The sequence below is a fragment of the Solanum lycopersicum genome, chromosome 11 (genome assembly GCF_036512215.1).
Source record: "Solanum lycopersicum chromosome 11, SLM_r2.1".
NCBI lineage: Eukaryota > Viridiplantae > Streptophyta > Magnoliopsida > Solanales > Solanaceae > Solanum > Solanum lycopersicum.
The window spans coordinates 46,366,540-46,438,628 of NC_090810.1; the positions used below are offsets into that span (position 1 = coordinate 46,366,540).

Genomic DNA, 72,089 nt, shown 5'->3' on the forward strand with positions numbered 1-72,089 from the left:
TCTAGGACAGATGCAAAATGGGTTGAAACCCAAAAAGAAAATAGGTCAAAAACCCAAAACAGGTGGGTCCTAAAATCGATCAAGGAGAAAATAACTCGGATTTGGACCGAACTCTTTTTCCCTCTCTCTCTCTTTAGTTGCTTTTATTAACTTGTCTATTTTGCTTGTTGTTTGTTTAAAAGTTAGGAAAGCCCTACTCCCCGCAAAACACCACGTTGGTTTTAACGATTCAATCAAGTAAAAGGCCTAAAAGATTTTACAAATTAAAGTTAGTTGTCAAATAGCCATAATTAAGGGAACGTCTTAGGCTCTTTCAAAACCTTCCTACGATGTTAATAAGAATCCCCGAACCCTTTTAAATATTTTCAAATGATTTTATCTGTTTAAGTCTTTTGAAAAAAAAAGGTTTTTTTTTCTCAAAATTAAGTGGCAACTCTAAAAGTCGAAAAACTCTTCAAAACAAATATTTTTCCAATTTCGGATAAAACAGAAATGGCGACTCTGCTGGGGAGTTTGAGAATTCTGACCATAAGACTAACATTTTAGCTATAAGTGCTTATTTGTTTACTTTATTATTATAACTGTTGCAATTTTCATGGTATATTTCCGCCAAATGACAAGTAGTTTGCATTAGGAAACGCAAGTTACGTGGCTTTCCATGACTTTTTTCAAAAATACACAAAAGTTCATTTGGAAGTATCAAACAAATAGTTAGAATACGGTCATCCGACGTTGTTTGGTAGCTTCACCCCGATGTTTGTCCGACTCGGGTAACCGCCAACTTCAAAACTATTCTAGTAAGCCTAAGTTAGAGCAAAACCAAAACAAAGATTAAGCATTATCCTAAGACGGCTTAATACCCAAGGTGTATTAAGTCAATTTAGTAGAAAACCGCCAAAATTGTGTCTAAGGTCTTCGACCTCACGACACATCATATTATTTTAAATTTGAATGTTGTACATATTAAAACAAATTTGGTGTGGGTAAACCTAACTAGCTTTTGTTTTGTAAATATGGACCGTTTTCTAAAGTTCAATATGGTCGTATTAGCACCTCTGAAACTCACGATGTGGTATAATAATCTGGACGAGGATTATAAAAGAACCATCAACAAATACTTGGGTGCATTAAAAGAATTTATCAACATGAACGGTTGACTAGAACTGGTTGATTTCCTTACAGTATATTGGAATAGCCTGTTTCGATTCGGAACCAGAAAAATTACCCCAACTTTGGAGAAGATCAGAGATTGTATCGACTGAGTAAGTACTAGTACAGAAAGAAAAGGAAGAAAACAAGAAGACATCTTTATCCCTAATAAGCCTTCTGTAGGAAATATTGCTAAGTGGTTCGGGTTGGGAAAAGACTTTGCCTACTAGTGCGAAGAATCCCACGTAGCATTCTGAGATCTTTATATCGGATTTTGACATGAAAGCTTCTATGCCACTTAGAAGCGAGATTTCAAGATCTCCTACAGAGAATGGAATGAAATTCCTCGCGTTATTAGGAACAATGGTATTTCCACATGGTCCAAGTCTGAGCATCAATACCCGAGTTATAACACTCGCGCATAATTTGTTCAAAGTGTGTGGGAACCAAGGGACAATAAAGTACTATCCTATAGCTCCGGTCATCCTGTCCGACATGTATTGAGCCCTAGGAAAATGCAAAGAGGGGCATCGATACTTCCAAGGATGCAACCTACCCATCAGTTGTAGATTCTCAACCACTTGGAAAGGGGTGCTGGGACGCAGAAGCTACATGCTCTCGACAACAAGAACACCCTTAAAGATTTAAATGACATGTTGTACTGGGCGAATATGGACAATCAGGAAACAAGGGGGAGATGGGTTGAGATTTTCTCCGAATTGGGAGAAGAGGATCTCCAATGGGTGCTTGACTGTTTTATCTTAAAAGAATTCATTGTGGATAGCCGCAGATAGATTAATCTTCCTCTCCAAGGTATTCGGTGAATTCGCCCTTATGCACATTTTGAAGTCTTGCAACAGTTCTAAAGGAGACAAATTGTACCCAAAGAGGCGTACTATGATGCTTATGTATACGATATTGGAGACAATAGAGTGCACGACGCGTCTGAAATGTTCAGAGAATGGAAAAGTGCCAAGCATATTGATAAATACAGCATCGCCCCTAACCGATTCAATATTGGATATGATAGGGGTTACAAAGAATGGCTGAAGAGGGACATACGGAACGTCTCCTCCCAAACCCCGCGTAGCTTTTGCAGTGTAACAGACAGTGAAGCCAAAGTAGTGGCCGAGATACAAGAGGTAAAGAAAGAATCCCAAGAGGTGTACGCTAAGTTTGTCGATAACCAAGATACTCTTGAGAGGGTGACTCAACCGGTGGAAACACTGAGGTATGGTTATGATAGTTTCGATACCTGGGTTGAGGAGAAAATCGAGAGGATGTGATACGAAATCTTGGAAGAGAGAGGACTCCTGGGTGAAGGATTCTTGCTGATGTTAAGATATGTGTTTCAGCAGTACAATACTCAGGGGAACGGCGATGGAGCGGGACCATCTGGAGCGACATAGTGGATTTCTCCCCTACGCGGGCTTTTTTATATGTATTTATAATTTATCCCCTACGCGGCCATGCCTTTATTGCACTTCCGTACATACAAATAGCCCCTACGTGGGTCTGTCTTTAATGTTGTATGCTTTATTTCCCTCTGTGAACATTATTATTCACTTGTGAAATTTATTTTGGGGGGGAATTGTTTATTTCATTCAAATTCAAGCGTACATCGTTCAAATGCGCTAAAACTACTCCTGGAACAAAAAGGTCCCTCTGTATGTGTTAGGACGTGATATATATGTGTGTTTAACTGCTTATGTGTTATGTCGCTATGAATGAGGATATCATAAACCCACTCCGATCAAGAAATTTCCAAACAATATACAGAAGTCACTATTACAAAATATCCAACCAAAATTTCCAAGTTTTAAGTTTCTCACTCAAAAGACCACCTCTTATACTACAAATCCTTAAACATTCACTCTAATATCTCAAGAAAGGCAAAATTACTGCTATGGTCAAACTTAAGAACATCCAGATGGAACTCACTGGAGAAGAACTACAAAGAAATATAGAACAGATCACTTGGGAAATTTAAGAAGCCAAGGAGGAAGGGCTCAAAGTCGACATGGACACTGCAATCTACGAAGCTCCAACCGTGATATTGGATGAGGATCTAGCATCATAAATGAAGAGAAATAAAGATGTTGAGATGGACACAGAGGACTTGCGAGAGAAGTTGGACATGGTTATGTTGAAAGTGCAACAAAGAGAAGCGAGACAGGCGAGGATAGAATCATAGACCGCTGCTTTGTTAGCTAAAGGCATGTCACTTGATGAAGAGCGGATAGTGGAAATGGAAGAATTCACCTCCATGAGAGAAAGGATGGCCGCACTGAGGAAGAAGAACAAAGCCTTCCATAACAACATGATTGATAAACTTCAGAAAATGCGCAAAAAATACCACGTGTACGAGCAAGGAGCTAATAGTGGTCCCGATAACGCTCACTCTGAAGCGAATAGGGAAAATGACGAAGAGGAAATCTTCTACAAACCTCCATTCCTAGGACGTCCGAAAGGAGGAGACTAGTGCTGCAACGAGAAGGTAAATGACTACATGTCGTCATCATTTTATCTTTAAAAATCTCTATTGTTGCCTTTCAATTTCCTCGTAATCGTAATAAATGAACGAATGAAAATGTTTTATCTTGTACTAAACTACGTTGGGTCTGAATTAACCTTTTTGGATATACATAGGCGGATTCCCAGGCCCGGCCCCTACCTTTAAAAACATTCATTCTCACCTCCATGTTATGAAAACATACGAAGACCAGATCAATAGACGTCAAAAAGCAGCTACAAGAAGATCGTAGCTCAACGTGATTTAGCCTTTCTGAGATAGCGTCAAAACTAAAACAAGCAAACTCCTACTTATTAAAAAATGTGTTTTTTTCCTCACTCGTGGGTTGAAGATATCCTCAAACAAAGCAAATTGTGTGGCTGTGTGATATTATGCATTTTGTACTATGGATCTGCATTGACAAATCTTCCTTTAAGTTCTCAAGAACTTTGAAATTGATATATGTTGATCAAAAGCTGACGGATCATCCCTATTTCGCTAGATCAAAAGGTCCCGCATATTCCTTCCCTAGACAAAACTCAGACAAAGGAAAGACAGTTATTGGGGATAATAACGAAGAAGTGAGTCGTATTGATGTTGTGGTGCGTTAACCCACCATAGAAGACAGAATGAGTTGATTGTGCAGCTGATACAACAGAATGCAGAGATCGGCGTAGAGATGCAAAGGAGACACAATCTGCCTCTGCCACATTTTGCCGCTAACGCTGCTGATAGGAGACCTCCAATCTACTTCCCTTCCTCAAATATGGATCCAACCTAGAACCAGCCATCTAAACCTACTCAAAATCAGTCAGTTACAGATCTGACTACCCAAAATCCCCAATATGCTTTCGCATCTTACCAAACTCCTCTTCTCCTCAGAACAACCATCCCCAAATTCCACCCCATCCTTAAAATACCCACCATCAAACTACTCTGCCACTGTAAAATCAAAACCAAGATACATTCAGTCCCCAAACACCCCACCACCACTTAAATCAAATACAAATCCTCAAACGTACCCATAGAATTATCAAACCACTCAAAATGCTCAGAGTCCCTCTATAGCTCCACCCTTACCAAAAAGATCCCCTTTTCAAATTACCATCCCTACCGAGCACGATGTGCACGATTATGAGCTGGACCATTATGAGGAACAAGAACAGGAGTGGAGGGCAAAGGAAGAGGTAAAGGTCGACATAAAGGAAGAGATAAAGAAAGCCATAAAAAAGAGTCAATGCGTCCCTGATATCGCCGGGATTAGTTATGAAGAATTGTGTATTCATTTAAATTTGTACCTTCCAGAAGGGTTCAAGATCCCAAAGTTTGACACCTTCGTACGATTTGGGAACCCTGTGGCTCACTTCAGAGCCTACTACGACCAGCTCGTTGAAGTTAGAAGGGATGAAGCTCTATTGATGCGGCTCTTTATCTGAAGCCTTTGCAGAGTAGCTCTTGAATGGTTCACATCGCATGAAATCAGGCAATGGCCCAGCAGGAATGCATTCGCCAAAGATTTTATCGATCGATTCGCTTACAACATAGAAATTGTTCCAGACCTATAATTTTTGGAGAAGATGAAGCAAAAATCAATGGACAGCTATAGGGAGTTCGCCTATAGGTTGAGAAAATAAGTGGCAAGGGTGCGACCACCCATGTCTGAGAAAGATATTGCTGAATTATTCGTGAGCGTACAAGAGCCTGAATATTACAATAGAATCATGTTTCTCATTGGAGAAAAATTTTCCGAATAGTCAAGATTAATTAGACTATCCAGGACGGTTTAAAATCAGGAAAGATAGCCCGTGTAGCCGCATTGCCTGGATATTTAGGGTTGTTGAAAAAGAAAAGAGAAGAAATCACTGCCATTTCATATGGGGGAAGGAAAACCCCTAGAAGCTCGTCATATTCCCAAGGTCATTCTCGACCCTCTCAAAACTCCCACCAAGCTTTCTACACACAAACTAGTTATCCCAAATATCCTTCAATTTATCAGAATGCTACCTCCATTTATCCAAATGTCCAAGCTCCACTATACCAAAATCCACCCCCAAATTACAAAAATCCTTCTCCCATTAATTCAAATACTCCTCCACCCTACCAAATTCCATCTCCCTACCATGGTGTTGCTCCCAACTGCGCTAACGTGCAGTCGAGCTACCGTGCATCTCCTCCTATTTATCAAGTCAAAGCTCTACTACATGAAAATTACCCTCTGAATTACCAAGATCCATCGCCAAACTACCAAACAAATCCATATCCCAGAAGTCATGCTCCTCGTCCAAATACCAGAAGTTATCAACAGGTGCCTCCCCCACCCCACCCCACCCCCTCCCCAACAAGGCCGTTATGACCCTCCTCGACCCAGATTCAAGAAGAATCTTTCAAGGAACTTCACTGCGCTCAGTGATAGCCTAGTAAAGCTGTAAGAACGACTAGTTGCAGCAGAATACATCCACCCTGTGGAGCCCAAACCCGTGGATGTCAATTCAAAATTCTACAGACCCAATTAGATATGTGCTTATCATTCCAATATTTTTGGGCATGATACTGAGGATTGTATCAACCTCAAGAAAGAAATTCAGTATTTGATTGACCAAGAGGTAGTCTCTCTCCAACCAGTGGCACTAAATGTCAACACCAAACCGTTATAAAATCATGGGGGCGGCAATGTTAATATGATCATGACAAACGATGACTGGAGTGAACAAAAATGATTACTCCCATCATTCACGATGATTTGGAAAAGGTTGTAGCTTCTTTGAGCATCAAAGAGAAGAGAGAGTTCATTGTTTTGACACCCGCAAAGGTTGTTGCTTTGGTGCCATAAAAACTTTCATCAAGTGTAAATTCATTATTGAAACTACTGCTACTCAAGGCATGACCAAATCCGGAAGATTTTACACTCCTAACGAGCTTGATCTCGGAGGTTAAAAGAAGGATCATGCTAAAATGTCAATAAGCGAAGGAGAAGTAAAGGAATTATGGAGAAGAATGCAGCCAAAAGATTAATCTATCATCAAGCATTTGGAGAAGACTCCAGCCCTCATCTTCGTATGGTCCCTACTGATGAGTTCTCAATCGCACATGTAGGCTTTGATGAAGTCTTTCGATAATACGTATGTATCCACAAGCACAAGCAGCGATAACGTGGATGCTATGATTCACCAGGTTATTCGAGGGCACCGAATTAGCTTTTGTGACGATGAGCTGTCTTTTGAATGGAAAGGTTTTCAACCACGTCTTAGTGGATGATGGATCTGGTCTGAATATTGTCTGTTATCGGCATTGAGGCAACTAAGGGTCGACCTTGGGAAGCTGGAACAAAACCAAGTCAACATAAGAGCCTTTGATGGGATTCAGAGAGATACCTTGGGAGCAGTGAATCTGATCATCCAAATGGGACCAGCAGAACTCAGTGCACAGTTTCAAGTATTAGATATCGGTACCAGCTAAAATCTTCTTCTTGGAAGGACTTTCATCCATATGGTTGGAGTTGTCCCTTCTACTCTACATCAAATGATGAAGCTCGTTTGGAAGAATGAAGGGTTGGTTATTCATGGAGAAGGGATTCACTCTGGAAAATAGGCGCCGATCATTGATGAGATATCGTGAGGTACATATTTCTACATGGTGGAGCTGGTAAATGCCACTGGTGAAGACTTGTCCCCACAGAATCCCATGTCTGCCGTGTACAAGATGATAGCCACTGTGATGTTAAAGAATGGTTTTGAACCAGATTTTGGATTGGGAATAGATTCCCAAGGAATTATTGATCCTATTCTTGTCCTCGTCAAGGGAGCCAGATATATTTTTGGGTACATCCCCGCATATGATGAGATGAAGACGAAGAAGAGAAATGATCAAGCATTGTCTAAGCCGATCCCACATTTGTATCAATCCTTCCCAGTTCGGGAGTATGCTGAGCATGAAGACCTTGGGAAAGGAATCTGTAACCTCTTCGAGGAGATCAACACTATTATTGAGGAAGAGGTCGAGCTAGCTGGTACCTGCAATGCTGAGCCAGGAGAGATGCTGCAGAACTGGACCTCCACGCCCATCCTGATTACCCGAATTCCTCGATAGAAAGGCATCGTTTCATGCACATTAAAATTGGTGGTAGTCCGGAAGAGGCCCAAGACCACCATTTTACATTTTTTGAACTGTTTGAATTTTCGAATTTTCATTGTGATGTTCAAACAAGGAAACATAGCCCTATGTCATTGCTAAAGTTTGCATTGTTTTTAAATTTGAATGAAAGCCTCTTTGTTTTTAAATTTATTTATTTAGTCGTTTGTTATACTTTGATTTTTTAACTTTATTTATGGTTTCAGTAATGTAATTTTTCAACCTGCCAATGTGATGTCATGTTACGAGTTGAATGAACAAAATGAGGCAAGTGATGACGAGGTTGACAATTACGAAGAATAAAGTGAGGAACCAGAGTATGTCGCTAAGGAATTTCGGTAGTTTGAAAACCAGCATAAGCCAAATCTAGAGGAAACAGAAATTGTAAATCTAGGAGACCCAGAATGTGTTAAAGAGGTTAAGATCAGCGTCCACTTAAATGAAATTCAAATAAAAGGCCTAATTCATTTTCTTGCTGAATATATTGATGTGTTCGTCTGGGAAGTTGGCGACATGCAAGGGCTGAGTACCAATGCCGTATCTCATAAACTATCAATTAACCTGGGATTCGATCCAGTGAAACAAAAACCTCAGAAATTCAAGCCTAAACTGAGTTTAAAGATCAAGTAAGATATCACCAAGCAAATAGAATCTGGATTGGTGGAAGTGACACAATACCCAACTTGGTTAACCAATGTTGTTCCGGTTGCCAAGAAAGACGGGAAAATCAGGATTTGTGTCGACTACATAGATCTCAACAAAGCTAGCCAGAAGAATAATTTCCCATTGCCGAATATTCATATTTTTGATTGATAATTGTGCTAAGCATGAAATACAGTCATTTGTGGATTGTTACGCAGGTTATCACCAAATTCTTATGGATAAGGAAGATGCAGAAAAGATAGCTTTTAAAATACCTTGGGGTGTATATCAATGCAGAGTGATGCCATTTAGCCTCAAGAATGATATTGCTACCTATATGAGGACTATGACGACTATATTTCATGACATGATTCATAAGGAGATTGAGGTGTATGTGGATGACGTCATAATCAAGTCCCACTAGAGTTCAAACCACTTGACACATCTAAGAAAATTATTTGATTGCTTATGTCATTACAACTTGAAGTTAAATCTCGCCAAGTGCGCTTTATGAGTTCCAGCCGGAAAGTTGTTGGAATTTATAGTCAGCACAAGGGGTATTAAGCTTGACCCTTCTAATATTTAAGCAATTCAAGAGTTACTTCCACCGAAGATAAGAAAAGAGGTGATGAGTTTCTTAGGTAGGTTAAACTACATCAGTCGATTCATAGCTCAATAGATCGTGGTGTGTGAGACTATTTTCAAGTTTTTGAAGAAAGCGCTCTGACAAAGTGGACTAAAGAGTGTCAGACTGCTTTTGATGCTATCAAGAACGATTTGTACAATCCACCTGTATTGGTTCCTCCGCGAGAAGGGAGTCCTTTGTTTTTGTACTTGTCTGTCTCAAATAGTGCATTTGGATGTGTACTTGGTCAACACGATGAGATAGGAAAGAAGGAAAAGGCTATATATTATATAAGCAAGAAGTTTACTCCGTACGAGTCTCGTTACACTTTGTTGGAGAGAACGTGTTTTGATTTGACGTGGCTTGCCAAGAAGTTAAGACATTATTTGTCTTGTTATACTACATACCTCATTTCCAGAATGGATCCACTAAAGTATATCTTCCAGAAGGCGATGCCGACCGAAAAGTTAGCTGAGTGGCAAATATTGTTGAGTGAATTTGATGTTGTATATGTGAGTCAAAAGCATTAAAGGCACAGGATTTGGCTGATCATCTTGCAGAAAATCCCGTTGGTGAAGAGTGTGAACCACTTAAGACTTATTTTCACGATGAAGAAGTGTCATTTGTGGGTGAGGATATTTCTAAAGTTTATTCAAGTTGGATATTATTTTTTGATGGATAGGCAAATCATCAATGTAAAGGTATTGAAGCAGTCTTAGTTTCAGAATCCGGTCTGCACTATCCCATGGCAGCTAAGCTCCGGTTTAATTGCATGAACAACATGGTCGAATACAAATCTTGTATTCTTGGTTTGAAAGTGGCCATCGACATGAATGTCTATGAGTTGTTTGTTATTGGAGATTCAGCTCTTTTGATTACCAAGTTCAAGGTTTGTGAAGAACCCAAAGATTATACCTTGCGTACAGTATGTGCAGAAGTTGTGCAAAAGATTTCATAAGATCCAATTCAGACATACTCCCAGAATACATAATGAATTAGCCGATGCTCTTTCCACCATTGCTTCGATGATTAAACATTTGGATACAGATTACATTGATCCTCTGAAAATAGGATTGAAAGAACATCCAGTCCATTTGTCCCATGTTGAAGCAGAACTAGACGGTTTGCCTTGGTATTCTGATATAAAGAAGCTTTGGGAGTCTGTAACTTATCCCGAAGATGCTACATCCAACCAAAATAAGTCTATACACTGTATGGCTATCAATTTCTTCCTGAGTGGATTAATCCTGTATAGGAGGACTGCAGATTTAGATCTTCTCAGATGTGTTGATGCCGTCGAAGTTGTTAAGCTTATTGAACAGATACATGCCAAAATTTGTGGCGCGCATATGAATGGGCTCACTTTGGAAATAAAGATCCTTCGAGTCGGTTATTTTTGGATGACTATGGAGAATGACTGTTTCAAGTTTGTGCAAATATATCATAAATGTCAAGTGCACAGCGATTTAATTCGAGTGCCACCTCATGACTTAATGTTATGAGTTCCCCTTGGCCATTTGTAGCTTGGGGTATGGATGTCATCAGTCCGATAAAGCCAGCTGCTTCAGATGGACACAGATTTATTTTTGTTGCTATTGATTATTTCACCAAGTGGGTGGAAGTAGCTTCTTACAAGTTAGTAACCAAGTAAGTTATGGCTGATTTTGTTTGCAACAATATGATATGCATGTTTGGAGTACCAGAATCCATCATTGATGATAATAGTGCAAATCTTAACAGTCATTTGATGAGAGATATATGTGAGCAATTCAAGATTACTCACAATAGTCAACTGCTTATCGTCCTCAAATGAATGGAGCTGCAGAGGCTGCCAATAAGAATATCAAGAAGATTTTGAGGAAACAGATTGACAATCACCGAGGTTGGCATGAGATGTTTCCATATGCTTTTCTGGGTTATCTAACGATTGTTAGAACATCGACTGGAGCTACTTCGTACTTGATACTATATGGAACAGAGGCATTCATACCTAATGAAGTTGAGATACCGTCATTGAGAATCATCCAAGAAGCTGAGTTGATTAACGTTGAATGGGTTAGAAAGAGAATCGATCAGTTAACTTTGATTGAAGAGAACTGAATGGTTGATGTTTTTCATGTTGAGTTGTATCGACAAAGAATGATTCGTGCTTTTCACAAGAGAGTAAGAGCCAGAGTTTTCGAAGTTGGTTAGTCGGTCCTTAAGCGCATTTTTCCTCATCAAGATGAATACAAAGGAAAATTCGCACAAATTGGCAAGGACCCTACATGGTTTGCAAGGTATTATCCGGACGTTCTTTGGTCTTGTCGGAGATTGATGGCACCGCATGGCCAAAACCAATCAAATTGAATGTTGTCAAGAGATACTACGTGTGAAGCTTCGGTTTACGTTTATGTTATTTAATTGTAATCATTTAGTTTGCTTGTGTTGGTTTTTCTTAAAGTTTTATCCCTCTTGTAATGAACTACGACTGACCTGAATTATCAAGAATAAGATACATAGGAGGCCTATGTCGGCCTCGGTCACCCCATTTATCCCTTTTAATATTTCTTTGTATTTGAACTATGTTTTCAAGAATGAGATACGTAGGCGGCCTATGTAAGCCTCGGTCGGTTTCTTTGTAACTTTTATTATTAGTACCTTTTGATGAGAAACTACGTTTGACCTGATTCATGCCTCAACGGGACACGTAGGCGTCACAAGGGTTTGGTTATATCTCCCCTAAGAATCTATTCCTCTTTACAATAGAAACTGGGACAGAATTTTTGAAAGGGATTCAAAATTCTGGAGAAGAAGATGCTTCCTTGGCAAGTCAAGGCTGAAGATATTTCAAGATTTGCAACTAGGAAAGAATTTTTGAGAAGATATCAAAATTCCGCAATCTACTCAGTTACAGTGGAAAGACAAGCAAGACAGTTAACTAGGACAGAAATGTTGAGGATGGCCTCAAAATTTTAGCGTGGGTTCATCTACTAGTCCGGAGTGACTCTAGAAACTCCCCAGTGAATAATCATATAAACCTCCAAGAATCAGACTCAAAGAAATTTGCTAAGCCTGATATGACATGACTCGACAATGACCTTTTTTAGATACTATTTCTCGATAATTTATTTTTTCTTAAATTTTTCCTTTTATGTTTCATTTTTTGGCATAAAATATTTTGTCTTATCTATCAAGATTCGTAAGATTGGGAAATCAACCAAAGATAGCAGGACAAGGAGCAGACAACTTAAGAAATCAACACAGATCAGTTCATTTTAAGACTAACAATTTTTCGATGCACGCAGGTTTATAGCTTTGCCTTGATGCCAGCGGATTTCTTCCGATGGACGAATAAGGGGAAGTCAAAGGAAGAGAAAACTCTCCCAAAATCAACAGTTTTCCTAGATACAGGAATCATGTAATATCGCTTATGGCGGAAACATGGGAATAAGATTTGTTTATTTCAGTCAATTCCCAACAAATGAAGTTTGCAAGGAACGTCCAGCTGGATTCGAAGGTGAATCAAACAAAAAACACCAAGGAAGATTTTATGGTTTCCGTAAAAGGCGTCAATTGCATCGTAATGTCGGATATGATATTACGCATTACCCAGAGGGTCAGTTATTTAATTGTCGATCAAGATGATATACTATCTGGAAGTCGTTTTACCGTTATGATCATTGGAGATGATATGATTATCTAGAAAGCACTCAGAAGATCCCTATGTTTCTTGATTGAAGCATTAAATTCATTTAGTACCAAGGATAGCATCAAGAGTTAAAATTCATACATCATGGAAGATCATGCATTTCGAGTTAATAATCATGCATCGCGGAAGATCATGCATCACGAGTAAATATTCATGCATTGCGGAAGATCATCCATCAGGAGTTAATATTCATGCATCATGGAAGATCATGCGTCGCGACTTAATATTCATACATTGCGGAAGATCATGCATCGCAAGTCAATATGTAAGCATCACTAAAGATCATGCATCGCGGAAGATCATGTATCGCAAGTTAATATTCATGCATCGTGAAAGATCATGCACTGCGAGTTAATATTTATGCGTCCCGAGAAGATTTCATGCCTCGCGGAAATTATGCATCGCGGGAAGGTATTCGTTCCTCGCAGAAATTTATGCATCGCGAGAAGATTTCATGCCTCGCAGAAATTATGCATGGCGAGAAGATATTCATACCATAATTTATGTATCGCGGGAAGATTCATACCCCTAAAGAAATCACTCATCGCGGAAAGATATTCATGCCCCGCAAAAAATCATGCACTGCAACAGAAGGAATCGTGCATCTCGAGAGAAAATATTTATCCCTCAACATCATCTGCATTCTTTTATTTTGATAAAAGCAAATCGTAGAAGACGACATCAAGTGAAATTGTCAACATTGCATCAACTTTTATTTATTTCAACATCAAATGAAGAATACATTGAAGATTATATTCCAAACACAAGACATAAGCTTTATTTTCTTTACGTCAAACAAATCGAGTTGACGTCAAATGTTGGGGAGAACGATTAAGTGTCGACACGGTTAAAGACACTGTCTCCCATTTAAATTGCATTTTTATGCTGACAATTTTAGCTCAGTCTTTGTCAAGAGCATTCGAAAGGATGAATTCTCCTGAAAAACCACAGGTGCGGACGACAGAAAAAAAAAGATACAACACAACGTGGAACTTTTTCTTAACACCGAAAAAGGACATGGTCCGAAGAGGGATGTCAAACTCTTAGGACGCGAGCAGAGGATCTTCTTCCACCACAATCAAACCACAAGCCTATCAGAAGGCATGTGGGTTTTTCTTTGGCTCTTTACAGTTTTGGTCTCACCTTCGAAAATCTTGATATTTGCCGAAAGAAAGTTTCCAATCGGAGTGCCAATGCACTAAGAGCTTTGGAAATTATGTTCATGTGAGTTCTTACTTATGGGTGTGAAGTGCACTACATTCATGGCTAAGAGGTTACAATCCTCTTTTTCATACTCAATCTATTTGTCGCTTATCCAGAGTCGAAGGTTAACTAACATAATAGATTTTCTTTTATAACGATCGAGTCGAACTATAAGCAGCCTGATTCCTAAAGATACAAGGATATGTAGGCTGTCTCAATGTTGAAAACTTGGCTATACCTTGAGTAATGGACTACCAGTCCAAAATATCACTTTTCTAAGTGAAATAAAATATACTTGAATTATGCATATTACTTTGGCCAATCATTTATCTGTCCCACTCTATGACATATTTGAATTTAAGATTCTCGTCACAATTTATATCATTGAGCGCTACCTCATATCAAAGATACTGTCGACGATCATTTGATATCGATTTCAACTTGACATAACTTATTGAGATCTCTTCATTTTTCATCATTTTCAGGTACCTGAACCTTTTTCAAGGTTTTATGAATTGTTATGTCATGCTTCTCTCTTATAGCACTTGCCTCATTATTATGAACATATTGATCATTTGCTCCTCTCATTCTTCAACGAATTTTATATCTGAAACCGATTGGTCTATTACGCTTCCGGTATATCATAGACTTTGTCCTTGGACTTCAAATTGAAGCATTTGCAACTGAATTATTTCATAGAGTCAGTACATTCATCTGGCAATTAATTTGCAACATTATGCAAATGAATTATCCCTTGAACTTTAAGTTCACATATTTATTTAAGGAGGATCTAGATTATTCATAATTAACCTCACACATAATTTTCAGCTGTGAATCATCTCTCCTCTTAATGTTAGAAAATCTAACATTTACCCCAACCTTATTTAGGAATTCATCTTTGTGTGTGGTGGAGCAATTAAAATCATAACCGCACATTCAACATTTTAGATGAAAATTATATGGTCCCTGAACCTGAACCAATTTTAATGGGGAAACCTTGTTGGCTTGATGCATACATGTGTTGCTACATGTTAAATAAATATCTCATACCAAATCTTATTTGGGAGTTTTGTTCTCATAACCATGATTTAACTATGATTGGAGGCATACAATTTCTGCTAAATCAACCAGCATTATCAATATAATTTCATAATTTGAAGCTATGCTCTAAATTTAACAATTCGAGCAAACAACCTTTCAAACACCAATTTGTAAGTTGACAACGAAGCACATGTGATCATCACCTAGATATGTATATCATATAGTTGCAAATGATCCACATTGCAGATGAATGGGACCATATTCACCTTTTTATATGTTCCAAAAATTTCAGGAAATTGCAATCCCATCCTTAGATGGTATAATGAAAACAAGTAACACAAGAGAATTCTTGAAGAATCTTTTATTTCTTCACCATATAAGCCACATGAATTCTCAATTATATTTACATTACATTTAATTTCAATGGCAAACTAATCATACCAACTGATCTTTATTTCAGTACACATACAATTTACTTTTACATGTGATTTTCTCAGCACATCCATGTTTGTATGCAACAAACAAGAGGAAAAAATGGGTATCGTGTACACCAATATTTATAACCCGCTTCGGTTGTAGTAATTTAAAGATATTAAATCGTTTGATAATTTATAGTCTCAACATTTATTTTTAATTAATATGAAACTTAAAGAAGTTTCTTTTGAGACTTACTACAACCCCAATATTATTTCTATGATAATAGCACAATTCGTTAAAGCTTGCAATTAATTTTGTGTACTATCACATATTTCATGACACCATCCATATAGTAAACATCTCCTCAAGGAGAAATTATATCATTATTGTCATGGTTAATATTATTATGAACAAGACATATTTCTTGCTTTACTTTTGTTGTACCATAGGTACACAACCAATGACAACTTCATATTGTCACACAGTATATTTGATCATGGCCACAACCTTTATATTTAAGAATTACTTCTTTCTTTTATCTCTTTCGATTGTTCAAAATAAACATACCATAATATTCATGACGTATAAAAGCACACGACCATTGACCGTTCATATCAAATAAAATTTATTTATTTCTCTCAAATCTCCCGTAGATATGAGATGTGGCATATATCATTTTTTTCTCAAACCTTTCATAGAGGTGAATTGTGGTATATATCCAACCCATAATGATTTTATCACATCTGGACCCATTTTCTTATAGAATGGTCGAGCATTCACGATACTCATCACAAGTCACATTCTCTTCAAGGAATGGACTAATCATTTTTATGTAGTTCATAAATTTGCATTATAAGCACATTGTCATGACTTTAAAAATTCATCATATTTCCATGACACACCTCAACATCACTTTGAAAGATCAAGTGTACTATCACATTATCTTCTTGTCTTTTGATGGAGGATTTATAAACTTGTTAAATTATTGGGTCGACAACATTCACAAGTCCAATGTCCTTTCATACCATTTTGATAATGAAAATTGTCTTCACATTTTGAAGGACTATTTGGAGAACCCATAGTGTTCTTCCTTTTATAATTACCACAGTGGTGATTATTATAATTCCGTACGTTCTTGCCCCTTTTCATATCGTTTATGATTTGTCATCTTTCATATTAATTAATTACTGCTACCACATACATACAATAGAATGGAGCAAGTCAACATTGGATTTTAAAGTTATCATTGTTGCTACCACATTCTTTTCAAGGAATTGAGCAAATTCAATGAGACAAATTTCAAGGCTTTTCATCAAAAATATATTATTTTTCTTAGTCATCATTTTATCATCGCTATGGTTCATTGTCTCAAACTCAATGTCTTACTCATTCATATAAGGCGTGTTATGCCATAATTTTATAGGACTTGAACCCAATCATGGTGCATCAAAACTCAAATTGATGTCTTACCCTTTTGGTGAGATAGAACTTGTATCTATTGTCTTATCCTCAAATATTTTTCATTATGGTACATCTGGACTTTAACCTAATGTCTTACCCTTTTGGTGCAATGGAACTTGATTCCATCGTCTTACCCTTAACCAACGGTATGATAAACCGAAGTACAACATGACTTACCCTTTGAGTCTTTCAAAACAATCAAAATAATATTCAAACTCATGCTATTAAAATTTTATACCTTCTTCAATTTAAGAAGTTTTGTATAGCATGTCATATTCAAGCAATAGTTGTTTATACCTTTGGTTCCTGATAATTGTTAGTGATTGAACATTATTTTATTCTAAAATATAAAAATATTTTAGAAAATATATACCTGATTTTATGTATATAATACCTTGATTCTCATAACAATATCAATCAAAAAATGAGTTAAAGAAAAACTAGAACTCAATCTCAATAGGATAGAGTCTCGTGCTAATAACGTGTTATACAATCAAGATCATGCCAATATAACTATAAAGAGATGAAAACAAGAGAAGTAAGATGAAAGAGAAGACTTTCTTCCATCTTACTTCTCTTATTTTCGTCTCTTTATATTTATATTGTCATGAGCTTGATCATGTAACAATATGAGATATATTTAGGCTATTCAGTTTGATTTTAGAACTTCCAATTCTTTTCATAAATTAAAAAGTCTCAATAGGCCGAAACAATTACAAAAATCCAGATTTCTACTGAAAAAAAAATCTATGTAGATTTAGTGGGTTCCGTCGATTTTTCTTGTTTTCTTTTGATAGGTGTTACCTATACACTTCCAATTTAATATACAACTCAAAAGATAATAAGCAACTAAAAGTATGTCAATCCATACAGTCAATACGTCAACCAATTCATGGTTTCTTTAAAGAAAAATGATCAAATTTGACTTTCATAAACCTTTTCTGAGGAAAAAAAAAGAACGGGATTATTTAACTAAAATGAAAATTAATTATTAACTATTGTTTTAAGATGTAACTTTATCAATAAACAATTTTACTGTTTTAACTGATGAGCCATGTCGGTTTCTACAATGTTGTTTTATAAAAAAAAAAAACATTAAAAGGTACACTGATACTTGATGTAGTTAATTATTCTTCTGGCACATACTCAACCAAAGTGTATAAAAGAATAATTTTACATCCGAAATTCCACAAAAGAATTTAGTTAAATGGACGGTTTGCAGAAGCCATTTTTACTATATAGTTTTGACATTGTTTTTAGTAGTTAACGTTGCATGGTCACCGAATTTCACCAACATCAACTATAAACTCACGAAGAATTAGTACCTGCAAATATCAAGGTCAGTCCACCTTTACAATTGTAGGGTAATTACTTACATGAGAAAATTATATTACCAGCACAACATTAAGTATATGCAAAATTAATTACATATTTATAATAGGCTAAACAATTTACCTCCATAATTTTTCAAACAAATACTACCTCTTGCAGTATAGAAACAACACCAAAACCCTGGTGTACCCTACAATTATCATTCTGTTGCAGTCAAAATGCTCACAAGGCCAATATTCAGAGTAAGACGTCTTCATTACATCCCCTAGCTAAACAATACATGTTCTTTAGAAAACGGATAGGGCAAATCTGAAAGAAAAATTTCACACCTTATTTTAGATAGTCAAATTACCATATAATATGCAGTATTAAGACATGTGACAAAAGGAGAATAGGACACGGCCAACATATTTCTTTGGCATTTGAAGGTGAAAGAAAAAGCACCATATCACCTCGTAAAAGATCACATAGTTTTCAAAAAGATGACTACCTCCACCACATGAAGACAAGTAAGAAAATTGTTCTTACTACAATCCACAAATAATTATTCGACAAAGCAAGTGCCGACATCTTCGATATATTCTCTCCCCAACAACTTAACACTTTTTATGTTTAATGAAATCCCAACAAATTATGTCAACTAGAGGAAAATGGAAATGATAAGAAACTCTCACATAAAAGGATCAAACGCTCTGTTTTAAAGATACTTTGGACTCATATAAGAATATTATATCACATAGGAGTAAAACACAACGCATGTAACAGTACCCACCAATTAATAATTCTAAAAAGATGCAATGTTTCGTTACAGTAACAATTTCTTGGAAAACAAATTTACTATTTCATCATTTCTTCTAGAAAAACTCCAAGTAGGCTTCTCAAGTACACATACATGGATGAAACCAAAAGTACATAGAAATCCTGAGGGAACAAAGATTAGACTGGAGAGCATGGACAATAACTGGACAAGACAAGGCTAACAACGGGATGCGAAAAGAATAACCCCAAGTTAAGAAAGAAACAATGGAGATGAAGTGGCATGAAACATGGCCCAAATGATGATTAAGGCAAATGAGATCAAGAAGTAGGAGGAAGATAAAATAACAAAGGAAAACAGAACACAAAAGGATAAAAATGGAAAAAGGGAGATATTTGAGAAAAGATGATCACTTGTTCTACCCTTAAGCTTGAGACGGCAAGAGAAGACAAAATGGGAAATTTGGTGCATTCCGAATATCTGAAGGACAACACTACATCAAATAATGCTTACTTAAAACATGACTTCAGACCTGCCTCGGACAATTGTGGATCAACCAGATTAATTAGCAAACATGAAATAGCCTCACATCCCTCGAACATAAAATTGGAGGGGAATAAAATAGTCCTTGTGAAGACCATATACTCGGAGAAGTAGTTGCATTTTCTCCAAATACTAGCATAGGATGACTAAGCTTCTTAAAGATCGCGAATAAATATGCATTCTCAAAGTAGCTAAGAGGAAGTTGGATACTTCCGATGAGAGGGGAAACTGGAAGAGGAAATATGAATCATGACTACACGATAAAGGCGTAAACAGGAGCTTCATTCTTAAAAGTAGAACAACGAACAACGAGAAGAGTGTTAACATCTTGTTTCTATCCTTCAAATCAAATATAGGACATGAATAATGAGTAGAACACAACACCATCTCAATAACTCTACACTGCAGCAAGGATACCAAATTTTCTTCAAATTATGACCAGTTGAACACTTGAATCAAGGTATTAATAAATACTGACAAGAACAGTCCATCTGCTTTTTGCATTATCATCAATTAAATTTAACTCAAAAAGACTTTCCACTGATGTAAAAATGCACTGCTGATACTGCCTTGCAATCTATACTCGGAATGATGCCTTTTCATATGCATACAAACAAACAACAACAAGAAAGGAACGAGACTCATATAGTGATAAGACCAATCTTCTCAGCATGATTTCAGTTCCAAACAAGTTGTATGGATATAACTTTACAAGAGCCCATATTCAAATAATTTAAACAAAGATGTTAAACTGGAACAATCTAACGGAAAACACAAATTTGGCTTTAAAAGAAGTACAGCCTCCCAATTCTCACCCAACCCAGTCATCATTCTTCCCCTACGAGAAAAAGGGAAAAGAAAGAATATTATAAAAATTGGGCTTCTTTCTAAGTCCATATCAAGAAAGTAGCAAGAACACATTCAACCAAATGGACCAAGCATATTAACAATGGTTCCACCTGGATGGAAAAACCAGACTTGTGATAGTTCCAAATGAGTACATAGAGCTGACTCATCAATCACGTTCTGCCCACTCACTTATAGTGAGCTACCAAGTATATGCGACCGCAACTCAAGCTGTATTCACCTATCACTTCAAGGCTCACTCTTTGTGGCCGCAAGTGGGTGATGTGACACCACAAGCTACATCACATAGTACACAGGCAGTCAATTTGGGTTGTTTTTCAAATTTTTGAAGTGCCAGTTTTGGGCCTTTTATGTTATAGCTAGCCTAAGACTACAAATACATGAGAATAACTCATTTAGACTTGGATTATTTTCATAAGAGATTATTGAGTACACTCTTGAGAGAGTTGAAAGCTAGGTCAATGTTAATAGAAATATTGATGGAACTACTTTCTTGAGGATCATTCCTCTTGAGGATGTCTTCTATAGTATAGGTGCTTGCTTTTGTGTTCTTGTACGACGTTTTGGCTTTAACATAGTCATTGTTGTCGATTAGCCTCATCCTTGTGTCTTGATTTTTTACACAATTTGTGCTTTCTAGAATATTGTAGTTTGGGGTATTGGTTGTCACATAACCATTGTTTTTAATTCTTTATCCATCCTGTGTCATTCTTTATCTTTTACTTTCCTGGTTCTTAAGTGTAAGGTTTCTTTAAGTTTCCACATTTAAATATTATACCATTTGGTATTAGAGTCGAGTATAGATTTATTTTTACAAATCTAGTCTTGAGTTTGTTACAGAAAAAGAAAAGGGTCACAAGTTAAAAATTTAAAATCTGATTCGTTCTTGTTTGTTGTTTTTACACTAGATCAGTATTCTCTAGTGTTATTTGAGTGTAGATGTGAAATTTCAAGCCATGTGGAGTTGATTGGGAGATTTCACCATTGTTAGATTGAAAACTTGAAGAACAAAGTAAAATGGATTTTAAGGATTGAGTGAGGTTTTGGACATCAAAGAGCTGGGCTTGTTCTCTAACTTGAGGAGAAGCTAAATCTGAAATTCAGAGGGATTCCAAGAAATATTGAAGTTAGAATTTTGATTGTTCTTCATGTCTTCGAAGAAGTTACAAAAGTACCAAGTTTGATCCATACACCAAATGAAATGTTTGGATTAAGTGTTTCAAGATACAAAGGGGGTAATTTCTAGGTGAAGTGGGCCCCACAAAAGGAAGCGAAGGATCAGAACATATCAACCAGAAGTCCAATGCACAAATTTCAAATGAGATTTCACAACAAAAGGTTACCCAGTGTAGAGGGGACCACAAAGTGGAAAAGCGGCAAGGTCCCACTTCATGCTTAAGGCAAAGCACTCACTTCATCATTAAAGTGAAGTGCGAATTAAAAGAAAAAACAAAACAAAAAAATAGAGACAATACATATAAGCAAAAATTCATATTAAAAACTAAAAAATGGTTCCCCTTTAGTTGTCTTGTCACAAAACAGACATACAATTGTTGTCCTATTGGTCTCACTAGCTTTTTTTCCCATAATTTCATGCCCGGTAAACCACTTTTAATAACAGACAAGATTTTAAGAAAAAAAATAATCAACATAATATTTTTATCACTATTAAAAAACAAATCAACAACATTTTCATTATTGTTAAGAAACAAAAAATTCAACGATATATATTTAAACTGTGAGAAAAGAAAATCAGCAACATGTAATTAAAATAATTAAAGCTAAATAGGACAAAGGAAAACAAAGTAATAAACCAAGAAGAAAAAAGGAAGAAGAATCCTAAGAGACTAGCTGTTTTGAGTGGTGCTAGCCAAGCACAAACGAGTGCATATCCAAGTTGTATATATACACCTATGACTTAGTATTTTGTGTATATATACCTATAACTCTTTTGTGCTTGGCTAGCACCAGTCCAATGTATTAGTTGCAAATACGAGTAAAAAAAATTCAAATGCGAGTAAAAGTAAGGTTTTCATGACTAACTTGTTTGCTTGCCTTGTAGGCGCTATATGTCATCCATAGCTTCATATCCTTGTGACTATGCTTGTAGTGATGATGGGAGGCTATAATAATAACCATAATCATGAGTTATATAGAGATGCTACTGGAAATAAATTTGGAGAAAAGGGAGGCGAGGTTTATCTCCTCAGGAATATTCCTAAGGATACTACTATGGAGAAAATGGCACAAGGAAGAAGTTTGCACAAATTCTTAGTAGATATCCACTACCTAATAGTAAGCAATTTTGACCTCAAGCATCTATCACAAATCTTTGAGTAGCTCTGATCCATCGAAGCCGCCCCCACCAAGAAGGCAAGCAGGCGGCCACAAGCCATCACACACACTTCGCACAACAATGGGTATGGAAGCTATACACTTAAAGTAGATCTCATTGGTGCTAATTTTATTAGTCCAACTTTAGTGGAATAATTGAGAATCCCATATTTTGATATGAAGAGGCCATATGAATATAATGGAGTATGGGTCGTGAAGTCAGCAAGAGTTCTTATCACCAAAAGGGACTACAAGGAAGTCGTGTGGTGCGAAGTCTACCCTTTGAAAGGATGTTATCTATGATTGGTATATCCATAGTTGAATAGTATAATGGATATTAAATGTATTAGATTGCTTCACAAATTATACCCCTCTAACCCAATTTATGTGATGGCACTTCCACAAAATTTAAGAAAGAAAAGAATTTTGGGAACTTGTGGTCTAAAACAAACCATAGGTATTTGTGTGGCTACACATAATGTTCATATTCTTACATACAACCCCATGTCTATTACAAGTTTATACAACTGCTAACAACAAACACATAAATGAGGCTCACATAGTTGGTAAAAGGGGGGAAATTATAATAAATGGTCAACCAGATTAGAAAGAGTTGGGCACAAACCATTTTCTTAAAATAACACCAAAACAAGGTGTGGTCCAGTGGTCAATGAAGTGGGGGTTGAGAGAGGCCTCAAATTCCGATAAAATAGTAGTTAAGTTCTTCACATCTATTCAAGCCTTAGTCGACATTTACCCAATACTTATATTGGTGAGAAGTAGTAGGTACCCCTGAAATCATCCAAGGTGTGTGCAAGTTGACTCAGATGCTACAATTATAAAAGATAAGGTTGATTGATTATTGTTTGCAATGTTAGATCCCCAGTTGTCTGCACACATAATGTCCCTAGTCGTCCACACTCGTGATGCTGGGAAACAGATAATAGAAGCTTCGAAGTGGTGGAAATAGACATAATCAACACATAATAATTTGCAAGTTACACCTACATCCAGGCATGCCATTTCATTGTCCAGGATTTACAGTGTTCATTAACATCAAGAGAAAAAGCACTTAATGCACACCTGATTGTAATTTCATGAGCTTAAGAAAATCTGAGTGAGAAGAGACTCAGTTGATCACATACGTGAATGGCTATTTAAAATCCTACTATCAAGAGATAATCTTCAATGCTGCTATCGAAAGGAAATGCTCTTACGCACATCTATGTCAATATCACTATATGGCCATACAAAAGCTCACAGAGCCATATCACACACCAATAGCAAGCAACTTTAGTCTCCAAGACTTAAAAGCAATGCATATATCGCGAATAAGAAATATATAAATATGTCCATCTCTACAGATCCTTTAGGGCCTGGGCTGCGTGTGCCTCTGAGTAGGTAACTGAAGAAGGAAAAGAAAAGATAGCGGAAGCAAGATACAATTCTTTGCACCATTTTCAGAAAATCAAATACAAGGATGGAATTCCGGCTACAAAATAAATATTATAGAGTTGGATCGAAGAAAAGTAACACATAGATCCAAGACTACAGACATCAGAAACATAACCAGAGATAAACTATCACAACAATGAACAACAAAGTGACATAAAAGTAAATCTAAAGCACCTTGCAGAAACTATCCGAAATACCAATACACTACATAACTTAGCAGAAGACATGTCAGAGCTTTCTACCAGAGAAAATCAAAAATCAGTAAGAAGGGTAATTGGTCGGGCTACGGGGATCACATCGGCCCAACCTATAGCTTGTTATACTATCCAAAGCTGCCCCAAATACTCTTTGATCGTAATCATAATTGTTGCCATCGTAATGTGATCTATATCCACTGTAAGGTGATCTATAACCATTAGACTGGTTTACTGAAACACCAGGGGGGGCTGGAACTGAATAGACAAAATAATTATAAACATGTAAGTTAAAACTCAAACAAACAGACAATCATAAAACTTAAAAAGAAAGAAAAAGAGAATTAAGAGCATTAAATAATGACTTCACTAAAAAAAAACATGCATCACCTTGTGCGTAACTAGTTTGGTGCTGTGAAAACAAACATGAAGTTGATAACCTTGCGGAATTTGGTGAAATTTCCTTATCATTATGAGGCCTTGGTCTAGATGGAATATTTAAGGCCGGCAGTGTTGCAATTGGCGAGTTATTATAGGGCTTGTCTTGCCCAGATATCTGTTTAGAAAAATTAATCCATCAATAAACATTATGAACTAATCAAAGATGCTTCTGTAGACTTTGCCTCCTCAACTATAAGTTCCAACTGCAAGCCTGCATAATTGCCTGAAAGAATATATGCTGGCTGCATCTCTCAATTCATGAGCCAAAACCAAAGACACACTGACAAGACTATCCAACATCTACACACTGGCTGGTTCTATAGGAAAACATAGAGAAGGTAAACCCATACCTTAGGTTTGCAAGTACTACAGAAGCTGATAATACTTGGAACAGAAAAATTCACTATATGAGACCCTTTTAGCCAGTTAAGGGATGGGTAACAAGGACTTACTGCAAATTTTAATGTTCTATTGTAGAGTGTCACTAAACCAGAGAAAAGCTTCACAGCATAGTCTGCAATCTCTTCTGTCTCATATTTTGCAAAGGCAAAACCTTTAGGCTTATCAGTTTCCTTGTCACGAGGAATGTACAAGTCAACAACACGCCCTGCTTGAATTAGAATGTCATACAGTACACGATCACATACTCTCTCATCCAAATTTCCTACCCGAAAAAAAAAGAAAAGAAATTCAAACACATGTTAGAAGGTGGTACATCATACAACTCATTCACAGCACAACAGAAATTGCATGTCCTATCTATCAAAAAGGCACAACCTGCTAAGCGCATTCTTGCATTGAATTCAAACAACCAACAGGAAATGAAAATAGCCTCAACAAAGTGAGCTATCCAAAAAAAAGGCAGATTAACCAAATGTATGTGCAATTCATCCCAAGGTACATATTGGTTGTCATTATGAAGTAGTCTAGGAGGTCGATGTTATTTGACATAATATGGAGTAAAAGTGCATCTCAAATTAGTCATATATATGTTTGTGTGACTTATTAAAATAGACATCTTAGAATACTAAAGAGACTAAAAGGAAAGTGATTAGGAAAAAGGGAGCATAACGGAACCAAACCAAAGGCGGAGTTGTTTTCAACTGTGTTTAGAAAGGGGAAAAACAAATTAAATAAATTCAGTAATCAATCAACCAAACAAATCGGAAAACATAACCAGAAAAGGCACGTATCTCTAAGATTATTGCTTCCTTCACATCAGATCTGATATACGAGAAACGTTCATAAAAAAATTATTAAAGTAGATATATGGAAAATTAAAACAAGAAGACATACCGACATATACAGTGCAATTAGGGTTCTCCGCCATGCTTTTATCGGGAGGAGAGAAATTGGATGCCCAGTACCACTAGATTCACAAAGTATATCGGAATCCTGTATGGTTCTTATTATGTTGTCATGTACCAAAAAATTAATAGAAATCACCGACTTCTGGATGGTTTAAATATCGCTATTGTTGACTACGGATGTCTTTCCACACGTGTTTTCGGACCTACGTGTATATATATATATTATTATTATTGTTATTATTATTTTTATTTTGTTCAAAGTGAAGTATTCCAACTAGCTATTAATTTTTGTGGTGGAGTTAGAAATAGTTAACGACAAAACAAAAGATCTGTCTTTCTTGATTTTATGAGATAAAACATATGATAGAATATATTTTAATTAACAATGTACACATTACACCCGTTGACACATTTCTAATTTATTGATATTTTTAAACTTGTATTCATATTCTTAATCAATCTAACTTAAGAGTTACAAAGATATGTATTAAATAGTTTTGATTTCATTTCAACTTGCAATGTGTGTAGGATTAAAAACATGTAGACAAATTTATGCAACTGTCTGTTTGTTTTAGCAATGTCTCTATATGAAGTAACATAATATAATTGTTTGGCCATTTTATTTTTGGTATATATTATACCTTTATCTGTACACAATCGACTCCATTATCATTTCAAAATTTTAGCTCATAAAATTTGTACCTATCATAGCTCCCTCCCAAAATTTTACCACGTCCTTGTGGAAAGCATAGGGAATAATATGATATTACATTCGTCTTGAATACAATTAATAGAAATAGCAGACAAATGGTCTCTTAGTAGATGATTTCATAGCAAGTCCACAACATTTATCATAACAATAGTCAACCAAATAGTTACAGACAAAATTTTATTAACTTATACAATACGTCAATTTATATATTAACTCATTTATTTTGAAAGAGAGAAATTCATTTTACTACTGAGTTTCATAAGTTAACAACTTTTTAAATCATGAAGTTATGACAATATTGTTCATAGATACAAGCTTTAAACATTATCATACTACTATCACATGATTTGGGGCAATCAAGTGAAAAACATTTCATTTATATTCGTAAAAAATAAATTCATATGCAAGTGTATGTGGCGTTTTAGTAAGCGTTGATAAATAGCTTATTTGATCAATTTTTATGAGAGAAAAAGCGTTTAATATCTCAAAAGGTGTGTGTAATAATAGTAAATAGTTTTGTTCCCTCTAGAATGAGCTTATTTTGGATATTTAACGTATTATGCATAAATTTTAGGAAAAATTATGTACTTTTATCAGATGTAGGAGCTATTTGCAGACACGAAAAATTAGTAGCTGCTCCTTAAGACGTGGAACGATAAAACTTATGTTTAAATTTCCGTCTTAGTAAAATTACTCTTACCAAATTAATTATAGATCAAACAATTCTTTATTGACATAATCTAATATGCACATTCCAACTCACTCTCCAGTATTTAATTTTGATGGTTGTCTCCATCACGCTTCAACAACAAGCAATTAATTCAATGCTTATAATAATTGAAACTTCAATCAAACAACATTTTTTCTCAACATATTATGATGACCTTCAGGTTATTTTTTGTTTATAACTCATGTTCAACCTTTAGAACTTTTCTGTAGCGACCTCAAGTCATCTCAAATTTGTTGGGACTGATAGTTCGATTACCTGGTCGATCATTTAGTTTTTATGTGAGTATTAGTGTTTTGGAGCTTTTGGACCATAAACAGTCCTTTTTATTAGAAATTTTAGAAAATGACCTCAAAATCAAATTTTGACTATTTCATCAGCTCTGCAAGGATGATCTAAAGCTAATAGCATAGTCGCACGACTTTCGAGGCTTTTAGTGTCAGTTTGTGCGATTAGGCGTTTTCACTTTCAGGTTGAGGTCTAAGTTTGACTTAAGTCCATATTGAGCAAACAAGCTCGGATGAGAATTTTGTCAACGCGGTTAGTTCCAAATTGTTGAGTTTGGTCTAAAACGATCTTTCGTTTAGGTTTAGAGGCTTTCAGGCTGATTTCGAGTCCTTGTGGATTTCGTCTTAAAATGAAAATTGAGTGTGGGTACACACTTTCCATCTACACGACCTCAGATGGAAGTTTTGATGGTTTTCTTGAGTTCTAAATTTTGAATTTAGTAGGGTTGCACATATCATTTGCATGCACGGGGTTCCAAATGAATTCAGAAGACCTCCTCGGGATATTGAAATTTCCAAAACTAGCTAATGTACATCATCTGGTGTAGGGTGATTTGCCCTTCGTATTTGCAGACCCATTGGTCGCGTTCGTGAAGGCTTAGGCCTTAGTGCTTCGCTGATCGTCTGGTCCGTTGTCGTGATCATGATGAAATATTTACCTTCTTTGGTCATCACGACTACGAGGTCGGGTCTCCGCGATCACGACAGCTAGCCTCTTAATGATCTGCAATCACGAAAATCCTTGTCACACCTCGAGGCTACTCACTTGGCGTAACATGGGACCTAGGATCATGAGTGACCCCAAGTTAACCATGCCTCTAGCATATCATAATCATACTGTGAGATACTGAATAAAAAATTTTGTGCGGAAGCTAAAAAACAGTGGATAACTGAAAGTGCGGAATACCCAACTAGTTTTAATATGTGAAATGTACTACGAGTTTAATAACAATTGAAAGATCAAACTTAACAAGCCAAGTACATTCTACTAATATATTATTCAAAAACCTCTACTGACTAGAATTATTGGGACATGCCCAAACTAACCCTAGCAAAGCTGTAAACTGAATAGAATCCTGAAATAAAAGGCATGTCTATTGTCCTTAAAGTATGAAGACTAAAACACTGAAGCTGCTCAATACGGATCAGGGACCGATCTAAGTGTGACCTGGATGCTGAGTACTTGAGCCTACATCATAAAAAGATGTAGTGCAAAGTATGTGTCAGTACCTGGAATGTACTGAACATGCATGATATAGATACTAACTGAACAAAATATATATGAACAATAATATAATTTGAATAGAAGATAAATGTTGATTATAACTAAAAACTGAGGTAAATGAAATGACCAAATACTAATCATGATATAACAGGCTAAAACTAAATACAGAAGTATAACTAAAAAACTTGTCAAATGTACTAGAGTTTGACTATGGGAGCTACTATAAATCGATATAAAACCACGTGAACTAAACTTGGAGTCTGATACAGAAGCCCCATTGAGAAGACCAAATATTCCTTGCTAGGTGTATAAACGCATGAGTGGCGTGGTCACTAAATTTGATGCCCAATAGAGGGGACTTATACTCTTATAGGGACATGTAGTTCTGGGACTATAAGTGTACGCTGAACCCTAGTCTAACTCGGTGTTAAGCCTACTTCCAACTAGAAATGTATATGACACAACATAACTGAAACACTGGATATCTGAATCTCCTGACATGAGAATGCAATATTTAGGTAATGACAATGCAACATTGGAAAACTGGAACATGTTTATTTGTTTAATATACCAAGCAAATGTAATTCATGAACTAAGAGAATCTACACAACTAGGGTTCTTAGTTTGATGTAATGAACTAAGCAAAAAATTTCCAAGAAAACATGATAATTCAATTACAAATACTACAACAACTAAATCGTAACAATTATCCAGGGATTTTGAAACCCTAGGTCTAAACAAGATATGGGAAATCAAGAATTTGATTGAATTTTAGGGACCTAGTGGAAGAAAGGGATATACTAGTGAAATCCCACATACATGGTGATGAAATCTACAGAGGTATTCTTTGATTTCGGGGTTGGAACTACAGCAAACCTATTGCGTGTTCTTGAGAAAATTGGCGCCTCTTTCTCTTCTCTTTGTTGTAATTTTTTGTGATTGTTTAGAATAAAATTTTTAGGTAGGTTTTGATTAAATTATTAAGCTTAAACTAAGTAAAAGACGTATTTGTGGTGTAAATTGTCATAGAGTAAATTCCCAATTTATAAGGGAAAGGATCCAAACGACCTTAACTTAAAAGTTGTCGGATCCATAAACAGACCTGACCAACGAACCATGGACTAACCCACACTCTTTCCTGGCAGAGAGTTGTTTGTCTTGAGAGACTAGTTTCTAAGGGTCATGATCCACTAACTACAGCTGTGGGTCGTGTTTTTTCTAGGAGTCTTAGGTGGCCAACCATGGACCCGACCTATGGTATGTGGTTCAAACCACTGGGCGCGGTCTGGCCTCCATTGGTGGAACCTGCAATTTCTAAAAATCTGTTATTTGTTCTTTCTCGAATCTGGAGTGTTACATTATCTCCCTCATGGGAACATTTGTCCTCGATTGAAGTCTAAACTAGATGAATGTTGAGGGAATGAGCTGCAATCCCTACCACTAAGTACTAGAAGTTGATATTTGACTAAAATGAGTTCCAAGAACATGCAAATATGCTGAAATGCAAGAAAAGTTGAACAAATAAGATACTAAGATTTTTTTAAACAAAAGTATACTGAGAGACTAGAGAGGAACTGTTACCTCAAGATGAAATAAAATCTCAAGGAAAGAGGTAAGGATACTTGGCCTTCATTGATGCTTCTGCTTCCAAGTAGCTCCTTATCCGGACTAACTCCTCCATAAAACCTTCATTGGAGCAACATTTTTATTTCTGAACCTACGAAACTGATGATCAAGAATTTCAAGTGGCACTTCCTCACAAGTGAGACTATCCTTCATAGCCACACTCTCTAATGGTGCTTTCGATGTTGGATCACCCACACACTTATTTAACAAGTAAATGTGAAAGACTGTATCAACAATTACTAGCTATACTACCAACTCTAACTGATAAGACTCATTAAAAAACATATTCATGATTTTGTAAGGACCTACATAGACTTCTGACAACTCTGAGCTATCTTTAGGCTATCTCTGAGTTTGTCCTTATCAAGGCTACTTTTCCTAATTCAAAATAACTAATTGGGGACTTGAATATAAACCCATAGTGCCTCATACATGGCCATCTGAATACTCGAATGGAAGTTATTTGTCATACCTCGAAATGACTTAGGTGAAGCTAGATCATAACATGGTTGTGATGAGGTTCTAAGGTCTTAAAATGGTCTATAATGTTGTATTGAGGTAGTGATTAAGAGTTTAGGTGCATTGGAAGTCAAACGTTAAGGGACGACCAGGACGTTTGACAACTAAGTCACCTATGTGCCTCATGTGTGGTTATGTGTTTATATGTGTGTTACATGAGTTAATGAGGTCCTTATATGATTTATTATAGTTTTTATAGTCAGTGTTTCCAGTTTCATGAAGTTTGGAGGTCAAACGTTCATGACGTTCAAAAGGTTTTCCTTAAAATGACCTTGTGTGTCTTGGCATATTTCATCGAGTTTTATGTGTTCTTTTTGGATTTAATTGATATGAGAGGTCCTAATATTTTATACGAACATATTCGGGTTGGAAACATCCGTGAAAAACTCTCCAAGGATCATCCAAGGGTCCTTGAGGAAGGACCCTTTCCTTGAGCCAAGGCTGCCTATACCAGGCCCCAATCGACTAAGGCAAATGACGGCTTCTGGGCCAGTCGACGCCTCGCTGATGGGTGTCATGGGTCAATACTTATCCTATGTATCTCAATCTCCCAAAGTCAAGTCTCTGAATCAAACGAAGAGATGCCAGAACGGTCCGTTTGTGGACAAATGGTCCGTTGATTGGCAAGTCATTGGTGGACTATCTTCTACGCAGGTTTACTGTAAACTCAAGGGTGAATTGTTAAATTCACCTAACGTCCAAATAAGAGAAAGAGCGGTTACTTACGGGTATTTTAGGTGTTTTAAGTGGGTTTTAACTCCTAAATTCTTATATGAATTCATTCTTCCAAATCAAAACCCCAAATCTCTTAGAAATTCTCTAGAACTCCATTGAAGCCAAAACTCAAGGAAGAGATTGGATTGGAGATTTGAGTGGTGATTCTTCATAAATTTGGTGGATTAACATCATTTAGGTATGATTTTTGATCTTTGAAACTCTATTCATCAAGGAGCCCAAAATTCTAAGAGTTTTCTAAAGTTTTCTAAAGATGAACTTGTCTAATTTTATGATTTATCCATGGGTTCTTGCATTAAAGGTTTCAAAAAATTGAATATTTATTACATTGTTGTTAATTATATGATTTTAAATCAATTCAACCTATGATCTGATGTAATTGATGAACCCTAGTTTTTGACTACTTTATGGGTTACTTGATGTTGACTTCATGCTTATGAATTCTAGTGTAGATTTCTATGGGCAATGAATGATGTAATAATTGTATACAATTGATGTATAGGTTTTATCAAATTGATAAATCTATATTGAATTGACCTAGATTCATTGAGTATTATGGTTTTTGTATTTAATTGATGTTCATGGCCATTGTTTAGGTCCTTATGGTATTTAATGGGATGATTTAGCTATGAATTGAAGTGGTGAGAATTGGTTAGTGGTACGTTGTCCTAATTCTCTTTATATTAAGTAATTTAGCTATTGTATTACGTTATGATTGGTATTGTCCACTTATGGTGGCGGTGCTATGTGATTGATGTGGCCTTGTCGACGTTACTTTATGTATTATGATGATCATTGTCTTGTTTGCAAACTACTTGAAGTATTAAGATGATTCGTATGTAGTTATTTATGTGAAGTATGATAATATCTATCTACATTTGAAGTAATGTGAAAGCATGTACTTCTTCTTATGATATTAGGAAATCATGTTAGACTATGACGGTGTTTGCGTGTGTAGTCTTACAGTTGATACATCATTGTTCCTACTTGATATATAAGTCTATGATGATTATACTGATGATTTTATAGTAGTGTATAGTGGGACTTAAAGATTATAAGGGTTATTCCTATGTGCTTCTAGAAAGACATGCAATATGTGCTAAAGTGAAGTATGTTGTGTCATGTCTTGGTTGACTTGTGTCCCTTACTTGATACATGTATGAATATAAATGTGAAATGTATTTACTTAGGATGCTAAAGCCTCTTAGTTATGAGACCTTGAATGATTCTAAGAAGGTAATTTATGTGAAACCTTGAACCTAGTGGTAAGGTTATGAACATTGAAGTCGAAAACCGTAATGGTATCCTTCTTGTAATGAATGATGGACTTAAGCTTGGTTTGTTGGAACGACATCATATCATCCTTAGGAAAGACAATATGAGCTATCTTGGCTCCGTTGTAAGGCAGCCTAAGAGACCTTTTGGTAGGGTAAATATGATTAGGTTATGAACTTGATATGGAACCCCTTTGTACGAACCTTTAGTGTAAATTACTCTATGAGAACAGAGGCTAGAACTGAGTGGTATGGTAAAGTTAGTAGCTCTAGTTAAAGGATGATCTAGAGTACAAAGTAAGCTCTTCATATTCCCGAACCATGTGCCTACATGGAATGTGTCTAAGTTCTACCATTGGCAAGTAGAACACCCTCCATCAGAGTAGGTTACAACTCCAGATTCCATGTTTTGCTACCATGGTCTATGTCAGTTATTGCCTATTCTTATCATATAGGATACTAGTATTGGAGAAGTTCTATGAAGTTTAGGTGGTGGTATGGGACACTATCTAGACATTGCACAATAGGCTTTGAAGATGTTAGTGAGAGTAACTAGGTCTTTTCCAAGACCATTACTTGAATGTCTTTATGTGACGAATGAGTCTTAAATAAACTACTGAATGAAATGACTTAAGTTAAGAAAGCATGTTAAATGAATAAGTACTTATCTAGAGCAGTTAATGGTTGTCTAGTTAAGGTCAGAAGGGGCATAAGAACGGTCATAAGAATGGTCACTTCGTATCATACCTAGATAAGTGGTAAGAATGACTCTAGTTAGGAAAGTTGGTTGTTTATGTAGAAATTATCCAAACTTAGGTAGTCTTAAGGACTACTTAGGTAATCTTGAAGGGTCAATCATGGACATTTTCTTCTTGATTTACTTGAGTAGGTCTTTTGATAACCTTTGAAAGGATAATGTCATATTATGTGAATACTATTATGTTAAGTGAGGATAAACTTATCCTAGGTAATCTAAAGGATCTCTTAAGTGTGTGAGAAAGGGATTTTATGGGTGTTCGCTTAACAACTCACTCATGTGAACCTTAGAATCACCTTTGGTAGGATAATATCGTGTTCATATGTTTGGTTTATTGTAAATCTCATCATTACAGGTGGTCTTAACGATCATTTAGGTGTGCCTAGAGAGGGTGTCTGGGCGGTCTCTCTTTGTCTTACTTAAGTGAGTCTTAGGATATCTTTTAGTGAGAGGGTTGCATGCTATAAAGTGTTTAAGATGAAGTGAATAGACTTTACTATAACAGTGAAGAAGTTCATTGTAAAAGTGATATTGCTCACTGTAAAGTTTCCTTAAAAATGTGATAAATTGTTTAAGAGTCTTTCTTATGTGTTTCTAAGGTGTTAAATGTTATTATTATGATTATCTTATGATATTTAAATCAAAAGATGGATATTTCCAATAAATGTCTGTTTTAATGATTTTATGCACTATGTCATAATTAGTACATGTGGTTGTACTAATTCCATGATTTTATCTATCTCTAAAGTGATTCATAGGTGAAGGTGCTTTTGGAGAGCTAAGCTTAGGTTAGAAGATCATTCAAGAAAGTTGAAGTATGTCCTCATTTGACTCGAGGATTGTCTTTTGTTTTTTCTTCTTGAATTATTGTAATAGACTTAGTAGTGTTATATTTCTATTGTGTATGGGTCATGTCCCAAAGTACTATTGTGTCTAAGATTTGATGAAATGAGACTTAGTATTTCCTATGAGTTTTATATGAAAGAGATTTTAAAGACTATGTAAATGTTGTGAAAATTTTTAATTCCGTACTACTTTTCATATGTATATATGCGATGAACGATACGAAAGGTTTGTATAAGACCTCCGAGAGGTCAAGTACGCCAATTACACTCGGAGGGTGCCATATCTTCTAGGGTGTGGTCTCGGGATGTGACATTATTATAATAGGAAAAAATTATGAGAGATAGGTGATCATCCTAACTACCCTTGAAATCGATCACGCAAAATCTCAACATGTCCTCTAAGGTGTAGACAGTATGCTCTACCTGACAATCTGTTTGTGGGTAAAATGTTAGAGTTTTACCTATGTAACAAGACCTTTCTGAAACGATTTCCAAAAATAAGAGGTAAAATGAGGACCTCTATTTGAGATGAGACAAGGGAACCCTATGCATCCTAACTATGTCATTGATGTAGAGTTTTGTTATGCCCCCCTAAGATTCAAATACTAAACTAGAGCCTAAATCATAAACTAGTGATCTAGTCGTAAAATAACCTCAGTTACTTAGTACTAGTGTTTTTGGTTATAAACGTCAAGGCATGAACCCCAAGGACCCCCCCCCAAAGGTCCTTGAGAAGGACCAAGGGGGGCTGCCAAAAGTTGTCAAAAATTCCAGCTTGACCTTCGGTTAGGGCACCTACTGTTCATGGGTGGAACCATGCCCCGTAGGTAGGGGTCGTGGGTTGAGGCTGAGTATCCCCAACAATCTTCCCTCTCTGAATCGTTACACGCTTGTGAACTACGAGGCGTGAACCCACCCACAGTCCATGGTCGAGATTCCGTAGATCACACCGATAGGGTAGTAAAATATTTTTAGTTAGAGTTAAGAGTGGGTCTTAGGGTGAATTAATCAACTAACTACGATCGGTTTATACAAACTAAAACTAACTATAAATACCTAATAAACCCCTAAACTAATTCATTTAGTTCATTCATTCAAGACAACAACACAAAACTATTTCCCTCCCAAACTATTTCTTTTATCCTTTCCACTCCAATTTTTGTGAGGAAAACATCAATTAAGGTAATCTTGATTAATTGAGTGCTTTCCTCCATGGGGCCCTTACACTCTCTAATTTTAAACTATGAAAAAGCTTCAAAGATCTAGGGTTTTCTTCTAATCATGGACTCTTTCTCAAATGATTTTCAAATGTTTAATTGACATATATTATGGATTAGTTACTATTTTAGGATTTTTTATGATAAATGTAACATGAATCCATGAAATCTCCTCTAACCCTAATTTGAATGCAAGGTGGATCAATTGTATTGAAGTCAATTGTATTGAATTATTCTTGTTGTAATTTAGTTTCTTGTTCATATTATTATTTTATGTTGAATGCAATAACTCTAGATTGATTTGTGGTAAGTTATCCTTCATCCAAGATGGGTAAGACATGAGATTTATGCCAAACTATGATTACTTGTATATGAACTATATGAACATGATTATAACCTTGTGATTATGTTAATTGAAAGTTCATTCTCAAAGACACATGATGATCATAATGTGAAAGTTTTACTCTCTATGTTAGGTTTCTAAGGTTGAAAGTATATTCTCATCTAAAGAATCTATGACTACTATTATGGATTGTGTTGGATGCAAGGTAATATACACCTTCATGCTTGTAAATTTGATTCAAATAATAAACATGTAATTGTGGGAAGTGATGCTTAGCACAGAGACGATATTGAATATGAGATGGAAATACCCCCAAAAGTGAGGACGAATATCTACAATGTATCTCATGATATGGAATCTCCTCGCTAGAGAGGACGGATTTCTAGTAACAATCTCTGTATCCAATAATTATGAGCCCTCATATGTCTTTAGATAGTGGATCCACCTAAAAGTTATAAACTTAGTTCTACCTTAGGCAAGTAGGACACCTTTTTTTTTCCATATGAGGCATGGAATTTGATTCCATGTCTAGCTCACATGGTCTATGCCTGTTGAGGCTTATTCCTAAATTAATGTATTAAATATTTTTTCTTATGGATTTTACTTAATAGGTAGAGTACTGGGACTTTACTTATGCATGACACAAGTAAACTTTGTGTCACAACAAGGTAGCACCCCCTAGACATAACCGGCGACGGCGTCCTCGGAGAGGACTAAGACTAGACTCTAAGCATTCGTCATAACATATCATAGGTTCAAATGTGGAAAAATTGAAACTTTTTCTTGCATATGAGGTTTACATAGACCTCTCACATACTAATTAGGAAGTTTTCATAGACTCCTCACATAGGAAGCTTACTTAGGCTTCTCATTTAGACAACATAATATATACAAATTAGTCTAATACTTTTGCTTATATTGAACCATCTAAAACAAAGTAGAAACATTGGGCATAGCCCTTACACAAATGTATATTTGCCACATATGGCTTACAACAATATCCTTAAACACTAGGAATGAAATTATTGTCTTTAGACTATAATAATACTACTATGGAAGATATGTGGCACCGTTCTCGAACTAGAGTACCTACACAAAGTTGAGGAATCTTCCAAATGTTCTTACAAAGCGACCTTGATACTTTAGGGCCCGAACCTACATAATTTTAGAAATCGAAACAATATGGGTTAGTACAACCACTTGTACAAGTATGGATATATGCACACAAAAACCATTGAAGACATGCATAAAAGGACCATTTCTTTAGAAACATGCAAAGTCATTTGAAAAACCTTATGCACACACAAGATAGTATATACAAGACAAGGAATCACAACACAATAAGATATGTTCATAAAAGAGACAACACCATCATAAAGTCATTTAACATATCATGTTCATTAGCTCATATCATCAACATACAAGAACCTAACCAACAATCTCATTCCAAGCCTATAAGTGCAATGCTTATGTGAATCACCATAACCCCTCACAATCAAGTAAATAAGATAGGAGATCATATGTATTGCCTTGCTTCATAACACATATCATCATAGGTAATCATCACCATATATAGAAATTTAGACCAAAACCATGTTCATCAATGTAACCAATATCATATAAGATTAACATCATGTAGGATCAACATATATACGTTTCATGATATCATAGGACTCCTCTTAGAGACAACTTGTGTAATGTCTAGGTAGAGTCCCATACCCTTACCTATACTAAGTCAAACCCCTTGAGTCACCCTAGTTAGTTTTCACTTTGTTACTTCATTTTACTTTTGGGAACAATTTCCTTAACCGGTATAGACCACATGAGCTAAATGTGGAATTCGGTGTCATGAAACCCTACACCGAAAGAAGGCAGACTACTTGCCAAGGTAGTACCAAAATGTGAACATAACATTCTAGGTGGATCCATTAGCTAGTATTCATGTGGGAGCAACATAGTTAAGGAACTAAGATATATGTCTTGAAACCTTTACATGCCCATTAGCATTGGATTCCTCATCTCATGAGAAACCACTGGATGAATCTCCACCCAAAGAGAGTCAACACTTTATATAAAACTATAGGGTGAATCTTCCTACAAGGGAAGTCAACACCTCTCATTGTAAATTTCACTCGGTGCTAAGCTAACGTACCTTTTTGAAATGTCTTTAAGCCTTTCTTAATCATCATATCTTAGTATAGTCCATATGAGAATAATTATTTGTATATTTATATCATTAGCTCATTAGGTATTGCATAAGAATGTCCTTTCATTGCAACCCTTCATTTTGTGAGACTAACACCATCATCATATCATATTAAGACATAAGTTACCACAATCAATCTTATATAATGTAATGACCCGGATTCTGTAATTCGGACCGCCACCAGCGTCGTTGACCTCTTAGAGGTCCCAGACAAGCCTCTTCTTGCATTCATCATATTCATATGGTTAATTTTAGCAGAAAATTTAAAACTTCTATATGTATGAAGTTTACATAGATTTCATATAGTCATTACTTGTTAAACATTATATACTAAGCTCAACATCAATAGAAAACCATCTAACATACAGAATCAATTCAAAACTGAAGATGAAAATATAGTAAAATAGTTTGCCAAACACGAACTTACATCAAAAGGTTTGGAATGAAATATTAATGAAACTCTAGAGAAAAAAATCCACTATCTATGTATATATCTAAATCTGGACTAATGGTTTTAACATTCCCGAAATCAAGAGGACCTACCAACTGGTCTGGAGAAACGCTGAAGTCCAAACCGCTGCAAGTACCGTCAATCTGCTCTTTGAACTGCACCTATAAAAATAATAAATAGTAAGGGTTAGTACACCACTTGTATTAAGTATGGGTGTATGCACACATACAGATAAGGCTATGCATGATCAAAGAAAGCTCTTCCTTAACAACATGCTATTTCTGGAAAGCCTAGTCACTAGACCTTCCAAAATCGTTAGTTGTGAATTGTGGTATGAATATGATGTAATTAAATGCATTCAAAGCACATAACTCATTTTATATATGATTACAAGACATTATTATCATAGACATAATTTTAGAACAACTCGGGCAAAGATTTGAGATTTTTGATCCTCTTAGGCCGAAAGCTCCTCTTTATACACTCAGATTATTTTTCAGATTTTTTCTTCTTCTTGTTGTGTAGTTAAATAATTTTTTTGGTCCTATGATTTACTAACAAATTCAATTATTCGTTGCAGTCCCATACCCACAGTGAATCCATGTAAGTAATCCAAGGACTAAGGAATGATTTCCTTACCTTATAGTGAGTCATTCTTTACACTACATATTCATTACCTTTCGTAAGCAATTCTGTATTGATCATGCCATTGATTTCATTACTTTCATGTTTTATACATTATACATTTTATATACATGATACTTTGGAATCATTGATGTAGCATTAAGACATCTCAAGTGAGAGCCCAACATATGGGACATTCGTTCATTCGTATTTCCCATTAGTCATTTCATTCATTCGCGAGCTCTTGTTAACACAAACTATACCTAGGATGAAGTTTAAGACTAATTAGAATCATGAAGTGAAATGACCAAAATGACCTAATGTCATTACTTGAATCTGATTTCACCTCCTGATTGTCTTGCACAAACACCTTCGATATCGTTCATTTCATTATCTTTCATACTTTGAGGCTGGCCTCATTATTTCTTTGGGAACTTTAACCTTAATCGATAAAGATCATGTGAGCATCATAAAATCCAATGTCTGCCCCACACCGAAAAGAGGTGGAATCACCGGCCAAAATGATCGAAACATGGTAGCATATATAGGGAGTCGAACCCTACTATATCCCTATATTGGCAGTATATGTTCAAATACTAGGAGATATAAGGATACCCATACCCGACATGCCGTACAGTCTCATCTCATAAGAGTTAAGTGAACCTCCGCCCTTCCCAAATGAAGGCATCACTGCTCATAGCTTGCCTATCGGTGCTTAGTATAAAGTTCCATTACATTCCACTCATACATCATGAAAGCTGACTTCTAACATGAGAACATCATAGCTCATTAGATGATTTCTCATCTCACCATTAGCATTAAGTATGCATTAACTTCAACACTTTCTTTAGAGTGTTAATAGAGACTGGTCTCTTCATTAACTTTACACTCTCATAGGTGAGTACGTTTTGGTAACATTTACTTAGGCTCATTTGAGATTACTCTAATCTTTCACATTAGTTTTTTTTATCATGTTGTCACCATCTTCATTATAATCATATATTAATATAATTACTCACCTTATTACGTGAATGTTCATTTCTTCTTTATCTTCTAGTGTTGACTCAAGCATTATGGAGGCTTGCTTCTAGATTGAGATTTACTTATTCTATTGATGACTGGTCATCCTTACTTTAAATTGATGAAATGTGAATTTTTCCTTACATATCATCCTTTGGTGTTAATGAGACTGGCTCAAACATTCTAATACCTTCATACGTTAATATTCTTTTAATATAGTAACTTAGGTGTAAGTGAGACTTGTCTCACTTCCTTTAACACCCCATTCTAGTCACTTACTTACTTTAGACCCCTTTAAATATGTTATAACTCACGTTACTTACTTACTTTAGTGTAGTAGATTCATATCATCGTTTATGGACGATGAGCACTTCATTCAATGAGTTTCATGAGTTCATATGTCATTCTTTTAGAGCATGTTGGGAGTTGTCCCAATAAATGACATTCTCTTAGTTATGGATTCATTGAATTACTTTATATGTGCTTATTCATTTGGCATTCCAACATTTTAGTCATCTTAGATAGTATAGGATATGTTGGGACTTGTCCCATTGATTGACATACCCTTAGTATGGATTCATTTTGTTCTGTTGGTCATGCTTAATTTGACATTGCATTATATTGGGCACATACGATTGGTTTAAATTTAGTATTTGGTCAAGAAAATTTGGAAATGACTTCATAGCCAATTTACTGGCACAAGCCAAACATTCATTCAAATATAGTTTCATGAGATTCTCATTAGCCAATTTTTCCATCATTATTTAAAAGCAATAATGCAAGCCAATTCCATTCAAGTTTTGGGCAAGACATAGTTAGCCATTTTACTGTCATAACCCAAACATTCATTCAACTTATGATTTCATGGAGATCTATTTAGCCAACCTTATAACATAACTTTAGGCATAACTCTTTAAAACATCTTGGACGGAATCATATTAGCATTTGATGAATATATCATCTCTATAACGTCATATTAACAACAAGTATGCAAAACAGACCGTATCATCTTCATACATAACATTTTCGGACATATATTTAACATAGTATCATTCTTTTAATTCACATAATAACACTTAGCGTCAAAAGAGTCCGTTAATAGGTTCATTCAATCATTATTTAATAAAAAACCATACACATTAAGATCATCCAGCACCACATACAAACAACATGATTTCTAACCTATTCAACATTGAAATCGTAACAAGGATACTAGGGAAAGGAGTTCGACAAGAACAACGAGAAACAACCCTAGTTTTTAAGATCTTTGAATCATTCGAAAGAAAGTTCTATTGGAGAAAGAAGTCCAGGAGAGAAACCCATATCTTATGTAGAAATTAATCTACGAAGACCACCTTGAACGAAACCTTGAAATCGCCCTAGAGAAATCGATATGTTTTTGCCTTTTTCTTGCATTCGTTGCTTACTGTTTTTGCGTCCTTTTAGTCTATGAGTTTGTACGTGATTTTTAGATTTAAGAATTGATCTTGAATCATTCAACTTAGGGTTTAATAAGTTAATTTAAATAAATTAATTAACTAATTACTAAAAAGCCCCTCCTAGATTGTCTAGAAATATTAAAACACAATACTTGGTCTAATCTGAATTTTTTCCTAAGAATTTAGTTTTTCCCCTTTAAAAAAATTAATTAAATGGCTAATTTATTTAATTAAGGTACCTAGGGTAATTATTTAAGTTCCCCTAAATCATTGTAACAAAAATTAACCCTTTTGGACCATCCTAGGTTAATTACTAGGATGTTTCTTGAGTTGTACTAGGTTAGTGTAAGAATTTCGGTTTGACCCCTTTAATTTAAATAAATAAATGTCTAATTTAATTAATTAAGTAACCTAGGATAATTACGAGAGTACCCCCAAGTCGTTATAACCATAACTAATCCTTTGAACCATCCTAGGTTAGGTACTAGGTTGTCTTTTTCTTGTTTTAAACGAAATCTGGTTATTGCTTTGTGATTTCGGTCTTTCTCCTTTATATTAATTAATTAATTTGATAAATTGATTAATTAAGTATCCTAGGGTAATTAATAAAGTACCATTAAGTCGTTAGGATCTTAACTAACTCTTTGGGCCATCCTAGGTTAGGTACTAGGTTGTCCCTTTCTTGTCTTAACCGAAATCTGAAAAAATTCCATTTTATTATCGGTTTTAGACCTTATTAAATTAATTAATTAGGTAACCTAGGGTAATTACTAAAGTACCCCTAAGTTGTTAGGACCATAACTAACCTTTTGTACCATACTAGGTTAGGTACTAGGTTGTCTCTTTAAGTAGTACTAGGTTAGTGTCAACCCGGTTATGATCCTAGGTTGTCGGGTGCACTAATGGGTCCAATTCGGTTAGTCCTACGCTATTTAGTTATTTAGGGAAGTAAGTTAGAGTCTATAATTGGTAGGGAGGTTAGGTCCCACATGGAGTGATCCCCTTCTTTTGGCAGCTTCCTCACATGTCTTGCGCATGTGCTTGCACATGGGATGGATGAAATTTCCTAACTAACTATTATTTATGGTTCATTTGGGAATGTTTACTTATTTTTCACAAGGATCCTCACTATGTCCTTGGGCACTGCTTAATCTACATGATCATTTTAAATAGTCATGTGAATTGGTATCCATGCTTGACACTTGGATGCCTCATACCTTATGCATAAAATATCCACTGTGTTTTTAGCTTAGGGTCATCATTGTGGGTACACTTCTTGGTCAATGAATCTTGGATTGGTTATGACAACCCAAAAAGTATATTTCTTATTCGTATATGGAAAATTAGCTAATATCCCTTAGCCAATTTTTCTATACTATGACCAATATTTCTCAATATTGGGCATTGGGGTGCCTATGTACCCCTAATAGGCTATCCTAAGGGCATACTGGGCTCTTCATTAAACATATGATTTTCCGGAATATTAGATATAATCATACCTTAATCACAATTCATATAATCAAGACATTTCAATTACGTTCATCATAACATCACCTATATACTTTAATCACATGTAATACTTCAATTGAACATCATCATCAAGTATAAACCATCACAATTGAAGTAAATGATTGAAGACCACAGGGTCTTACCAATTAATCTTCATAAGACTCCTCTAATGGTCTTACTATCAACCAACTATATTCACCCATCAATAGTCTTAATAACATCAAACAATAGTAATCTATACAAGTACTAAGTTCATTGTATCATCACTATCCAAAGGGTTAAGGGGAAAGGGTTCATCATGAATTCTTCAACAAATAAATCCAATCCCAACAAAAAATTTCCCTAGGCAATCCATTAATGAAGTAGAATAGATATAACAAGTTTGACCATCAATACATTCATCAATTTCCATCAATTTATAAGCATGATCCAAGATTTGGGAAAATTGGGGAAAGGACATAATCTACACGAATTTACCCTTAATCAATATGAATTACTCAACAATATACACTTACTTAGCCTTAGGTAATCATAATTCATCACAATCAACTATCAATTTAAAGTTTAGAGGAAAACCCATTTACATAGGAAAACCCTTGGAATTGGGTGATTTAGAAATCAACTTTGAAGGGACCTCTTGGGGAAACGAAATCAAAGAATGAAGAATCCATACCTTAATGAAGACTTGATCCATGAAATTTTAGAAGAGAAGTTGAGAACATGGCCTTCTTCTCTAAGCTTCGAATGCTCTTCAATGGTGGTTGAGTAGAGAGAGCTCAGAGAGAAGTGAGAGATTTTGGGTTTTGATTTGGAGATTTAATTTGAGTGCGTGAAAATGGATTAAAATTGACCCTAAACCAATGTATAGTCACCCCCTAAAATACCAAAAATACCCCTCATTTAATTGGGTCTTTTTATGAAGTCAAATTGACTTAAAATGATGCGAACGAATCTGGAAAGTGGTTGCGCATCGCGAGGGCAATGCTACATCTTTTTTCTGAAATCCAGGTCAAGGTAAAGAGACTTGTGAAGGCCCCGCGTCATGAGGTAATTTTTGACTACCAAGTGTGGGCTGCGATGCATTGATCCTTGAATTATTGGCTGCATGCTGGGACCTTTTTGGTTGTCCTTGGGGAGTCGTGACTGAACGTTTAGACCCTATATATCATATTTTTTACCTTGTTAAAGTCTTTTACAAGTTTTAGAGTGAATATGACACTCGCAAACCTTCACAAAACATAGGGACGTCTACTAGTTCAATTTTGCTAGTTTTCGAACGTCAAGGTCTTTTTTTGACATTAAGGCTCTTATACTTCTAAATCAACATTATATGTTAGACTAGGTCTGGAAACATCATTTTAATCATTATTAGGTAGGTGAGGCTCTCTTCTAGGTTCATAGGACTTTCGAGGTGTTACATTATCCCCCCTTAGGAACATTCGTCCCCGAATTTCACTAAAACCTTTTCATAGATAGAGGATTGACTCAATACTAGCAGCCCAACCAACAACAAGAAAAACAAAATCATAACGATTCACAACTCATAGGAGTACTTCACAACTCCACTCAACACATAACATGACATTACACAAAGCAACTCAAATCACAACTCATAAAAGCTCAACATTTCATAACACATTATGAGGAACTACCTTCTCAACATCACATGAGATCAAAATGACACAAAAGAGTTACCATGCTATTCTTCTCAAGATAACATCAAAAGACCAAAAAAATATCGAGAAGACAAAAAAAAACATATATTTTACATTAGTGGATGTTAACACAAAAACCTTTTTTCATGAAAACTCATTTTGACATAAGTCCATACCAAAATATGCACATACTTAGAAAATAAGCCAAATTCATATTTATTCATCATTTTCATTATTAAGAGGAGCTACTAGCCTAGTTAGGAAAAAGATGAGGTAACAGGACTTCATGTCGGCGTCGGCCTCCTATATTGCTCTCTCAACTAGGTGGTTTCTCCATAGAACTTTTACGGAGGCCACCTCTTTGTTCCTCAACTTCTTTCTTGTAGATCTAGAATTTGCAACTGAACCTCTTCATAGCAAAGGTACTCATCCACACCAAGCCCTTCAATAGGAAGAATGGACTCGGGATCACCAATGCACTTCTTAAGCATAGAGACATAAAATATCGGATGAACCAAAGCTACTTCACTAGGTAATCTTAACTCGTATGCAACCTTTCTGATCCTTTGCAAAACCTCATAAGGATCCACATACCGGGGACTTAACTTCCCCTTTTTGACTAATATCTTCACCCCTTTAATAGGTGAAATATTCAAATACACTTTGTCACCCACTTCAAATTCAAGATCTCTCCTTCTATTGTTGGCATAGGACTTTTGCCGATTAAAGGCTATTTTCAACCCATCCCATATAACAAAAACATTCTCCAAATCTTCATAGACTAATTCGGGACCAAGGAGTAAGGACTCACCAACCTCAAACCACCCAATCAGATACCTACATCTCCTACCATAAAGTACTTCAAATGGAGCCATAGCAATACTCGAATGGTAGCTATTGTTATAGGAGAAATCAATCAACGGAAAATGAGTGTCCCAATTCCCTTTGAAGTCTATCATACAAGATCTTAACATATCCTCAAGGGTTTGAATAGTATGCTCTGCTTGACCATCCATTTAGGGATGAAAAGTGGTGCTTAACTTTACTTGCGTACCCAACCGTTTTTGAAACAATCTCCAAAATCAAGACGTAAATTGAGCCCCTCTATCCAAAATGATGGATAATGGAATACCATGAAGAATCACAATCTCAACTATGTAAATCTTTGAATAATCCTTAACTGAGTAAGTGGACTTGACGGTGATGAAGTGAGAAGACTTTGTCAATCTATACACTATCACCCAAAATTGAGTCATTTTGCCTCTTACTCCGAGGCAACCTAACTAAAAGTCCATGTTTATTCCTCCCACTTCCAAGTGAGGACTTTTATAGTTTGAGTCAAACCACTCGGCTTTTTATGCTCGGCTTTCACTTTTTGGAAATTCGAACACCTAGCTACATATTCCGCTATGTCCCTTTTAAGCCATCCCACCAATACACCATTTTAAGGTCAAAATACATTTTGGAGGATCTAGGATAAGTAGAGTATCGGGAACCATGAGCTTCCTCCAACACCCTATTCCTCAAATCCTCAACATCTGGTAGACACAACCAACCTTGGTACCTAAGAACACCATCACCCTTTTGACAATGACTCATTAAGCTTACCAAGAACCAATTCCTTCAACTCCATCAATAATGGATCAAGATGTTGCTTAGGCTTCACCTCAACCAGTAAAGATGATTAAGAGTTATGATGGACCATAAACCACCATTTGGAGAATCTTCCAACTGAACACCCAACCTATGAACTTCTTTCACTAGGTTTTTCTTGGGTTGCTCAACATGAGACACACTACACATGGTCATACGACTTAGAGCATCCGCCACCACATTAGCTATGTCGAGATGGTAGAGAACACTCATGTCATAATCCTTCAATGATTCTAACCATCTTCTTTGTCGAAGATTCAACTTCTTTAAGTAAACACATATAGAAGACTCTTCCACATGAACACCATACAAGTAATGCTATTATATTTGTAAAGCAAACACCACGACCTACAATTCAAGGTCATGATTTGTATAATTATTCCCATGCACCTTGAGTTGTCTAGAGGCATAGGATACTACCTTCTCAAGCATGTTGCATAAGGACACAACCGAAACCCACTCGCGATGCATCACAATATACCACAAAACCCTTGGTACCCTCTGGTAAGGTCAACACCATACCGGAGGTAATCCTATCTTTCAACACTTGGAAAGTTTTTTCACAAGCCTCCAACCACTCAAACTTCACACTCTTTTGTACCGACACAAAGTTCACCCTAGTCGTTACCGGCCTCATCATTCTCGAAGAGGACTTAGACAAGACCTTACAATTCATCATCATATATCATAGGTCAAAAATGCAGAAAAATTAAATTTTTTTAACAAATTCAAAATGAGGTTTACATAGGCCCCTCACATACTACATATAGGGAGTTTCCTTAAACTCCTCACATATGAAGATTACTTAGGCTTCTTACGTAGATAATATAACCAATACACACAATATTGTTTAATAACATCGTCTTACATTAAACCATCTACAAGAGTACAAAATTTGGACATAGACAATACAAAAAAATACGCCATTATAGGCTTACAATAAATATCTCAAATGAGAAAAGAGAGAATGAATGTCTCTAAACGTAAAACAACATCATAGCTAGATTGGATCATGGCAAAATCCCTGGACATGAGGACTCACCAATGAATTGGGAAAAGATCTAAGTCCTCCTTGAAAATAGGTCACGAACTCTTCAACGACCGGAACCTAAAATGTTTAGGAACGAGATAAGAAATATGGGTTAGTATAAAACATATGTACTAAGTATGGTCCCTATGTATAAAATTCATTAATGCATGAGAAAATGCATAATTTAGGTAAAACCATGCATAATATACAATAACTCAATATACACATATATGGAACATAATCATGTCAACCTGGTGTTTTGCATGTTCTTCGCAGGTTCATAACGACGTATTCCTAGCAAGAACAATTCATTCCTTGTGTTTTGCATGTAAAGTGGTAAGTTATGTATCTCTAAATTCTTGATCCTGCCTCTAGAGAATTTCACTTAGCATTTTGGTCCGGCTTGTGTGTATAATTTACTAACCCTTATATTACAATCGATGTATGACTCTTTTATTACTTCGCACCAATCGACTAGCCTATTAGATAGTCTCACACTGAATCTATGTTGATAATCTTTTCTTATTAACTACCTCCTTTGTTCGGCAAGTAGAAACAAGGTGAGTTCTAACGTTTGCTACTGTAAAAAGGACTTCTAAACTAAAGAAATATCAATACATGCAAAAACACTAGTTGTGAATTACTTAATTGCTAGGATTACTTTGTTAATTACCCATGGTTCCTACAAGCCTAGTTGTGGATTTAGTTAACCACGCTAGCAATATCACAAGTCATAATATTAAATGAAGAAATCAAAACTTACTTAACAATAAGAAGAAACCTATAAATTAAACTTGAAATTTCAAGAAAAATACTTCAAACCAAATTTACAATTTGATTAATTACCCTAAGTTTGCAACCAACAATCTACAACACAAAAGAAAATAAATTAATAGTAGCTAGCCCCATAAATGAGTTTTTAATCCCCTATTTATAGAAAACATAGTATTAAAGAAAATGGAATTAAAATAAGGAAAGTTCTGTCCAAAAACTCGACTTTAATCGATGATCTCACTGATGCACCATCGATTGAATGACGGTGCATCCACTGCTTCCATCTATTTATACTTGGAATAATATTTATTCACCATATAACACCTTATCTGAATCAAACAACGGATCTGCAGTTAATACATAGACTCATTTTTGGTCTGTCGGTGATCCTCCGTCGTTCCACACTTAGAATCTTGAAAAGTCACATACTGGAACCTGTTCTGAACCAATAGAAGGTTCACCTGTACGGTCCGTCAATCGATCAATGGATTGTCTTTTGCTCTCGTGGTTCCATGCTTGGTCAGATTTTTGTGATCTTCTACCTTAGCTTGAATTGCACATCGACGGTCACCACCTACGAACCGCTAATTGAACGATGGGCGGTCGATGGCTTTCGTAGGTCATCTTCTACATTTTTTTCAAGCTGCCATATGCGATTTCAACCTGAACATCTTTCTTGCAAAACAAAATATAGAACTTTTTATAACTACTAGAAAAAGGCTCTAGACACACACAACTCATAATAGAAATTCATTTATAGCATCGTGAAACCTTGGTATGCGAGAGGAAAATTGCAACATACGGTAACCACATCTGGTGAGCTCTGTTGATCACCTCGATATTGGAGAGCATAAAAGAGATTCTTTTCAGGATCATCTGGATGTAGGGCATTTGCTTGTGCTTGAGAATTTTCCATTCCTTGAGCTTTCATTATAGGGAATTCTCTCTTTATGTGTCTACTCTTGCCACAACCATAGCAATTTCCCGTGCCAACTAAGCACTTACTATCATGTTTTTACCATATTTTGAACAAAGAGGCCTCTTAACATAAGAACCTCCACCTTTTCCTTCTTGAGGCTTGGGAGTAGATACCTTACTCTTGTTAACCTTTGGAGCATTTGGAGGGCCTTGATTGGATAAACTCTTCTTGAACCTTGGTTTGTCTTGAACCTCAAATCTAGTCTTATAAGGATTCCCATCTTTGGTCCTTGTCTTATTAAACTCCCTACCAACTTGCTTAAGCTTTTGCTCCTCAATTTGTTCATCATGAACCATGAGACGAGAGATGTCCATACTAGAAATCAACATAGCCGACCTACATTCATTAACCACAAAGTCGGATATCCCCATAAAAAAAATTGTTCATCTTCGCTCTAGAGTCCGCAACCACAGTAGGAGCATGCTTTGATAGTTAAATGAGCTTGAGACTACACTCTTTCATGCTCATACCCTCTTGACGAAGGTTGATGAATTCTTGCATTTTCCTCTCCCTTAATTACAAGAAATAACCTATCAAGAAAAGCCTTCTTGAAATCCTCCCAAGTAACCCAATCTTCTCTAACTGGCCTCTCATCTCGTCATGGCTCATACCACCTTTAGCCATATCTTTGAGTTGGTAGGCAGCTAGTTCCACCTTTTCTTAAGAAGACACACCCATAGCATCAAGAACTTTGAACACTTCATCAATGAATCCTTGTGGGTCCTCCTTCACCTTAGAACCATAGAAAGTAGGGGGATTCAACCTTGTGAAATCCCTAATCCTTGAAGTGGTGGTGATAGCATTGGGTTTTTGCACCCTTGCATCCCTAACAACTTGATTAGCAAACACTTTAGTCAAGAAATGAATAGCCTCCCTTATCTTAACATTAGACATAGACTTTTCTTCAATAGGAACTTGAGGGTTTTGAGGAGCTTGAGGGGGAACCGCCTTATTCAAATTTTCCTCTTCGGCTCTTCGAGCAATGTTCCTCCTTGTATTCATTGCTTTTAAGAACAATAAAAGGATTAAAACAAAGCACTAGAGAGAGTTAAGACTCTTAGGCACGACTAAGGAATAATAAGAGAGTGAAAGTTCCTAAGCATCACATAGTCTCTAATTTATAACTGTTGCGTACTTCATAATTATTAATAAAACCCTACATTGACGTTGTTTAGTGAGACATCAATCCTAATATTACTCAACCTTATGCTATGATACCAAGTTTGTAATCACCCAAAGTACCCCCTAGTTGTTACCGTCGTCCCTCAGGACTTAGACAAGCCCTTAACATTCGTCATCACAGATCATATGTCAAAAATATGGAAAAATTCAAACTTTTTAACATATTCAAATTGAGGTTTACATAGACCTCACTCATGCTACATATAGGGAGTTTACTTAGACTCCTCACATATGAAGCTTACTTAGGTTTCTCACTTAGACAATACAACCAATACACACGATATAGTCTAATAACGTCGTCTCACATTAAACCATCTACTAGAGTACAAACTTTGGACATAGCTAATACAAAAAAATTACGCCATTAAAGGCTTACATAAATGTCTCAATGATAAAAGAGAGAATGAATGTCTCTAAACGTAAAACAACATCATAGCTAGATTGGATCATTGCAACATCCCCGGATATGAGGATTCACCAACGACTTTGGAAAAGATCCAAGTCTTTCATGAAAATGGACACAAACTCTTCAACTATCGTAATGTAAAACGTTTGGGCAAGAGAGAAGAAATATGGGTTAGCACACACCACATGTACTAAGTATGGTACCTATGCATAAAAATCATTAATACTTGAGAAAATGCAAAATTTAGTTAAAACCATGCATATAAAATCCAATAACTCGATATCCACATACATGAAACATCATCATGTCAACCAAACATATAAGAAACTCAAGAAAAACTTGTGCAGTGCCAAATATAAATCCCCATAACCCTATCCAAAGCTAAGTATCACATTAAGCAACCCACTTCATACTTACAAAATATTCTCCTATTTTTCATAACATGCTTCATACATTAATATTACTCATAACTTATCAACATAATCATAATTAAAATCATAATCGTAATAGAACACTACTAAAATCATCCATTAGGGTCCCACATGTGCAATGTGTAAGAGAAGTCCCATACCCTCCCTTACACTATGTAGTAGCCTTTCAGACAACCCTAATAAGTGTTCACATACTTAACAACTTATTCTTTACTTTTACATTAAGGAAAGAAGTGAAGTAATAGACACAAGACTATGTGAGCTACATTGAATCCTATGTTTTACTCCACAATAAAAAGAGAGAGTTAACACTTGCCTAAGGTTTAAACATTTATTTACTTTTACATTAGGGAAAGAAGTGCAGTAATAGACACAAGACTATGTGAGCTAAATGGAATCCGATGTTCTAATCCACACCAAAAAGAGAGAGTTAACACTTGCCTAAGGTGTAACCATTCATATATAGCTATCTAGGTGCATCCACTAAGATATAAGTCCTATGTGGGCACATAGTTAAGGGTCAAAGAGATTGTTACTACAAACCCTAACTTACTAGCGTGGAGGTCCCCCTCTCATGAGATAACACATAACTTTGAATTCGTACTTACTAAATATGAGAAAACCCATGTGGGAGGCCATACTTACTAAACGTGAGATCTCTATCTCATTTACGTGCACTTATGGCGCTAAGAATCTATTTCCTTCTTATAACCATCTTAGTCATATCATAAGTTTGCACTAGCCTTTACTAGGCCCTTGTGCAAACATATTAATATAGTAACTCTTACATAATCACAAGTGAGTAAACCTTTTACTTACCTTTTTATTGTGGTTATGGGAAGCTACATTTAATCATTTAACAATCATATCATATTAAGCATACATACTTCATAGTGAATTAACAAGTCTAGGGTTAAGGATGGGGAATACTAGTCATCAACATCAATATAACATATTTAGACATACAAGAATCACTCTCTAGGTAACTCATCTTGTATAATTGAACCCAATAAAGAATTAGGCTTCATACCTTATCGCCCTTTTTATGATTCCTCATACTTCCATTATTCATGAACACATAACTAACACATAATAAAGGTAAATTAAACTAGTAACACATGGTTAATATCAATTTACCTATTCCACGTAGTCACCATCCCTCTTAATTACCATTCATTTCAAGGTTTCATGAGTTTGGGGGAAGATCAAGGTTTCAAGGGGAATCTAAAGTAATTATCAACAATTAGCCATAATTCCATAATTAATAAACAATAAAAGACCATCATTCATCACAATTGAACAATAATATCGTTTGAAAAGAGAATCCATGTCTAGATTGAAACCCTAGTCTTGGTGTGGTTTGAAAACTATAGTTGAAGGAGCCTCTTGGGGGAATAATGCCTAGAGTGAAAGAAACAATACCTTATTGATGATCTTGTTAAGAACTTTAGTGAAATCCTTGGCGATTCATCCTCAACTTTGAGTCATAGTGTTATTCAATGGAGGTTGAAGTTTAGGGAAGAGAGAGGCTAGAGAGATGTTAGGGAGTTGTGTGTTTGCGAATTGTAGGGTGTTGGTTTAGTTTAATGTGGGTTAGGTATTATATAGTCCCTTAATTAAATTAATTAGGCACCCCTAACCCTTAATTATCCAGCTAACCAACTAGGTAATTGAAACAAACTTAAAATTGGAGAACCCTAAACACATTTGACCTATGAGACCTCGACCTATTGTCCATAGGTCAGTCGACGACCCTTGCACCCACTGTCCTGCAGAACCATCGTTGTGTCAGACTCTGGTAATTTAGAACATTTTGGGAAAATTGTTTAAGTGTAGTATGACGGTTCTATCAATGCCCTGTCAACCAGGAGACACCCCATAGCTTGGCTCGTCGATGGCCACTGTGTTTTGACAACTTTTTGGTCAAATTATTGGGGTCCTCCACAAGGATCATTAGGATGGTCCTTTGGTAGTGATACCCGCCGTTTTGACCCTAAACTTATTATAATACATGTTAAACGGATATATTCAAAAATTCGTTAAATTTTGACTCCTAAAACCCCATGAAACATGCCAAGGAACACTTACCTCTATTTTGCAATTCTCAGTACATCATGGATATTTCTTGATGTTTTGACTCTAAAACTTCCTAAATGACTATGAATTATTTTAGGTCTTGAAGAAGTTTTCTAAGTCTTTTATCTTCATGTGGGGTTAGTTTATGGAAATTATGGGTTGTTACACTCTTTTGGGTCAAGGTAGTAAAGAAGAAATAATGGACGCAAACCCATCCACAAACCTCCTATTGTACCTGGCTAAACCCAAGAAACTTCTAATGTCGGTTGGATTCAATGGTTAAGGCAATTCTTAACCTCCTCATATTTTGTTGCGTCGACCTCTATACCCCCACTAGAGATGATATAACCGAGAAACGCCACCGATCTCAACCGAAACTCACTATTGCTATATTTGGAAAATAGTTGGTGTTCTTTAAGGACTTGCAATACCACTCTTAAATGTTCCCTACGTTCACCCTCATTCTTCTAATATACCAATATATCATCAATGAAAATAATCACAAAGGAATCAGGGTAGTTTCAAAACACCCTATTCATAATGTCCATAAAAGCCACCGACGCATTTGTGAGACAAAAACACATCACTAGAAACTCATAGTGAACATACCGAGTTCGAAAAGACGTTTTAGGTATGTCCTTGTCACTTTCGGGGAGAACCCCTTAGATATAACCAGCGTCGTCGTTCTCTTTGAAGACTAAGACTAGCCTCTTAGCTTACATCATTACATTCATAGGTTAAAAATGTTGAAAATTTTAAACTTTTCTATATCTATGTTGAGGTTTACATAGACCTCTCGCATACACATAATATAATCATATCGAGTATGCATAGACCCTTCGTATACGAAAATTACTTAGTATTCTACTTTAATTGCACATAGATATATAAGATATAACATAGTCTTAAAAGCAGGTGTCTCATCTCATAACCATCTAAAATAAAAGTATATCAATTGGACATATCCAAGACATCAATGTAATAAAGCCATATATAGGCTATACAATCTTTAATAATCAATGAAAAGGAAAGAACTAGAAGTCTTACAACTAGAATACAACCAAAAGCTTGATGGTGGGATTGACCTGGGAAAGTGAGGACCTATCTAACTTGGATGAGTGAGAATTCCAAGTCTTCATTCAAAGTCGTCTCAAAAACCCTTCAACGATCCGAACCTAAAATGTTGGGTTAAAGTAAGAAAATAGGGTTAGAACATCACTTGTACTAAGTATGACAACATATGCACACACACATAATATTATGATAAAAAGGGATACTTCCTTAAAGTAAGCAATCTACTTTGGAAAGCTTTATGCAAATTCAAGAAGACCATGCCAATAAATGAGACATAATCAGTAAGTCAAGATCATGTACATCACAAGACAAACATTACTAAGTCTATTCAATCCAACATGCATATCACATATTTGAGCACATTATCAAGACAACCCTATCATCAAGTTATAACATCAACAAGAATTAAAAAGAGTTCATTACAATATAACCAAAGCAAGATAATTACCCATGAACCCTCATTAAGTCAACTAGGGCAATGACTAAGCAAAGCCCCATAACCTTACTCAATCAAGTAGACCCAACAAGAACCATAACTAGTGTCCACCTTCACATAGAATATTAGTAAGAGTACATATCAACATAATTTAGCCATAGAGACCAAACACATATTCATAAGTGAAACAAATTATCATATAGTATCATTAATGTAAAATATCATCATATAAATATCATTTACAATTATAATATATACATATATAAGAAAATCCTCCTAAGACTTCCCTCAAGGTTAACTAGTGCAATGTTTAGATAGAGTCCTATACCCCTATTAAGACTAAGCTAAACCAACCCTTTAGGTCATCCCAGTTAGAGTTAATTCTTTTAGTTCATTTTACCTTTTGGTAACATATTGACTTAACCGAAATAGACCGCATGATCTAGTATGGAATTTGGTGTGATGGAACCCTACTCTAAAGGAAGGCGGACTACCTACCAAGGTAGTACCAAAATATGAACATAGTAACTACGTGGATCCACTAGCTAGTATTTTATGGGTCAAAATACTTCAAGAACTAGGATATATAATTCAATATCAAGAGTACATTTGTGATCCTACCTTCCCTATGTATGAAGAGACGCTTCCCACTCTAGTTCACTCGGTGCTAAGCTAGAGTCCCTTTTTGGAATGTCTTTAATACTTTTATTAATCAACATAGCTTAATGTGGGTCATAGGATCTATACCTTATATAATCTTCATCATCATAGCTAAATAAGAATTTCATGAGTATTTTCCTTTCATTACATTTCATACATGTGAGATAAGCACATTTACATAATCACTCATGATAGGGCACATTGGTAAGTTATCACAATCCTTGTAACATTTACATCTTTGACAACACCTCACAAACCATAGTCAAGACATTTCAATTCAACAGCATACCAACCATATCAATCTTAGCATAAGGTATACTTCAATACAACATCATCACTTTATCACAAGTAACCATAATTGAAATAAAGAATAGAGATCATAAGACTTACTCAATTTCCTTTACAATGCCATCATCAAGGTCTTACCACCAACCCTCAAATTAACCCAAAAATGGGTGTAATATCATCACACAATAATAACCAACAAAACAAAAAGTCCAATTGAATCATTATACCGCAACTCATCACTAGTTAATAGCCTAGAAGTAGAGACTTAGATTAAGTTAATAATCCACTTCACAATGTAGGTCAATTTCTCAAGAACTAGAATGGTAGGAATACAATTCATATCAATATATTAGTATATTGTCACATAACATCGTATGATACTAATTCAAACATTAAGCAATCTAATCACATCAATACTAGATAGTTCAATTAAAGATCACAACCTAGGGATAAGGGGAAAAAGTCATCTTCTACAAAGTAGATTAAGTCATCAATAAGTAGTGTATTATAGTCATAATTGATCATAATCTAATCATTAGAATCAAAAGAAACCGTAAAAATCAAATTAAAAGCTCAATTTCGAGATTGGAAGAGACCCACATGAAAACTCATCTTTTGAAATCAATTTGAAGGAACCCTTTGGGGAAAGAGGTCCCAAAGGTTAAAGGAATGCCATACCTTGTTGATTGATGAAATTTTATGAAGAAAGTTTGATATATAGCAGTCCTTTAACCCCTTGAACTTGACTTCTATGGTGTTCTTCAACTTAAGAGAGAGAAAGAAGAGAGAAGGATGAGCTATTTGGGTTTGGGAATCCTTAGGGATCAGATTAGTTTAATTAGGTTAGAGTCTTTTTATAGGTCATTAATTAACTTAATTAGACCTTCCTTAAACCCTAAATAATTAACTAATCATATAATTAATTAATTTAACTCTCTTAAAATTGTGTAGCAAGAACAGTGCCTCAAGGACGACTCCCTGAACACGCCCCGTTTGTAAATCGACGACCACATGACCCTACATCCTGTTGGTCCGTCATTTTGGTCATACTTGTAAAATCCAGTCTTTTCCAAATATTCTATGTTTATATCAATGTAGGTAATTGACGCCCCGTAAAATGGACCATGATCCATTGGTTGCAATTTGTTTGTGGACACTGCCTTAGGCAGCCTTCGACAGAAATGTATGGGTCTTTCTCAAGGGCTGTTGGTTGGTACTTGGGGAGTCGTACCCGGAAGTTTAGAGTATGAATTAAATCTAATTCATGTTAGACACCCTTTCACCAAAATTCATCAACTTTTGACTTTTAAAACATAGTCAAATAGGCTAAAGTACACTAACACCTCATTGAACTACTTTCCAGACGTCATGGACGTTCCTTGACGTATAATTCCTAAACTTCCTAAATGAATTATATTTATTATTTTTGGCCTATAAATAGTGTCTAAACCTTTTGACACCTATGTTAGGCTCTAGAACACATCTTAGAGTCTCAGTGTATTACATTATCCTCCATAGGAATATTCATCCATGAATTACACAAGAATTCTTAAAAAGGAAAGAATAGACTCAAGACTAGCATCCCAACCTACAAGAACATATCAAAACATGATTCACAATAAAAATTAACATAACCTCATGGCCTTTTTCACATAGCAATTCAAAACATTTTTTTCTTCAACTCATAAGAGTTCAACATTCATTGCATGCTTATTCACTATGCAAAGAATTTCTTCAACACATATAAATATGATCGATACAATTCATGAAGGAACAATATACAAAAATTCACAAAATAGACTCAAAACAAGAAGGATTGCAAAATTTTCAAGTCTAAAGGCATACTTCTCTGTAACCAGATCATTTTTGCAAAACTTAAACAAAAATCAAAGCAACTTAAAATTTAATCATTATTTTCATTAATAGTATAAATAACTAGCCTTAGTTATAATATAGATGAGGGTAACGGGACTTCACATCGGCCTCGAGCTCCCATTTTGCACCCTCAACTAGGTGATTCTTCTATAACACCTTTACGGAAGCCACCTCTTTGTTCCTTAACTTCTCTACTTGCCTATCAAGGAGAACCAAGAACTCCTCATAAGACAGGTTCTCTTGTACACCAACACCTTCAATAGGAAGAATGGACTCGGGATCACGGATACACATCTTAAGCATAGAAACATGGAACACTGGATGAAATGAAGCCAATTGACTAGGAAACCTCAACTCATATGCCACCTTACCATTATTTTGAAACGAGGACTCAACTTCCCTTTCTTTCCAAATCTCACCACCCTTTTCTTTGGAAATTTTTTTAGATACACTTTATCACCTTCTTCATACTCTAATTCTCTTCTCCTATGGTTCACATAAGACTTTTGTCGGCTATAGGATGTTTTCAAGTGATTCTTTATGATATGAACCTTCTCCAAAGTTTTATAAATCAAATTGAGACCCGAATGTGAAGTCTCACCCACTTAAAACCATCCAATTGAAGATCTACATATCCTACCATACATGGCATCATAAGGATCCATATATAGTAACATGGCTTACTTGACCTCTCGGAGGTCATATACAAGCTCATAGTTATCAGTCATCGCATTGACATGGTAAATTTAGGGGAAAATTAAAAACATTTCATAGAACCTCATATACTAGAAACTTTACTTCGTTTACATTTAAAATATAAGTTATAATACATATATATACTCTAAGTCTCTTTGTCATTTTAGATTCAACAACATTAGTATACGTTAGGTACAAGACCCTTAAGACATTATACAAAACTATACAATATTTAAAGACTTCACAATAAATACACATTAGCGCATCCTTGGACTTAAGGATTCCTTGTCTTGAGCTTGGGAATCACCTATCAAACTCTTTACTATTCAAGACATCATTTAAGCATCATAACCTACACCTTGTGTAAAAAGTAGAGAGGTATGGGATTAGTACAAGAATGCACTAAGTATGGAAACCATGCATTTAAAAGGGACCTTTTTCTTTATAATCCAATTTAATGCCATTTTTAGTAAATCATCATAAAACTTAAATATTAGCATATATATCATTTTCATAGTTCATATAAACACAATCAAAGGAAAAAAATCGTATAAAAGCACATATAGAATTTAAGTCCAATCTGAGGTCACTTTACAGTGAGCTTATTCCTCTTTACAGTGAACTATTTCTTTTAATTCATTATTCTCCCAAGTAATGAAGGGGGTGTATTGGTGGTTCCTTCATGTCTCACCTTAGTTAGTCTTAGGATAAATTGGTTAGGAAACCTCAAAAGAAATGGGTTCACAGTGTTTTTGGTATGAATGAGTTCACTATACCATTTTAAAGGGGATACACTGTAATGATTTTAGAACTTACTGTTTAGTGGTTCTTTCTGCTAAAATTATGGAAATCTTTCATTATGTGCTAAATGATGATCTGCATACTATTTCAATTTTATATTCATGAAGGTTTTACTTATTTTGCATGAAAGTTCTATTTATATTAAAACGTCTCTTTTTGCATATGTCCCTAATATATTTATGTTGTGTCTTTAAGCTGACTTATAATGATGAGACTACACTGAAGTATTTACAAAAGATATTTTATTATCATTATTATGAATGTTGTGAAAAGTTTTAATTTCGTACTACTTTTCATATCTTATGCGATGAATGATAGCTAGTAGGCTAGTACAAGACCCCTTAAGGGTCAAGTACGCAATTGTCCGACCTAAGGGTTACCCTATCTTCTAGGGGGTACTTTATGGTTGTGATAGTAGTCAAGTTAAATTTTGAACCCAAACCTTTCTAAAAAGATTTCCAGAATTGTGCAGTAAATTGTGCACCTCTATCTGAAATAATGGACAGAGGAACTCCATGAAGTCTTACCACCTCTTGGATATACAACATGGAATAATCTTCTACTGAATAGGTAGTCTTTACTAGAAAATGGGTTGATTATGCCATTCGGTCGACAATCCCCAAATAGAATCATGTTGTTTACGAGAACTTGGTAGACATGTGATGAAGTCAATATTAAGGTCTATCTTTTCAGAAAAACCACCGGGCCTTTGATCCTCTACATAAACTTGTTGGCAATTTGGAATCTTAGAAACAAGATTTGCGATTCTCTTTTTTATGCCATTCCACCAATAAAATTTTGTCGAATCATAATACATCTTGGTGGAACCTTGATAAACAGAATATTTGGAGCTATGAGTTTCTCCATGATCCTCTCTTAAAGTTCATCCACCGTAGGTACGCACAATCTACCTTGATATCTCGATACACCATCTCCCCCTTGTTTAGAAGCTTATATACATTGCTTTTGAACATTTGACTTCAACTCAACAAAAATGGGATCTTGGTCTTGATGTTCTTTCACTTTTATTACTAATGAAGACTTAGATTCATTCTTCACCACTATTATTCTTTCTGTGAAATTCGTAAGTCTTAATCTGGGTGTGCAAGTCTGTGCACATATTTTGCTAACTCTCTCTTTCCTTCCTCAACATGGGAAGTGATGTCCATAGACAACCGGCTTAATGCATTAGCAACCACATTAGCCTTACCTGGGTGGTAAAGAATACTTATGTCATAATCCTTGACTAATTGTAACTACCTCCTCTATCTAAGATTAAACTTCCTCTGAGTAAACACATATTGTAGGCTCTTATGATCAGTAAATATATCAACATGAACACCATAAAAATAACGACGCCATATCTTCAAGGTAAACCCACAACAACGAACTCTAGACCATGAGTTTGTGATTCTTCTCATGAACTTTCAATTGTCTAGTGATAACTTTTCCATTCTACAATAGCACACAACCCAAACTAACTCTATGCATCACAGTACACCAAAAAACCTTGAGTACCCTCTAGTAAGGAAAAAACTAGGGCAGTGTTCAACCACTTTTTCAATTCATGAAAGCTTTCCTTACAAACTTCTGACCATTGAAACTTAAATGTTTTCTACGTCAACTTGGTCAAAGGAGACTAAATAGACAAAAATCTCTTTCTGAATATTCTATAGTATCCAGACATACCCAAGAAACTCCTAAGATAAATTAGAGATGTGGATCTAGGCAAACCTTTGAACCATTTCTATCTTTTGGTTGTCAACTCTAATTCCATCACCAAAATAATGTAGCCCAAAAATAACATAGACTCAAACCAAAACTCATATTTTGAGAACTTAGCATGTAACTCCTCATCTTTCAAAGTCTAAAGTACTATCCTGTGGTGAAAAACATATCTAAATAAGGTATAAAGTTTTTGTTCATAAAGTCCATGAACGCTGATGGTACGTTGGTAAAACCAAAATGACATGACCAAAGATTCAAAATGTCTATATCTGGTTCTGAAAGTTGTTTTTCAAATATCACATTCTCTTACTCTTAATTGATGGTATCCAAATATGAGATATATCTTACAAACTTATGTGGAACCCTTATATTGATCGAATAAATCATCTATCCTTGAAAGCGGATACTTGTCCCTGATGGTATACTTGTTAAACTGATGATAATCTATATGCATACTAAAGGAAATATCTATCTTCCTCACAAATAATACTGGACCACCCCAAGGCGAGACACTTGGTCGAATGAAACCTTTCTCTAAAAGATCTTTCAATTGCTCTTTTAACTATTTTTACTAAGTTTGTGCCATTCAGTATGGAGGAATAAATATAGAACGTGTATCTGGAATGATGTATATGTCAAAGCATATTTTTCTCTTAGGAGGGCCTCCATGTAGGTCATCAAGAAATACTTCGAAAAGTCATTTACTACTAGAACTAACCGAATAGGAGGTACCTCAATAGTTAGGTCATTAACTCAATCTAAGTGATAGATACAACCCTTTAAAACCAGCATTCTCCCTTTAAGGTTCTAAATGGAACAACTCTTATGCATTACTTAACATATTTCCACTCTAATACTGGATCGTTAGTAATATAAAACTTGAAAACATGAGTTCTACAATCTATTGATGCATAACAGGCATGAAGACAGTCCGTAACTAAAATGACATCAAAATCTAGCATGTCTAACTCAACTAAAAGAGCCATGGTGTCTTTGTAACTGATGGAAATAACACAATGATGATAAACTCATTCTGCTAGAATAGACTCCTCAACAGGTGTACCAACATAGAAGAGTTCACAAAGTTTCTTCGTAATAATATCAAATTTATTTGCAACATAGGGGGTCCTAAAAGATAAACTTTTTCTTGGGTCTAGTAAAGAAGAAACATCAAAAGCAAAGACTTTTCTCATACCAGTCACAACACCTAGAGAGTTCTCTTTCTATTGGCGACTCGTTATTGCATAGAGGCGATTTGCTCATCCTCAAGTATCGAATGTAGCTCCTCTAGGTTGTGGAGAAATTGATGAAGATTAGGCTCTAGTGTCTAGATATCCACTACCTTTCTTGTTCTTAGGACACTCTTAGATTAAGTGACCCTCTTGCCCACACTTGAAGCAACTTGTCTGTCCATCACATCAATTACCTAAGTGGGTTTTGCCGCACGTAGAAGATGACAGAGACAAACTATTTCCTTGTGATACACTACCTTGGGATTATGCTGGTCTAGCTATGAAGTTATACGAATTCTAGCCATTAAACCTACTTTTGTTTCTGGGTGCAAGGGCACTAGCAGATGATGGTGAATGCACCTTCTGATTCTGAAAGAATGAAAGATTTACACTACCATCTGCTGCCCATACTCATTTCCTGTCGTCGCTTCTTATTTTTAAACTCTTTCTTGTCTCTTAACTTTTCTTCCTTAACCTGCTGCACGTAAACTATCAACCTTGATATGTTCATATCACCTATCAACATCGATGCCCTGCCCTTTTTTCTTGATAGACGATCAAACCCACAACAAACAAGCTCATCCTACTCCCCATGTCATTAACCATTTCGGAAGCATAACGAGATAATTGGATGAACTTCAACCCATACTCATGTACATTTTGAGAATCCTTCTTCAGTGTGATGAACTCACATACCTTAGCCTTTTTCAGTTCTTGGGGAATGAAATTCCCCCAAAAAAGCCTCCTCAAAATAGGCCCAACTCGCACGTGGTTCATCCTACTCTCTACCTTATTTCCACTAATCAAAGCAGAGTCTAGAAACACCCTTCATATGATATGCAACTACCTCAACTATCATATTATCAACAACATGAATCACATCGAACCCTTTTTTTGTGTTCCTCAATGAAGTTTTTTGGGTTCTCTATAGTGCTTGCACCAGTGAAACTATGGTGATTCATTCCCAAGAACTCACAAATTCTTGAAGTGTCAAGCCTTGTGTTGTCATGCTCCTCTTTGTTAGCAAACCTGGTTGATCACAACTTGAGTGAGCATCCTTATAGCCTCACTAAACTTAGCATTGGTAGCTTTCCCTTGAGTTTGCACATTAGCTGCATTAGGTACCCCTTTTTCCTTTACATTCCTCCTAGATGGATGACCTTTCATTTCTCTTTGTAGAGGCATGGTTATTTAAAAATACGTGCAAGCACGAATTAGAGAGAAAATTTTAGATATCAAACACTTAGCTTAAAAGGATTATGAAAAAAGTTAAGAAATTCCTAAATATTGAAGCCTCCTGATTATAGATGTGGCGCGCTTCACACTGATAACTAGGACTCTACAGACACGACTTATAGACTCCCTAAGATTCTTGAATTTTGTTCTATGATACCAAGTTTTTCATGCCCCAATCCTACACCCCGGACGTGATTGACACTCGAACACCATTTATGAACCCTAAGCGAGCCCTTGGTCTGACTTACTTAACTCAATCGATGACTCTAAGCTTTATTACAATGATCAAATGGCCTTAATAAAATAACAAAATCATATAACTTAGAACGTTAAAACAAATAATATTCAACTTGGAAAAAAATTGCAACCCAAGTCTTTAACATAGATTAGTAATGTCATGACAAATGAACTATTAATTGTCTATGGAGTCTCTAAACAATTGAGATGGATATTAGGACAATATCCACATCATACAAATGATCTAGACTAATAAATAAAATAAAAAGGTCCTCAAGTAGTCAGAAGGGTCCACCAACAGACTATGAGTGGTCAAGCGTAATCGACGAGGCACTGGATGCGGATCCTGGTTACCTACATCTGCATAATAATATGATGCAGGAAAACTGGCATCAGTACATTGAATGTACGAGTATGTGAGTTTAAATTCCAATAAACATAGGAAAGAGATTATTAAAGAAACACTTACCTTGGTTGTTCTAAACTCAAGGATACTCAACTAAATATAAAGCATTAAAACACTTGCGATATACGTATTTAAATCTTATAAAGAAAATTAAAACAATCTTAATTCGTTTAAGGTAAAGCAATAACAAACATAACTTTACTCATTAAATGTAATATAAATTCTGTGAGAGATTTTCTAATAGACAACCATCACTATAAGCCTAAGTAATTGTACACCATTTTAACTCACGTTAGCGAGGACCATCCTTTACCTTGCCATCAATATATGGCCCTAATTAACTTAGTGGATCCACTAACTTAGGTTAAGTGATCATCTAAAAAGTATGACCATTTCATACTACTCTAAAAATATGCTTAGCTCATATGTTTTAAAACGAAACATCTGTCTTTGGGTTGAGATAATTACTCAACATTTAGCATAAACGTTCTCTTGGAATCGATGTTCCCTTTTCTTGCTCAAAACTCTTTTGGAAATCTTAGTTTTCTCTTATCTTAAATGTGAAAACTTTTTTAAATTCCTTGGGAATACTTTGTTACCTATAGCTTTTGAGAAATGAACTTAACTCTCTACCCTTAACTTAACTTGAAACATTTAGACTTAAAACAAACTTAAAAAATTTGTAAACTACTTTGGAAAACTTAGATGAACTTCACTTGATTTGACTCTTGACTTTAATCTTAACTCTTGAATGGACTCTTAATTGATCCTTGATTATAATTATGGATTCAAGGATTATGATATGTGTTTGGAAACACCTCATGATGTTTAGAAATGATTTCGGATATCTAAACTTGAGAAATGTTACGAAATCACTGTCTTGGAATAAGTTCGAGACCGGAGATGCTCCAAAATTATTATTTACAAAATCAAATTTTGAGACCGCAGAGTATGCATCCTACCCGCGACAATGGAGTGACATTTTTTTCATTGAGGGAACTAGTCTGCGATGCGGACTTCTTTCATGGCTCTTACACAACTCTTTCCTTCTTCGTTTTTCAGCCCCCATTCACCAAAACTCAAAAATCTTTTTCAAAACAATTTTAAATACTGATACCCAGAATTAATACTCATGAACCTAACTCAAAGTAACTCTATAACCCAATATTAAAGGTCTCAAAACTCCAACATTCAACACAATTCAATAACACATTTAAATTCAAAAATAAAAGTCAAGAACAACAATTTTCAACCTTTTTTGAATTGATTTCACTTAATTAAGCACTTTTGGTGCATGGGTGAATGAACTCAACCGCTATAAGAGTCTTAAATACCTTTTTAGGGATCAACCCGAAGAAATCCACAAGTAAATGATCATTCTTGGAAATTCTTGATTTTCCTGTCACCTTTTTCTTGCATTCTTTCTCCAAAAGCTCTAACGTGAATTCTCTATCTTTCTAAACTGAACCAAATCTGGTTTTACACCAATTAAGTCACTAAAAAAATTAATTTAATTAGGTAAGGAAAAGACAATTTTTCCCATCCCATATCTGGATTGGGCTTTTCTTAATCCAACAACCCAACTTTCGTAACGCATAAAATCACGCAAACTTGGCATCTTTGGAAAGATCATTCCAAGAAATTTCCTACTATATTTGGAACACACCTAACTCTTTCTGATCTAGGAGTTATGATCATTTCAAGTTTACCAAAACTAAACTTTAACTTACTATCAATTTTCCTGATTTTCTTATACTTTCGAAAAATGAAAATTTCCAGAATTTAAACTTCATCCTAGTTCTTTCTTAATGTGGTATGTGACAAAATCTCTGGACAATTAAGCAAAATATGTATCACATATGATTTCATTTCCATATTAGTTGTCATGATTGGGGAGCACCCCTAGACATAACCGGCGCCTGCGTCTCGAATAGGACTTAGAATAGCCATTAGCATTGGTCATTACATGTCATAGGCCAAAAATGTGGAAGATTTAAAACTTTTTATAAAGTGAAGCGTACATAGGATTGTCACATATCATATATGAAGTTTACATAGACTCCTCATTCAGGAAGTATACATAGACTTCTCGTTAAGCATGAACAAATGACATAAGAGTCTAATATATTGTCTCACATATAACCATCTAAAAGGAGTAAAAAATTTGGACATAGCCATTACAAGTACAATATGCCATTATAAGCTTACATTAATAGTACTTAATGATAAAGTAAGGAACAAATGTCTTTAGAAATAACTATCTTACTAGGCTAGATAGATGGTAACATTCCCGAATCATTGAGGACTCACAAATAACATGGGAAAGATTTCCAAGTCTTCCTGCAATTAGCCTCAAAGTACATCAATGTCCTGAACCTACATATTAGTAGAAATATAAAGAATATGGGTTATTGCAACCTACATGTTGCCCATAGGTTCTTTCCAAGGGGTAAGAGGAATGCCAAAGTGGTGGAATTCATGAAACTTCATCAAGGAGGTATGAGTGTACTTGAATACTTATTGAAATTCACTAAATTGTCAAAGAATGGTCCTTGTTTGGTTTCCAATCCTAGAGATGAAATGAGCCGCTTTATGATGGGATTGTGGGATGACTTGAGAGAAGAATGGCATTCGGCTATGCTACATGACAATATGAATATTTCTCGTATCATGGTTTATACTCAACAAGTGAAAGAGACAAGGGCTAAGAGAAAGAGTAGAGATTCCAAGAGGGAAAGTTCTTTTGATGGTGGTTTTTCAAAGAATAGGCTTGATATCCAAGACAAGCCTAGGTTTAAGAAAAGGTCTTCTAATAAGTTTTTTACAAAATTTCGCAAGGTTCGTGATTATAGGGTGTCTAAACCTAAGTCTCAAAAGGAAAGAGGTACAGCTCACCAAACAAGAAGCCAACTTATGGAAAGTGTGGCAAGAAGCATTATGGTGATTGCCTCATTGGGACGGACAATTTCTTTTGGTGTGTCAAGAGTGTCCATTGGCTAAGGTTAGTATTGCCCTAATATGAAGGGGCAAAGCGTTGGTAAAAGGCAATCTAGTGGTTCTTATGTGGATCCTCCAAAGAAGAATTGCTTTTATGCACTTCGCTCAAGGGTTGAACAAGAGAGTTCTTCCGATGTGGTGGCCGGTATGTTACAAGTCTTCTCTATTGATGTATATGATTTACTTGATCCGGGTACTAAACTATCTTTTGTTACTCCCTTGATAGCTAGAAAGTTTAATATTTTTCCTGAGATTCTAAATGAACCTTTTCATGGTATCTACCCTGGTAGGTGAGTCGGTGGTTGCAAACAGGGTATATAGAAATTGTTCTATAATGTTACCCTTTAGAGTTACTCATGTTGAATTAGTAGAACTTGATATGGTCGATTTTGATGTCATTTTGGGGATGGATTGGTTGCATGATTGTTTTGCTTCCATTGATTGTAGAACAAGAATAGTCAGGTTCAAATTTCCAAATGAGCCCGTTTTAGAGTGGAAGAGAGGATATTTTATTCCTAGATCTCATATAATCTCTTGTCTTAAGGCTTGTAAAATTATCTCAAAGGGGTGTCTATATCACATTGTAAGAGTCAAAGATTTATACTCCGGAAATCCTCCCATTGAGTTGAAGTTTCAACTAAAAGATTTACTAGAAGGTGTCTTCATTAGACCTAGTATTTCTCCATGGGGTTCTCCGGCATTGTTTGTAAAGAAGAAGGATGGGTCCCTCAGAATGTGCATCGATCATCGCTGACTCAATAAAGTCTCTATTAATAATAAGTATCCTCTCCCTTGGATTGACGACTTGTTTGATCAACTCCAAGGGGAAAGCTACTTTTCTAAGATTTACTTGAGATCGGGGTATCACCAACTTAGGGTGAGCGGTGAGGATATACCAAAAACTTCATTTGGGACTAGATATGGTCACTATAAGTTCTTAGTAATGTCCTTTGGTCTCACTAATGACCCGACAACATCTATGGATCTCATGAATAGGGTGTTTTGAAGTTACCTAGATTCATTTTATCATAGTATTCATTCACGATATCTTGGTATATTCAAAAAATGATGGTGAACACATGGATCATTTGAGGGTGGAGTTAGAAGTGCTTAAGGAGAACTAATCCTTTTCCAGGTATAACAAATGTGAGTTTCGATTGAGGTTGGTGGCGTTTCTTATTCGTATTATCTCTAGTGAGGGAGTTGAGGTTGATCCAAGGAAAACCGAGGCGGTCAAGAATTTGCCTAGACCATTGACTCCAACAAACATTAGGAGTTTCTTGGGTCTAGCGGGTTATTATAAGATCTTTGTGGATGTTTTTGCATCCATTGCATCTTCCTTGACTACTTTGACCCAAAAGAGTATGAAATTTGAGTGGTCGGAAGCATGTGAGAGAAGTTTCAAAATCTTGAAAGATAGGCTTATTTCCACTCCAGTGTTGACCTTATCAGATGGTACGAAGGGCTTTGTTGTGTATTGTGATGCATGCTGAGTGGTTTTAGGGTGTGTGCTTATGCAACATGAAAAAGTAACACCGTATTCCTCTAGACAACTTAAGGTGCACGAGAGGAACAGTCGAAATAATGAACTTGAGTTAGTGGTCGTGGTATTTTCCTTGAAAATATGGAGACATTACTTGTATGATGTCCATGTTGATGTGTATACCGACCAAAAAAAAGTCTACAATATATGTTTAATCAAAAAGTGTTGAATCTCCAATAGAGAAAGTGGTTGGAATTGTTGAAGGATTACGACATGAGTGTTCTCTACCACCCCGGCAAGGCCAATACGGTTGCAAATGCTCTAAGTCATATTGAAATGGTTAGTGTATCTCATGTATATGAAGTCAAGAAAGACCTAGTGAAATATGTACATAGGTTGGCTAGATTGGAAGACTCTCTGAATGGTGGCTTTATGGTCCATCATAACTCTTGAGTCATCTTTGGTGGTTAAGGTGAAGTCCAAACAACACCTTGATCAAAAATTAATAGAGTTAAAGGAATTGGTTCTTGGTAAGATTAATGAGTCATTCTTCCTTAGAGAAGGATGGTGTCTTTAGGTATCAAGGAAGGTTGTGTCTTTCAAATGTAGATGCTTTAAGGAACCGGATTCTTAAGGAAGCTCATGGGTCCCATTAATCCATTCATTAGGGTTCTACAAAGACATACCATGACTTTAGGGAAGCGTTTTGGTGGAAAGGCTTGAAGAAGGACATAGTGGAATTTGTTGCAAAATGTCCAAATTTCAAACAAGTGAAAGTCCAACACCAAAAGCTAGGTGGTTTATTCCAAAAAATCCAAGTTCCTACTTCAATGTGGGAAGGCATAAATATGGATTTTGGGGTAGTTTTTCCTTGGATACAAAAGCAATACGACTCCATATATAGGTTGACCGAATCCGCTCATTTTATTCCCGCTAATTCTGCTTACTCGGCAGAGGATTATGAAAGGATCTTCGTAGATGAGATTGTGTGTCACCATGGTATTCCATTATACATCATATTAGATAGGGGTGCACAATTCATATCTAGGTTTTGGAGGTCATTCCAATAAGGGTTGGGTACAAAGGTGAAGTTAAGCACCGCTTTTCATCCTCAAACGGATGGTCAACCGGAGCATGCGATTGACAACCTTTAGGATATGCTTAGCGCTTGTATCATTGATTTCAAGGAAAATTGGGATAATCACTTGCCTTTAATTGAGTTTTCTTACAACAATAGCTACTATTCATATATATATATATATATATATATATATATATATATATATTGGGATTAATAATGACAGAATGGGGTGAAATGAGGTGTTGGGGAGTTTAAATGGGGAAATTTTGTAATAAAGTCCAACTAGGTCGGGTACACCTCATTAATCACGCAACCGTTCCCCGACGACGGTCCGTCGCAGCAGTGATGACCCGTCGTTGGTTCCGTCGTGTGTGCCCTAGTTTGAAAATAACAGAAAGACGTACCTGATACAAAGGAGGCATACGACGGTCCATCGCAAATGCAACGGTTCGTTGATGTATCCGTCAGTGACTGCTGCAGAGTAATTTTCTGCAAAAGTTCTTGGTGATGTGACTGCAAATTTAAAAACCCATTAGTAGAAAAACGCTACCATTACTGAAAAGATTATAAGTATTGGGTTGCCTCCCAACAAGCGCCTGATTTAATGTTGCAGCACGACTGCAGACACTTGATTAGTTAGATTTTATCAATATGGTATGCCTCGATCACTTCATTCGCCGATTCAGCATATGCCCGATATAGATTTTTATGCGTTGTCCATTCACCTTGAACCGCACACCCTCCTTAGTTTCAAACTCAACTGCTCCATAATGGAATAGTTGGGTAACCAAGTAGGGGCCAGTCCATTTGGACATGAGCTTGCCCGTAAACAAGCGCAACCTGGATTTGAATAAAAGCACCAAGTCCCCGACCATAAACTCTCCTTTTTCAATTTTGTTATCATGGTACTACTTCATCTTTTCTTTGTATAGGGCTGAGCTTTCATAGGCTTTCAGGAAAAATTCATCTAGTTCATTCAACCCATTTAACCGTTGTTTTGCAGCTTCGCTCCAATCCATTTTTAACTTTTTCATAGCCCACATGGCTTTATGCTCTAAAAAAATCGGAAGATGACAAGATTTCCCATATTAAAGTTGGTATGGAGAAATACCTATGGGAGTCTTATATGTTGTACGGTAGGCCCAAAGAGCATCATCAAGACTCCTTGACCTATCCGTTCTACTAGCGTTCACTGTTTTTGTACAATATCTGTTTGATCTCCCGATTCGACATTTCAACTTGCCCACTGGTTTGAGGGATGTAAGAAGTGGCCATATTATGGCGAACCCCATATTTCTCCAATAACCCCTTGCACAATGTTTTGCAGAAGTAGGAGCCCCCTTCACTAATAATTGCCTTTGGGGTTCCAAAATGAGAGAATATATTCTTTCTCAAAAATGCAGTGACACTCTTCCCTTCATTATTTGCGAGGGCAATGGCTTTGACCCATTTATATACATAATCAACTACTACTAGAATGTACATTATTCCATGAGATCTCAAAAAAGTTCCCATGAAGTCAATACCCCAAACATCAAATAACTTAATCACAAGAATAGGGTTTACAGGGTGCTCTCGCTTTCTTTAAATGCCGTCATTTCGTTGGCATCTGTCACATGCTTTATCAAACTCATGAGCATCTTGATTAAGAGTTGGCCAATAGTAAAAATATTGTAATATCTTAAGAGCGGTTCGGATACCGCTGTGATGTCCACCAACGGGTGAGGTTTGGCATGCCTCCAACACACCAAACATCTCATATTCTGGCCTACAACGCTGAATAAGCCAATTGGCACAACTCCTATATAAGTATGATTCATCCCAAAAGAACTTCTTCACATCGTTCATGATATTTTTTCTTTGATGAAAGGACAAGTCCGATAAAACAATATCACTAGCCTAATAGTTCGCAAAATCTACGAACCATGAGATCAAGTCTTGTGAAGCAGCCAATACATGCTCATCGGGGAAAGTATCATCAATGTCAGTCTTATCCCCTAACTCTCTCATAGCTTCATCCTCTAGATGAGACAAGTGATAAGCAACTTGATTTTT

At 35.8% G+C, this 72,089-nt stretch overlaps 1 protein-coding gene across 11 annotated transcripts; it reads right to left on the bottom strand.

Moving 5' to 3' along the window:
* Positions 1-17,930: 17,930 nt before the first annotated feature.
* Positions 17,931-26,297, bottom strand: LOC101258326 (uncharacterized). 11 transcript variants are annotated; one of them, XR_003244358.2, is made up of 6 exons: positions 26,089-26,289; positions 25,245-25,456; positions 24,742-24,907; positions 22,412-22,491; positions 18,325-18,510; positions 17,931-18,194 (listed from the first exon to the last, which is right to left on the bottom strand). XR_003244358.2 is itself a non-coding variant. In XM_010314730.4 (6 exons), exons 1-5 carry the CDS (start codon positions 26,120-26,122, stop codon positions 18,348-18,350), a joined length of 615 nt encoding a protein of 204 aa, XP_010313032.2. In that variant the 5' UTR covers positions 26,123-26,289; the 3' UTR covers positions 17,931-18,194; positions 18,325-18,347. The 11 variants fall into 11 exon arrangements, 8 of the variants coding, with proteins under 8 accessions (XP_010313032.2, XP_010313034.2, XP_010313037.2 ...); XM_010314730.4 differs by having other exon boundaries at positions 18,325-18,470; XR_011212579.1 differs by lacking the exon at positions 22,412-22,491 and having other exon boundaries at positions 18,325-18,470.
* Positions 26,298-72,089: the final 45,792 nt, after the last annotated feature.

Coding starts and splice junctions, on each gene's coding strand:
- LOC101258326 (XM_010314730.4), bottom strand. CDS start 26,122: ATGGCGGAGAACCCTAATTGCACTGTATATGTCG. Junction 25,457..26,088: donor TAATTGCACTGTATATGTCG/GTATGTCTTCTT, acceptor TTTTTCGGGTAG/GAAATTTGGATGAGAGAGTA. Junction 22,492..24,741: donor CCAAACTAGTTACGCACAAG/GTGATGCATGTT, acceptor TTATTATTATAG/CCTCCCATCATCACTACAAG.